The following is a 72,089-nucleotide window of genomic DNA, read 5'->3' on the forward strand; positions in this document are numbered from 1 at the left end:
AACACCTGGCTCTGCCAGATGGCTTGAGGCCTCAACAGGGGAGTATCACGTTAGAGGTGGTTTATAGAGTAAGGGAAAATCCCACTTCCCTCACACATCTGCCCCTCCTGCCCATCTTTTAACTGTAATTTTACTCTTAATTCTATGTTATTGTCTTTAGAAATATTTATGTTTTATGGTTTCATAGCTTTTAATGTTGTAAGCTGCTCAGAGTTGTCTCAAGGCAAGATGGGAATAAAATAGAATAAAATAAAATTAAAATAAAATAATAAAATAAAATAATAAAATAATAAAATAATTAATAAAATAATAAAATAATAAAATAATAAAATAATAAAATAAAATAATAAAATAATAAAATAATTAATAAAATAATAAAATAATAAAATAATAAAATAATAAAATAATAAAATAATAAAATAAAATAATAAAATAATAAAATAATTAATAAAATAATAAATAATAAAATAATAAAATAATTAATAAAATAATAAAATAATAAAATAATAAAATAATAAAATAATAAAATAATAAAATAATAAAATAATAAATAATAAAATAATAAAATAATAAAATAATAAAATAATAAAATAATAAATAATAATAATAATATAATAAATAATAAAATAATAAAATAATAAAATAATAAAATAATAAAATAAAATAATAAAATAATAAAATAATAAAATAATAAAATAATAAAATAATAAAATAAAATAATAAAATAATAAAATAAAATAATAAAATAATAAAATAATAAAATAAAATAATAAAATAATAAAATAATAAAATAATAAAATAATAAATAAAATAAATAAAAAAATAATAAAATAAAATAAATAATAAAAAAAATAAAAAAAATAAAAAAAATAATTAAAATAGTAAAATAAAAAATAAAATAAAATAATAATAAAATAAAATAAAATAAAATAGGAAACTAATTGTGTTCAATTAGATTAATTTAATTATAATTACTGGTAATGATATTTCCCCAGTATTTACTGATTTTGCTTTTTTTCATATTGAAATCTGTAATCCGACAGTGTGTTTTGAAAAATCACCATGGCCTTTGGAGGAGGAAGTATGACTCTCCCGTCACAGGTTCTAAAGCCTGCATTACATAGAAATTGTCTAAATGGATTGATTTTACATATTCATTTGAACAGGGGTGAAATGCTCTGAAGTCTGCTGCCAGTTTGCTTCGCTAACGGTTCGCTTTGCACGCATGCGTAGCACAGCAGCTGATCATCGGAACTACCGGTTCACCCAAACCGGTAGTAAAAAATGTGTGGCACAGCTGATTGTTGCACAGCTGATCATCAGAACCAAACCAGTAGTAAAAAAAAATGCTACAGGTTCGGGTGAACCGGTAGTTCCGACGATCAGCTGTGTGACAATCAGCTGTGCTGCACAATCGCGCAACACAGCTGATTGTCGCACAGCTGATCATTGGAACTACCAGTTTGCCCGAACCCATAGCATGTTTTTACTATTGGTTCAGGTGAACCGGTAACAATTTTTACGATTGGTTCAGGCGAACCAGTCTGAACCAGTAGCATTTCACCCCTGCATTTAACTCATTTTTTTTCCTCTGGGAAAAAAAAGCTGCAGAGTACAGGTAAGTCCTCAACTTACAACCATTTAATGACCATTCAAAGTTACAATAACCCTGAAAAAAATAATTTATGACCAGTTCTCACATTTGTGACAATTGTAGCTTCCCCACCGTCATGTCATCAAATTTAGAATGCTTGGCAACCGGCATGTATTTACAATGCAGCGTCCCGGGGTCCTGAAATTGTCATCTGCGACCTTCCTTAGGGAGCTACTGACAAGCAAAGTCAATAAGGGAAGCCAGATTTGCTTAATGACTGCATGATTCACTTAATTACCGTAATAATACTGTAATAACCATGGCAAAAATGTCGTAAAATAGGGCATGAGTCACTTAACAGCTGCCTTCTTTAGCGACAGAAATGTTGAGTTCAATTGTGGTTGTAAGTTGAGAATTACCTGTAAACACTATTGACTTGAAGGAATTTAGTATCAAGTATTTAGCATATAAAGGTTGTTGAGATTTGTGGAAAAACACCATGTAGGAAACCAGGATATTGTGAGTTCTAGTCCCACCTTAGCATGAAAGCTGGCTTGGTGACTTTGGGACAGCCAGTCTAACCCACCTCCCAGGACTGTTGTTGTGTGGTGAAAATAGGAGGAGGAAGGAATATTATGTTAGTGCTACCTCATTTATAATAAAAAATGACAGAATAAAAATAATAACATAAAAATAAATCTTCATATGTATATTTGGCCATTTAACTGACAGTATAAAGGAGTTCTTTATATTTTGGTGCTTTTAAACATGCTAGGTCACTATCAGATCTCTGTGTTGTGCAACTAAAGTTGCTGTATTTCTGTCTCTCATAGTTGTTCAGGGAACAGGTAGGTCTTATTAATCTATTTGATAATAATAGAAAGCTGTTATATTCTATGCAGCTATTAATGGTGCAATACAATTGTCCAGAAAATAATAGTCACCCTACTTTGATTTTGCACTGTGAGTTCATTCAGAGTTCTTTAACTAATAGATTAAATAATAATTCATTCATTTATTTTCTATAATTGATTTTGAAATATCTTTTAAATCAAAAAAGATGTTGAGATGTAGAAAGAGTGCAGAGAAGAGCAACAAAAATGATGAAGGGGCTGGAGGCTAAAACATATGAAGGAAAGTTACATGAATTGAGTATGTCTAATAAAAAGAAGGATTGGGGTGACATGATAGCACTGTTCCAACATTTAAGGGGCTCCTACAAAGACGAGGGGATCAAACTATTTTCCAAAGCACCAAAAGGCAAGACAAGAAACAATGGTTGGAAACTAACCAAGGAGAGAAGCAACTTAGAACTAAGGAGAGGTTTCCAAATGGTGAGAGCAACCAACCAATGGAAAAGCTTGCCTTCAAAAATTGTGGGTGCTCCATCACTGGAGGCTTTCAAAAAGAGACTGGATAACCATTTGTCTGAAATGATATGTTCGAGTAGGGAGTTGGATTAGAAAACCTCCGTGGTCCCTTCCAACTCTGTTATTCTATGCTCTAAATTAACTCACTTCGTCACAGCATCGTCACATGATGTATTGTGATTTCCCCCCCTCCGCTAAATCAGACATGGGTGTGGCCAACGCATGACGCATCCGGCCCATGGGCCACGAGTTTAATAGCCATGTTATAAACAATAAATACAGAACACAATGTCTTAATGTGAAAATTATAATGAGTTGTTCTTTTTAAAATGAATTTGTATTTCATCTGAATGTGGGACTTTGCTCCAGAAAGATCTCATATTTAACAATACAAAGAAGAATTATGAGCTAAGAGACTATGATTTTTATAACTACTCTATTCTCGAGTGCAAAGAGGAGGAACCCTTTAAAATAAATATGACTGTAATTGGGTCCAGAATTAGTTGTAAGCTATATCTGTCAAATGGGACACCTTATGACATGCCCGATTTAACAATCTTTTTTATGGCAGTTGTTAAGCTATTGTTAACCTATTTTAATTAATGGGTGTTTTTTGCTGGGAATCAGAAAACTCAAGTCACGTGATCATAGTCACATGATCATGGGACACTGCAAATGGTGGATGTGATCACCTGACGGGGGGGGGAGCTGTCAGAACTTCAAACCCAGGTTGTAAGTAGTTCTGAGGTAGTGCATTGTAACTTAAAATGATCACTAAGCGAGTGATCATCAATCACAGATCACCTGTATTCAAATCCTTGCTAGAAAGTCTAGTAAATCTGAGAAAATCATTCATATATTCCTGCAACTAAAGAAAAAATTATGTCTTAAATTCTCAAGGGGACGCCTTTCAGAATTGACTGGATCAATGTCAGTTGACTTCTAACTTCAGTGTTTTAAGTGTTCTAGAGAAAATAACATGCAGTGATATGTACACGGGATCTTTTCCAGCTTTGATTGAGAAAGCCAAAATAATCCCATTGTAAACATAATTACAGAAGTACCTGTTGTACTCTGGAAGGCCATACCAACTCTCTTCTTTGAACATAATCATCTTGTATATCAGGAAGATCAATTTTGCCTTTGGGTGTAAAATAACTAAATCTTGCCTGATTTCTAGTAATCCTGTGCAGAGACTGCTTCTTTGATCATTCCAATTTGATTTCCAATCCAGGCACGAGAGAAACATTGTTTTAGTATGCTTCATAGAAGTTTGTCATCTGGAAGCTAATCCAATTGACCTCCCTACTTATCTCCCTTTTTGGTCTGTTTTTATATTCTCCAGGACCACCAGATAATTACCAGAAAGCAGCCTGGAACAACTGCTATCACAATTTAGTTGCAAAGATAAATGCAACTTTTAAACCATAGCAACATTTGTTTTCAGGCTACATAGAAGCTTGAAGAGTCAAACTGCTTTAAGATATAGGTGAGAACTATAGATTATATATGGAAACTGAACCCTTGTTATTGTTTTTCCAAATTATTTTCAGACCACACAGCCCTAGTAAAAATTCTAATGTCTCAACCAGTCGTTGTTAAACCTGCCTTCAGATAAGACATGAATTCTGCTGAATACAAAGTAATACCCACAATCTGCAGCCCATGATTGGTTGTCAATCCTATTTCTCTCTTTGCTGTACTATTTTTTAAAAATGATTACAGTAAACGGTTTTCCCACACATTGGCAAGGCCCTCAAGATAGTAATACAATAAAGACATTGCCTAGTTTCAGAAGAGAAAGGAGAACACAACAAAAGGGGGAAAGGGACGGGGAGAGAAAAGGAAAACCAATTGGTCAGAAAGTTGCAATCAAGCAGCTGGGAGTCTGGGAGAGCACTGCTGCTGAAATTGTCAGTTCTTACTGGTCAAAAAGATTGCCTCTCCTCAAAGACATCCCACCTCATAAACTCTACTGGCTACTGCTACACTCGTCAACAAACACTAATTGAAAATATTGGATGCATTTGTGCTTTAGAATAGAATAGAATAGAATAACAGAGTTGGAAGGGACCTTGGAGGTCTTCTAGTCCAACCCCCTGCTTAGGCAGGAAACCCTATTTCAGACAAATGGCTATCCAACATCTTCTTAAAGACTTCCAGTGTTGGGGCATTCACAACTTCTGGAGACAAGTTGTTCCGCTGAGTAATTGTTCTAACTGTCAGGAAATTTCTCCTCAGTTCTAAGTTGCTTCTCTCTTTGATTAGTTTCCACCCATTGCTTCTTGTTCTGCCCTCAGGTACTTTGGAGAATAGCTTGACTTCCTCTTTTTTATGGCAGCCCCTGAGATATTGGAACACTGTTATCATGTCTCCCCCTAGTCCTTATTTTCATTAAACTAGACCTAGCCATTTCCTGCAACCGTTCTTCATATGTGTTAGACTCCAGTCCCCTAATCATCTCTGTTGTTCTTCTCTGCACTCTTTCTAGAGTCTCCACATCTTTTGGGTTTAGTAATATATATTTTATATATGTAAATAACAACACACCTATCAGTCACCTGTATTCTTCAATGCAGAATCTAATCTAAAATTATCCAGTATTTATTCCTACTTTCCAGGGTCTTTAAGTAACAGTTTCAAAGCATCCATAGCCACGATTTATCCCCATTTCCAAGCGCTGGCTATAGGCCTATCAAAAAGCTCCTTGACACAATCTTTTCTTCCTTCGGGTCTCTCCCTTGGGGACGGGTTTTACTGGCAAGCCTTTAGCAGCTTCAGGCAAAACTGGGATCATCGTTCATTAACGGACCGAGTTGCAGTTCTGAATTTCTGCCTGACACGCAGCTGTCAGGAGCCTACTTGAGAGAAGGGCTAACAATTTGCAAGGAGTCTCAGGTGGCTATTCAACATCCTTGCCGTAACTTCCAGCCGCGGCAAGGCGCTCAAGGTAAAACAAGAAGCAGAGAGAAGAGGAATTATTGATCGCTGCTATCGACTTTCATTCTCCCGTTGGCGCCTTAGCATCGCTGTCGGAAGAGGAGGTGGAAGGGGAAGAAAGGCAGCCCAAGTTCCGAGACGGCCCGGTCGGGCTCAAGCGCCTGCGCGCCCCTCCAGAGCCGCGCCGGGGGGCGCCGGGGGCCGGTCTGGGGCGGGTTCTGCGGGCGGGGACGGGCGAGGTGCGTAGGGCGCCACGTCGGCAAGCGCTGAAGAGGCAGCCGCCAAAGGGGTCGGAGTCGGGTTCGGGCTTGCCTGGTCGAGTCCTCCGCCGCGCTGAACCGAACGGCGCGGACATCCCCGCGAGGTGAGTTTGGAAGGTGGCCTCCTCGCCTCCAGCCTTCTCTGCGCTTTGCGCAGAAAATGCGGGGTGGAGTTGCCTGGGGCATCTTCTCCACCCCTTTCCTTCCGGGGTGGAAGAAGAAGAAGAATGGGATTGAGGGGAGGATGAGGGGTGTCCGCCTGCTCCCCTCCGTGCTTGCCGAGGCCAGGGTCTCTCGCCTCTCTGGGGCTGCAAAGGTGGGAACGATAGGGGAAGGGGGCGCAGGTAGGGAGGTAGGCAAGGGAGCCCAAACGCCGCCCGTGCAAAATTGCCCCGAGAACTGTTCTGAGCGTGGAAGGAAGGGCTTCCCGCTAGGTGCCATCCCGTAGCAAGGGAGGGGAACCGGAGAAGCATAGCGAGGACAAGGGGACCGAACTTAGTGTTGTGGGAAAAGGAAAGCCTCCAACAAGGAGTTGTGTTTCTTCCCTGAGCTTCTCCGAGCAGCCTTGCGCTTCCCGAGGTTAGCGTCGCAGCGTTCGGTGAGAACAGTCTCCCGGGCGCAAATTTCCTCGGATTGCCGCTTTCCAGCTCCCCTTTAATGGCGTTGTCGGTAGGTCTTCACCGTTTTAGACGTCCACCAGCCTTCCCTGCAGAGCCAGTTTGGCTGTTGCTTTGATTGGAAAGCGAGGAGAGAGAATTGGGGGGGGGGGGGAGGAAAAATAACGCAGCGTCTCTAGAGGGTTTTCTCCCCCCGGGAAAGAGAGCAAGGCACACTCAGCGGTGCGGGTGCAAAAGGAGGTAAAAATAGATTACGCAGGAGAAAAGGCAAAAGTGTGGCCAGTATGTTCTGGCAGCGGATATTTAGATTGGAGGAAAAGGGAGGGGGGGTTCAACGTGGAAGGGCCCGCGGGGAGGTGGGGAAAAGAAGCCCGGCTGCACGTCAACAGCAGTATGGCTCCGGGTACTGCGCCTGCCTCCTCTGCCACGTCACTGCTGCGTGCCATCCATCAGCCCTTTGTGTTTGCTGGGCTCCCATTTAGAGCCCTTCTGCGATGGGGAGGCTGCTGTTTACGCTTCTGTTCCCGAGTGTTTTTTCAGGCTTGATCCCGGTGGGGAACATTGTTATTACTCTCGGTGGAAAACAGGGTTGGGTATAATGCATGTCCGCAGATTGTCAAACAGCTCATTGGATGCTCTGAAAATTAATACTGCGCCTTCATTAGATAGTTTACTATATGCGTGTAAGTATATTTCTGCTTTTACAGGGCCGAAATTGTAAGGTTATTTAGGATGCAAGTCAACTTTTGCGTCCATAGTATGCCCTTTCAAAACTCTTCCAGGAAAATAAAATGCCTCAATTTTAAATTGAAATGGATGTGTTTTACAGAAAAGATTGGAAATTTTCTTCTTTAAAAGTACTCTGGAACCCCACGTTGCTGGGTAACATCCACCCTGTATCATAAAGTTAAATTATCAGCTAGGTAAAGCCTACAAAAAGATGCAATAAGGAAATAAGGAATTCTCCAACCTCTTTGGGAACATTGCTTTCCCTTGTGGGAATGTTGAGGAATTTTAAAATGGTTCTTTGAATTAAGTCTGACAAATTTCTAAAGAAAAACAAAATGGCTTTCATTTTATATTTTAATAATATCTTTTCTAATTTCACTCATAAGCTGACTTGATAAAATAGTGAAATGAAAAAAAATTGCATTGGACTCTTGGTATTGAATTTAAAACTGCTTTTCCAATCAAAGGGTCTTCATTGTATAATGCAGCTTTCTCCAACTTATGCCTAAAAATATCTTGGATTATAATTTCTGGAATTGCCATTCAACAATCACTGGTAATTATAAAGGTTGTAATTCAAAACATCTGGCTGCCACCAAATTGGAAAAGGTGGTATAATGATAGCAGTAATGCTTTAATTGTCCCCAAATATCAGCTGCTATGACTGCAAACTTTTTTTCCCCGCTGGAAGAAATGAAATGGCAATAGCACTTAGACTTATATACCACTTCACAGTACTTTACAGACCTCTCTATGCGCTGTTTATAGAGTCAGCATATTTCCCCCAACAATCTGGATCCACATTTTATTGATCTTGGAAATGAGAATCTATCTTTTTTGAATATTCTATTTTAGTAAGAATGAACACAATAATAAGGATTCTAAAAATAATGATAGATCTGCAGATTTCTGCACAATAAAGAGTTAAACAGGTCAGAATCTGTTTTTTAGATTTTGTGGAAACTGAACATTAATTGAATTTGTTTATTACACAATCTAAACAGGAGTACTGTGGCGAATCTGGACAGCCATATAATTCTGAGCAAATATTTAAAATGTTTGCTGCTTTAAAAAAATGAAGCACTATAGAATGACTATTCACTTAAAGCAATTAAAAATCATTATCTAGTATTTTGCTTGGAATATCATATTTTCATAAATCCAGAATCTTGATTCCCAAGCTAGTTCAATGGTGAGGCGTCCTTATTAGCAAGCTCAGAGAGAGCCAAGGACCCCTCATTTCTACTCTGAGCTACAAATATTCTCCTTTATCAGTAGTTCAATAGTTGCTGCAAATATTTTTCTGGAAGATATGCTCACCTTTCACATAATTTGAGTTGCAGATATTAGTCTGTGTTATATTTCTTGTATTTCTTGTACAGTAACATTTTGATAAATCATTTTTTAAAAACTATTACAAAATTTTAAGTATATACGTTTCTTTGATTTTATATAGAAAATCACATTGGGACATTTGAATACAGTAATATTTGGTAAGTATGGATACTGATAAAGTGTGTTTATTGTTTGTGTCTATTGAGAAAGCCTAAATCTTAGGAGTAAAGGACAAGGCAGAAAAAAAATATGTTTCCAGAAATACCTTGGGGAAAATAACAACTTCCTCTCTACCTCATCCAGTTTAAAACTCAAGCTACTACGAGCATTCACATGTATGTTACATTCATACTGGATACTTTAAGGACATACAGGTAGTCCTCGACTTACAACAGTTCACTTAGTGATCATTCAAAGTTACAACGCCACTGAAAAAATGACGACCATTTCTCATACTTATGACTGTTGCAGCATCCCTACAGTCATGTGATTTACATTCAGATGCTTGACAACTGACTCACATTTATGATGGTTGCAGTGTCCCAGGGTCATGTGATCCCCTTTTGCAACCTTGGCAAAGTCAGTGGAGAAACCGGATTCACTTGACAACAATGTTATGAATTTAACAGGCAAGAAAAGTTGTAAAATGGGACAACATTCATTTAACAAATTTCTCGCTTAGCAACATAAATTTTGGGTTCAATTGTGGTCATAAACTGAGGACTACCTGTATTTTAGTTGGCATAGTTAGGAGTAATCTGTATAAAGGAGAACTGTATTTCAACTGTGGTATCAGATTACTTCAAACGTTTTGCTGCACAAAAAGAATATTCAAAGAATACAGTTAAAAGCGATTAAAAGATACAATACAGATATTTACAAAAAAAAAAGATAAAACTCGAGTCAAATATTTTATTTTTGCATAGTGTAATACTCATCCAATCTACGAATATGAAGACTTCTTTTGCAAAAGTTTGGATAGGAAACATCCCCTAGAAATGAAAAATGAAACAAAATCATATTTTGGGTTTTATAGGTTACATTAATTTATTAGCAATCTAAGTCCAAAGGGTTTGGGCAATCTGAAGAGTTCATATTGTTGTTTCTTATTTATGCTACAAGATTTTTGTGTTATTGCAAACTATTAAACAACATTAATTCTTCCAAGACACTGTTATTTGCTATAATAAATAGGATTATTTAGCAATTTTTAATAATTTGTTATTTGTAATTTCCATTGCATTATTGGGTTGCATAGCAATAATGAGATATATATTAAAGCATTGCACAGCTGCCTGTTTTTACAGTTACAGCAAAATGTCCCAAGGGGGAAGAAGCTTGTTCATTAAGCGTGTAGGCTAAAAATAGCAGCTGAACAACTGTCGCTAAAGGAACACATTATCAGATATCACATTGTCTAAGCTGTAGTTGTTGAATTGGCTCAGCAGTTTTTTCTAGAAAATATACTATATTGCCAAAAGTATTCGCTCACCCATCCATATAATCAGAATCAGTTGTGAGCGAATACTTTTGGCAATATAGTGTATATCTTGTTAGATAGTGTGTTTTTGTTGAGTTAGGTTAATCTTTCAGGGGTGGTTGGGCAATTTAAAATTATTTTACAGTGGTAATGTTATTTAATTAGAAGAAAACAAGATAGGAACTTGTCATTCTGAAACTATATGGCAAGTTATTATATAGGTATGTAAATCACATGAAATATAATTTTGGTTTATACATCTATAGAAATGATTTTGAAACTATTCTAAGGACAGTTGGCTACTTTCTAGATTTTAGAGTTCAGTGTTTAATTGACTCTTGGTTTTAAAAAGCCAAAAGAAGCTTAAAAAACACTTTCTTGTTCAGTTCTTGCTATCTTTTTACAGAAGGAAGAAATGTGTATAACTCTGTAAAAGACCTTTATAATGCTGTCTATTTAATTCTTCAGAGTATGTTAAAGAAAAACTCATGTTGAGACAGCAATGGGAAGCACATAAAACAATTCACCTGTTAGCATCAGCTAAATCATGTGATCTTTTAAAATAGCTCAAAAAGCAAGGTATTGTGTTCTAATTTAAGGACAGGAAGTGGAAACTATTCTTATGTCCGGTTAACCTGTAGGCAGTATACAGTTATTCCTATTGAATTCTATTTTCCATGTTGAGAGTTATGTTAATACCACGTTACTTGGCAAAATTCCATATGATCTTGGTAATCCTGAATAAGGTTGATGAAAGATTACTCCAGGGTAGTACTTCCCTCCTCAGCCTTAATGAATTGCCTCTGTAATCAGATGTTACTTAACAGCATTGCTTGTGCAATGCTTTCATGTGGCAATCTGATTTGTATAAGGATAGGCCATTTCAGATTGCTGGCATCTTTACTTTTCTTTGAAATTGAAATTTTCTAGGTTGAATAATTGAGTCATATTTAGATGTAAATCCTTTTGTTATTTTAAAGTATCACATGGTTATTATAATAACTTTAATGATACATTATTCACTGAACCTATTTTCACCTTGATACTGAATTTATCATGCTGCTTTTAAATTTGACACAAATATGTCAAAGTCCTAATTCCAATGCCAACATTACTTCAGTATTCTTAATGTGCACATTTCAGTTTATTGTAGTGACAGATTAATAAATGACATGATCACAGTCTTAACTTTTTCATATTCTACTCACTTAATACTCAAGTTAATTGAGGCTCAACTTTTCTCTAATTATTAAAATAACACGGGTTGAGAATGAGGCTTAGCCTATTTATTTTTCTTGTTTAAAAGAAAAAATAAGTCCTAAATTTGGAACTTGTTAAATTATTACATTAGGACTTACTGTAAAAGATATTGATTCAAGCAGTTATATTTGTGGCCCAATTTACAGCTTTTCCCTATTGCAGCACAGCTGAAAATACAGAATTATTATTTCCTTACTTCTACTAAGGCAGGCTTTAAGAAATTTTTCAACTGACAACCTGCTTGAAACAAGAATGCAAATTATCCTGACTCTGAATTAGATAATATTTTTCCTTTTTCAAATTAAAAGCTTATATCCTAGGACAGTGACAGCTAACCTTTTCGGCATCGAGTGCCAAAACGAGTGTGCGCACGCGCGTGCCAGAACACCGGAACCAGGATGAGAGCAGCTGGCCGGTGCGCATGCACACAGTGGCTAGCTGCTCTTCCAGGTTCCGTCATGCATATGCACGCGGGACTGCTGGTATTCTGGCCAGGGTGCGTGTGGATGCCAGAACCCAGAAGAGAGCAGCTGGCGGTGGTGCTCGTGCCCACAGAGAGGGCTCTGTGTGCCATCTTTGGCTCACGTGCCATAGGTTCACCATTAAGGTCCTAGGACCTGAAGGAAACATTGGAAGTTGCATAATGTTACATAGCATAAGTGTCTCTAGTACAGTCATGGTGAATCTTTTGGGCTTGGTGTTCCAAAAATTCATAAAATGCATAACATGACTCTGCTGACATATCATATCCATACACACTAAACAACAGAGAAACAATTCCTTCCTCATTGGTGCCCTTGCACTGTTCCCCAGGATAAGCCATGTGCTGCTTACCTTCAGGCAGTGTCCTCTTTCTGCTAACAGGTCCCTGCAGCCTACCCAGGACTTCTTCGAGTCTTCATTTTTGAAGCGGCTTCAGAGAATGCTCTTCTGCAGCCTCCGGAAACTCTGAAAGCATATCATTTTCTCACAGGATTTTTGGAGACTCCAGAGGCCACCCAAGAGCATATCCCATTTTTGCCCAGTCTCAGAAAATCAAATGATAGCAAGATGTGCTTTTGAGAACAGTTGTTGGATGTTGGTGAATGTTGGTGTAAACACTGGTGTGTCATCCAAAACATTATGGCATGTGAGATATGGGGTGTTATACAGTCACCATCAATGTTCTACAACCGTGATGGCGAATCTATGGCACCTGTGCCACAGGTGGCACACAGCCATTTGTTAGGATACAAGAGGCGTTGCCCTGTCAGATCCAGCATGCATGCGCGCACTGGTCTGCTGACTTCGGCCTTCATTTTTGGCCATCTTCGCCCTCCCCAGGCTCCTAGAAAGCTTCTGGAGCATTGCACGCCAAAAGCGGGGGGGGGAGGGAGAGGGTTCATAGAATTATGGGTGTGGGCACACCCGCGCACAATCTCCCTGCACTCCTCCTTTTGACATGTGATGAGAAAAAGATTAGCCATCACTGCTCTAGAATATTAATTCTTAACACCCATAATTTATGCGATGGTTGCAAATATCTATAGCTTGGATGTAAGATGAGGGTAGAAGTTCGTTCGCCGAACTTGTGGGTTGGTTTCCGCACATTTCATTACTAAATGTTACCTAGCCTGTTAACGTTCAGGAACCAACCCACAAGCTCAGACAATGACCCTCCATCCTCATCCATAAAGTATTGTATTGTTGATTTGACTGCCATGGAAAACAGTCCCAGCATACGCTTTCATTGACTTGCTAGTGAGTAACTTTTCAAAAGAACATTGAAAAGAGCTAGACTAACCTAGAAACTATACATTTCTATATTTTCAGGCAATAATGAACCAGACAGAGAAGGATGAGCAAGATGTTCCTCCATATCTTAACAGTGAACCCCCAGAAGGTATATTTTACAATAACAGTGCTGTTTGCTCAAATATGATGCAGTAAATTGTTCTTTTCAAATTGTTATTCTATTCTCCATAAGCAGATTTTAATTTCATGATCAAAACTGACTTAAATTACAAACAAAATTACTTTTAAAGATATGTTTGTGGTATTTTGCTTGCTGCAGGATAATTTGGTCATCCAAGACCTTCAATCACTACTTCATGGCAACACACTAAAATTACTAGTCTGCTTTTCTCGTGATTAAATATCCAGCCAATAATAGTTAAAATAACCTAAGGTTATGCAGAATCTGTTATATTAATATGTTGCTCTGCTAATATAGTGTCTTTTTAAAATAGCTTACGATGTGTGATATTGCTGCTAAGAAGGGAGCACTACTTTGAAAAGCTATGCAGCTTGGTTTGAAACCAAATGACTTGTTAATTTATAATTGCAAGTAGATGATTTACTTGCACAAATGAAACCTGTCCTTTTCAGTCTTCCAAGGCAGTCTTGTTTTTTCCAGAATCTGCCACCATTGGCTTTCCATTCACATGGAGGGTAATTGTATACCTGCTTTCCATGCTCATAGAATGGTTTTGTTATTGATTAAGAGAGGTTAACACATAAGGTGGATACGTTTGTCAAATTATGTTTTCTTTCTTTCCTTTTGGATACATAGACTGTATGTGTATATATGTGTGTATTGTGTGCACATACATACAGTAGTGGCCAAAATTGTGGACACCTTTTGGAGAAAATGTACAGTATTTTTGAGGTTTGATGTCTAATAATGCCACTTTGTTTTTGGAGTAGTACCATAAAAGTATATATCAATGGAAAGATAATTTAATCAAGAATGTAATGCAATAGGTTTTATGAAGGATTTGCTATTAGAATAGCAGTTATAAAGAAAAAAAGTGAAACACATAGAAAAAATGTACACAAAAATTATCACCATTGAAAAAATGAGATATACAAAAATTATCACCATGTCAGTTAATACTTAGTTGGGTAACCTTTAGCATGAATTATTATGGCCTTACAATGTCTTCCCATGTAGTGAACCAAGTCTTTTCGTTCTTCAGCTGTTATAATGTGAAACCAAGATTGAATGATTGCTTCTATTATGGGTTTTGCTGGCTATATTGGGCTATAGCTTTTCATAGAATACAGATAATTGAACAAACCTTGTTGTATTACATTCTTGATTAAATTATCTTTCTATTGATATGTAATTTTATGGTACTATTCCCAAACAAAGTGGTGTTATTAGCCATCAAACCGCAAAAATACACTTTTTCCAAAAGGTTTCCACAATTTTGGCCACTACTGTACACATATGCATGTTTCTAGCTATGCTGATTGTGATGGTCAATGTAGTTTAAATAATGTCTGAATAGCTATCTTCACTTTTTTTAAAAAAAAAGGATTTTTCATTAGAAAATATTCAATAGATGTGATTTTGTGAAAAATCAGCCTCTTTTGTTTAAATTGCATGATAATATATTTTGTAAAGAGTCAGAAATTCAGATTTCTTAAATTTACCTCTAACTTTTGAAATAAATTGAACTACAAGTTCAATTATGAAACAGGAGTGATGAAGGAAGTGAATGAAGTGGGTTTTATCTACTATCCTGGGAAGGTGCTTGGGTCTATTAGTGCTATAAAGCATAATATGCTGACTTTTTGAACCCAGTAAGATGTAGAAAATGGTTATAATACTGTGTTCACCTTCTAGGAATAAATTTTAATATGATGTCAGGTATCTAAATGGTCCCTGACTGGAATTAACAAATGATAATGTAATTTCCTGATGTATAAATATATTCATTGTGGAGTTCTGTCTTGGAACACTGACAAGCTAGATAATGATTTATAATTGCCATTTTATTGGTCAACATACCATAATTAAAACAATCCATTTCAAACTTATTTCAACCCAGCAAATGGTTCCTCTATTGATATCTCAAAAAAGCCCTGATTCTGCCCTGAGACGATTTTCTATCCTGTAATTAGTACACAAAAATGCTGAATCCCTTTATTAATAATGATGATAATTAAAGAACCAAAACCCATTCAGAACTTTCTTTTGCATTCTTAGAAAATATTGAGAGTCTTTGCTATTCCCCCTCAAGGCTCTTCTGCTGGTGATATGTCATAGGAAAGAGTTGTTGTAGAGCAGGGTGTTAAATTCAAGGCCCGGGGACTGGATTCGGCCCATAGGGTGCTTAGATCTGGCCTGCGAGGCCACCCTGGAAACAGTGAAAGGCTGGCCCATGGTGCCTCTGCTAACAAAAACTGAGCTTGGGAGGGCTGCACACAGCTTTCCTGAGCTTGGTTTTTGTTGGCAGAGGGTTGCCAGAGGGTTTTTGTTGCAGGAGGCTGTTACAGCCGAAAACGGAGCTTGGGAGCCCATTTTTACTGGCACAGCGCTCAGGCTACCACAGACACTCCCAACACAAGTGATTTTGAGTTGCCCCAGCCCCCGAGGTCAAACACAACCCTGATGCTGCCCTCAATGAAATCAAGTTTGACACCCCTGTTGTAGAGCAAAATTTTACTGGGATTTTTTTCCCCACCGCTAATTCTGAATACTGACACTGTTTCTCTTCTTTTAGATTCAGTAAAAGATCATCCGCAACAACAGCCTGGCATGCTCTCCCGGGTGACTGGCGGCCTCTTCAGCATAACCAAAGGAGCTGTCGGTGCCACAATTGGTGGCGTAGCATGGATAGGAGGGAAAAGCTTTGAAGTGACCAAAACAGCAGTAACAGCTGTGCCTTCCATGGGAGTAGGATTAGTTAAAGGAAGTGTTTCAGTTGTGACAGGAAGTGTTACAGCTGTAGGATCTGCTATCTCAAGCAAAGTGCCTTTAACTGGGAAGAAAAAGGATAAATCTGATTAAAGAAATTCAGTACTGTTTCGTTGAGGAACTTACGTGGCTATGGGACTTACACGATTTGGAATACTGTAAGGTCACCATTCTGGAGGAATATCTAATGAACTGAAAGAATTAACTTTCTTCTGCAAGGAACATTAACAGCCTGGTATCACAGAAACTTTAGATTTCTTCAGGAATTTGTCTGGTGAAATGTTACACTTGATTAAAAAAAAAAGGAATCAAGTACATGGATCTGAAGGAATGGCTTACATTTGAACATTAATTCACTTTTCGAAATCTTGAATTAAAAATGTGAAAATAGAAGTGGAAGGAATGACTTGGCAAAAAGTTAAGCACTTCATGGTTCTGATGATAATAGCTCCCTTTAAAATAATTTCAGCATTAAAGTGCTTAAATATTAGCCTGATTATGCCCTTAATTGGTTGCCTCTGCCATACACAGATACATTGATGTTCTAGCTTCAAGCCTATGGTGTCTATATTTTTTGGAAAACAGTCCTTGAACTCCCTATAGAGTCCTTGTCTATCTTTGCTTTTTCAAACTATTTTTATAAACACTAAATTCTTTAGACGTCAACTGTCGCAAGGATGTGTTTGTTTGCGCACACGCATGTATATGTGTGTATAGTATATTGAGTCAAATCATGCCTTATGGTGAAAAACAATATTTTTTACTTAGAGAATCTTTTAAAGTTTTTGTAATGTCTGACATTTCAAAGCAGTCTGTAGGAGTACTACACTTTTTTTTATCTGTTGATACTGTCAAAGAAAGACTGCTAAATCTCAGGTGTAGCGTACTGATGTTCTCACCTGCAAAATGAAAAGCCCTTTATGTTGTTAGGTTGCTTAACTGAAAATTAATTCCAAGTTTACATTAAGACAATATTGAGGTAACTTTTAGCTGTAAAATAAAATCATTTCTGTGGTTTCTAGCCTCAAGGTACAAATTTGTACTATCTTATTTCTAGAGTAATACAAATACAGCAATTGCTGTTGCTGTGTATAATCTGTTTACCTGAGTATCACCCATTATCGCTAGAAATTTTGTAGAGTTTGATGAATTATGCTTGATATTTTCAATGATTATTAACATAAAATATTTTCTACAAATAATACCTCAGCAGGTAGGTTTGCTGAATGGCACCCATGACCAATAATGATAGAAACAAGTGATTTGTAGAGAAATGTATTTCGTGCATACATTTTCAAAGTTTTCTGAGCAAGACACAGATATGTCTCTTCCTGTCTTGTTCCTAATCCCTAATAAATTAAATCAGGATTGGTAGTCCTTTGTGCTCAGTGGGCTATATCGTGGATTTATTGGATCGATACCTTTAGAATCTCTTTAGCATGTTTCTGTTGAATTTGTAGCTTTTTGGTAGTCCTTAAAAAAAGACTGAAGTTCACATGACTATTCTGTATGCAATTTTTATTTAAAATATGTGTTAAAACACACAAACCTGGTTGGAATAGTTGTGATTATAAACAATGGATTAAAACACATAGTGTCTTGTAAAAGTAATGACCAAAAGCTGTCCCTTGTCTAAAATTACATATTCATAAATTAAATTAATCTGATATAATTTATTGTATTGCTGCAATTTGTATTTCAGCTGCCAAAGATCCATAGCTCAGTGATAAAAGCATATACTGTGCATGGAAAGGATTTATATTTAATTCTTGGCATTACTAGTTGAAAAGAATGATCAAAAATGTGCTGTTGGTATCAGACCAGAATTTGCTAGCTTGATGATAGCAACTTCATATGCTCACCAGAACATAAAGAATATTTTTGTCCCAAAGGCATAATTAAAACTTCAATTAAAAAAAACTTTATTGCAAGAGGTTTTCTCAATGATACTATATAAATTAGGAGTTTGTTTGTTAATAGTATTTAATTAGGTGACTGGATTAACAATGTGCCTAGATTAGAGAGTTTATCAGACAATCTTCATATTGGAAACCTTAGCTAGCATTTAGACATTTGTCATTTTACTACTCAACCAATTCCCTAATAAATGTGTATCTTAAAACATATATAAAAAGAATAAAATGTGTATGTGTTATTTTTAGAAATACATACTAAACACAGAATGGTTTGCATATGGAATGTATATTTATAGAAGGATTAACCACAGCATAAAAATTGCAAACATATTGATGTACTAAGAACTGACATTTGATATTTCTTTGATGTTGACATTTAATGGGAAATGAGATCTTAAGGTAGTGTCTAGATTCATATGCTTAGAATACAGGGACGTGCAGTCAGGGGAGGCAGGGCCTCACAACTATCATGATGAAAAGAAAAACAAAATTAAAAGGAAAAAGGCAGAGGTAGTTGCTGCCAGAGTCACAGTGGATGACTCTGGTTAGTGCTTAACTGCAGGGGGAGGCGAGAGAACCACGTACCTCCTTTACTCTAACTTTATGATCACTTGAGCAGAGTTAAGCAAGGGTTAAAAGGCGAAAAATTCCTTATACAAAGAAGGCACGTGGTTCTCTCGCCTCCTACTGCTCTGGCAGCAGCAGCTCTTGCCTTCCTTTTTCTTTTTACATTTTTATCATGGCGGACAAGAGGAGAGTTAAAATCCTCTGTGACACATCTGGAAAAGGTATGTGGGTCGGACGGAGGGAGGGGGGAATTCAAAATTATTGTAATTTAATTTGTAAGTAATTTTTTTATTGTGAGTAATTTGTGTTTGTGTGTGCGTGTGTTTCTTTCTTCACTCCACTCAAACAAACACTCTCTCAATTTGAGAGAGAGTTTGTTTGAGAAGAGAGGGAAGGGGCAGAGGCAGGGAGGGCAGCCTTGTTTGAGAATAGAGGGGCAGCCCGCCAGCAGAAGCGGATCTTTTACCCACCTCTGCTGGCGGGCTGGCACTTTCTTTTGCCTGCTGTGCCCCCCTTCCCTTTCTCCTCTCCCCCCCACCGGGAACCCCATCCTGCTCCCCTCTCCCTTTCCTCCTCCTGTTCCCTTTCTTCACCGGCTGCTGCCTTGCTCCCTGCCTCCTCCATCCCTGCCGCTGTGTCCGACAGGCGTCTCGCGTTTATATCTGCCATAAACGCGAGACACCTGTCGGACACAGCAGTGGGGACGTTGCTTCTTGCCGCTGCTGCGCTCTGCTGCTTCGCCCCCCCGCCTCTGCCACTGTGGCTGACAGGCATCTCATGTTTATGGTGGACATAAACGCGAGATGCCTGTCGGATACAGCGGCGGGGACGTTGCTTCTCACCACTGCCGTGCTCTTGCCTCACCAACCGTAATCCTCACCACACGTCACTGTTAGAATAAGGAATAGAGAAATCTAGTATCAGTAAGCTGGCAATGACAATATGCCCCAGCAGGCATCTCTCTTAGTATCGATCAGATACCTTATCCCTCCTGTTCGTTTCAAACTTATTTGGAAAACTGTATTTTTCATTGAAGCAAATCTCATTGTGCCTTCTGATAAATGGGTGCCCTGCAGGGGTGAAATCCATTTACCTCTGCTACTGATTCAGTAGCAATGTGAGTGCATGCATTGCACCTTCCACGAATGCGTAGAGTATCAAAATGATGTCCAGGCAGGTGGGCAGAGCCTGCTACCAAGCAAGCGAGTAAGTGAACAGCAAGGTAAGTGAACAGCCGGGGAGGGGGGGGGGGAATCAGCTGTGCTGCACGATTTATATTAGCTAGAAAGCTGGATTTCCTGCTTTCTAGCTAATTGTCAGAAAAACATTCTCCCAAACCGGTAGCATTTTTTTTACTACCAGTTTGGGTGAACAGCTGGCATCTTTGCTACCAGTTCAGGTGAACCGGTCTGAATTGGTAGCATTTCATCCCTGGTGCCTTGTAACATTCCCATGCCAACTACTTTGTGAGATGCTTTCCAGACACACCCATTGATCCCATAGTGTCTTTTTACTAATGGACAGAATGACATAATAAATATCATCCTCTTTTTTTGTATTGATTCTTGATTTAATATCATTCAGCAATGACCTGAAGAAACTATTTGGGGACAATCGAGTAGAACGTATGTAATAAAGAATATTAAACTCCAGGACCTCATCCCATTTCTATACATGGGTTTATTTTTGAATGCATGAATTTTCATGCAGTTCTAAATACTAACTTGTCATGCTTGATATATAAGAAGAAAAATAACAGTTAAATAAACGTGCTACATGCAAATTTAAAGCCAGGCTTCTATGTAATTGTGAGATGTGCCATTCTGTTCCTTGTGTCTTCAATCCTGAAATCACTGAATGCATATGTACCATCTTAATGACTGTAAATAATTTAAAATGCCAGAGTATATTGCTAAAATTGATCGTGCATATACTCGAGATCAGTGAAAGAAAAATTTATGTGGTTACTAAGATTTGACACTGGCTTGATGGCATGTAATAGTCAAGTAGGTTTTTCTAATTAGCAGGGATTACCTATCACTCAATTATGCAGGATTAACCTAATTTGTTAAATAAACTGAATAGCAATAGCAATAGTTAGGCTTATATACCGCTTCATAGGGCTTTCAGCCCTCTCTAAGCGGTTTACAGAGTCAGCATATTGCCCCCAACAACAATCTGGGTCCTCATTTTACCCACCTCGGAAGGATGGAAGGCTGAGTCAACCTTGAGCCTGGTGGGATTTGAACAGCCAAACTGCTGAACTGCAGTGCTGCATTTTAACCACTGCACCACCTCGGCTCTGATATATTGAATATATTCTCAATATGTTTAAATTTTATTTTAAATATTGCACAAAGCATGGATATTATAACTTAAACCAATGCTGGGCGCATTTTGTCTGTCAGGACCTAAGTTTAAAACATCATTCCCTTTCCTAAATAATGTATATATTCTGCTGAGAATCCTATAATACTCTTGTACAAACTATATTAGAGTATGATTTCCTATTCTGGTGCTCACCTCTTAAAGAGATGGAGCAAAAAAAAAAGGACAATTGCAATTATTGAAGGACTGGAGCCACCCAGAGCCACCTTGGAAGGGAAATGAATGGCATAGAAATTTAATAAATAGGTTTTATGAAAAGCTAAAATGTTGAGATTTATAAAATCACCTCTATATGATTTTTAAAAAGCCTACATTTACACAAGGTATGCAGAAAACATTTCTTTCCTAACTCTTAAGTGAAAGACCTTTAGATGCAAATACCTGGTAAATGTATTTCATGCACCATGAAACTACAGGATCCTATCTCACATGTCTTAAATTTGTTTTGAAGGGAAATTGAATCCGTGGAATATAGGACTATCAGTAATTTCTAGGCATAATTGCTATGCATTACTTCCATGTCAGAAAAATGCCTTTTAATATTCATTCCTAGAAGACATGAGCAGTGGATGCTTATTGGACTAGTGTCTAGCTGTAGCTTTCACACACAAATGTGGTTGGCTACTGAAGGAACTATATATTGGATCAAACAGCCTTTCAGTCTGATCCTACGAATTCCATGAGAGAATTGCATGTTTAAAAACACTGATTCAGGGGGGAAAAGGCCTGTGTAAAAAATTCAATTTCTAAGTACAGTTATGTGCAATTTATTTGAATTATGAAAGACAAATCAGTCCTGTCTTTTTATTAAGCAGGTTCTGGAAACTAATCTTCAATATTCAAAGGAGCCACTGGATTATATATGGGTCTCTCACTTTTTGCTTGTATCTTTCCATAGGTAGTTTCAAAATCTTTTTTCGTTCCACTGAGATATTTTATAGTTCCATTCTTCAGACTGTATCCTAGGGCATCTAATTTTTTAATCCGATACTGAATTATCTCTGTTGATAATTCTAACACAGTGGGTGATTCTTTAATTTGTTCTATAGAGATTCCCTCCTTCAATAGTTCATCTAGTCTTTCCTTCAAAATTGGAGCTGAATAATAGAGAAGGGCAGGACACTGTAATATTAGCTCTTTTAATTCTTGATCACTGCAATTGAAGATGGTCTTTGAAAACAACAGGCTACTCTGCATATTGCTAGGATTAAGTTGAAAAATAAATCCTTTGAGCTTGCACAACAGGCTTAAAACTTCGGAATCGGTGAATTGATTGTTCTGAAGAAACTCCAGGTTTTCTTGGACAGTAGTAGAAGTATTTAATAAAACAAATGGATTTTGACTCAATAATTTCAATAGCCAGTTTTTCCAATTTTCCTGTGAACCACCTAGCCTTAAATAGTTTCTTTGCAGAGTTTCTATCACATGCTTATTCTTTTCAACAGGGTTGTAAAAAATATTTGATGCACTTGTTAAAAACCGACGGATGATAGCATTCTTCAGCCCCAGTGCTTTGAAGAAACTAATGTTGGCCTTCTGATTTTCATAATGTTCAACATTAAAAAAAGCATCTGGAAACCGTTTTATTAACTCCATTAACTGCTTTTCATTTTGACAGACAGATAGCCACAGATCTCTTTGGCAAGTGATGTTGGTAGGACTACAAAGAATGGCTTCAGGACAACATTCAAACATATGTGCTACTGAAGGTCCATCAGCGCCAATTGTTTGCAAAATATTAGCTATTTCCTTGACATATGACACCTCTTTTGATAGAACTCTTGGCTTCAACCTACGGATTTTCTTTATATCCACTGATAATTCGGACAGATTTTCCACGGTGGCTTTATTCTCCTCTCCTAAAGAAGTATCAGTGGCATATCTCAAATGCTGTAAATGGTGTCCATTATTTCTTTGATACCAGAAGACTGATGGAGCTGCCAATATTAGGCAGGGCTGAGATCTAGCCAAAAAATGCATATAGAAATTTGGGACAATATAAGCCATTTCATTCTATGGTCAAGCACCACATCAGGAAAGGCCTGTAAGAACCAAAGCATAAGATATTAATGCCATGTCAAATTCAAACTTGGGGGGGGGGGGAGCAAGAAAAACAGCTCACAGTAATCTTAATAATCCCAGATACATGACTATAGTATGCAACGTTATGCAACTATTCTTTTTTTCTAAATTTACCTTTATGGAAGCAAAAATGGTAATATAATAATGTAGCAGGCAGAACTTAACTGGAAAACTATATATACTATTAAATCTCATCATGACCTTTAATTGAGTGGAAGGGTGCATCATAGAGCAACAATTTTTGAACCAAGACATCTCAAATGGGCTATGTGTCTAAAATTCAGGACCAATTATTCCTAAGGGAATAAAATCTGTGTAAGGTATGGTTGCTTCATTGCTACTGACTGCTGCTGCACTACTACTAATAGGGTCACAAGATCTTCATTTAGAACATCCCATGACAGTTTCCCAGCCAGTCTGGCAATCCCTCACTCCATCCTCTCCCCTGCAGCAGCCACTTAACTGCCTGCTGGGGAGATTTCCAATGTTCTCTATCAAATCCCCACAAGGAAACTCAATGGGGAAGCTCGCAGGAAGTTGGAAGTCACTTCTGCTACAACTGCTTTTTTGCCCATCTTTGGTCATTCTGTTTCTCTGCTTAAGAAAATATCTCTAAAATGATGACACAATGAGGCATGGGTTATCTAGTGTCATCTACACCCTTTTTCTTCAAATAAAATTTTGTGAGTGTGACACAGTTGATTGATGAGTTCCTCCCTCATTGTCTATTAAAATAGTTTTGCCTATTTAATAAAAATCCTGAACTCCCCATTCCATTCAAATTAAATTATGTGAAAACTCGCTTTGGATTGCAAAGATATACAGATAGTAACTACCGTAAATGTTAAATAGAGCAAAGGTTGAAATAGACATATTTCTTTTGTTGTAATACATGTGGGTCAGTGGTAGAATTCAAAGAAAATTACTACCAGTTCTGTGGACGTGGCATGGTTTGGTGGGCGTGGTAGGGGAAGGATACTGTAAAATCTCCATTCCCACCCCACTCCAGGGGAAGGTTACTACAAAATCCCCATTTCCTCCTCACTCCAGGGAAGGTTACTGCAAAATCCCCATTTCCTCCCAATCAACTAGGATTCGGGAGGCAGAGAATAGATGGGGGCAGGCCAGTCAGAGGTATTTACTGGTTCCCCGAACTACGCAAAAATTTAAATACCGGTTCTCCAGAACTGGTCAGAACCTGCTGAATACCACCTCCACTGTGGGTATTAAACAGATTTAAACCAAATAACAACCCTGTACTTTTATTTCCTGCCTTATTTCCTCTCTGATCACACAGCTTTTCTGGCTCCTGCATGCCAGGGAAACTGAGAAAAGAATATGAAAACAAATAAAAGAGTAGAAGCAGCCATTACCATAGGAATAATAGAAAAGATATCTTTTCTGATTATATGTAAAGCAGGTTTCTTCTTTTTGCCAATTTTTAAAGGCATTTTCAGAGTTTTTAAACCTTTATTTCACATAGTGGCATTATGCAATCTATAAGTGGGAAGACTTACATTTTTAAAAAGTAAAACTTTCCTCAAATCAGACTGTTACTGGTGCCTATGTGCGCAGGCTAATATGAATTTGTTAACGCTGTAATAATAAAAGTAGATTTTTTAAAAAAAAACATATTTTTAATATCTACATTTCTGGAGGTTCCTGGGGATTTCCTGTTCAGATACCAACTAATGAACCCACCCATTCCACTGAGTCATTGGGAGCATTTAATAGCAATCGCTAATAAAATACATCAATAGGTCTGGGATTTCCTCCTTCCCGTTTTTATTCATTTAAAGCATTTCAATTTTGCCCGTCAAAACATTGATTTCAGTTTAAAATGGCAGCCGCAGATAATAAACAAATGACAACGATTACATGTGCATCGCAACCCCGAGCACGTTTAACTCAACCCTGCGTTAATTCAACGTGACTAGCGACCCGAAGTGTTTAAATCACGCAGCCAGGGATCCCGAAATGGGGACTGAAGGGAGGCAGGATTGTTTGTGGTTGCAATGCGTCAAAAGTCCCAGCCAGGAACTCGACGACAGCAGGACCGAGTCTTGCCTTCCTTGGCAAAGTCTGCGCGAGCTTTTGGGGCAAGCGCGCACAAACATTCGGGGAAATCCACGCAATAGAGCGCATCTACCCTTGATGAAAATGCAATAGGATCGGCTCCCGCTGCCTAGGAGCAGCCGGCCCTGATCCTGCCCCAGGCAAATAGCACGCCCTGTCCCGCTTGCTCTTTGGACCCAGCACCGTCGTCCTCCCCTGGACAACTGCAGACGTTCCCCAGCCACCATTACGTCTTACCCGGGGTGCCAGCTGCAGAAACTAAGCTGCTGGCATCACAGGCCGTGTTCCTGGGCCATACCAATGGTCGAGGTGGGGGAGTTATGATGGTGGAACAAACCATCTCCGATTCAGCTTAGTGGCTGTCTTCCAGTGCTTTTAAATCGTATATTGTACGAAACCTAGTCAGACTAATTTTTTTGAACTTTTTAAACGATTTATTCTAATACTAGTTTTATAAAAACACTAGTTTTTGTATCTAAAAAAGTAGGGTTTTGGTTTTTTTACAAAAATGAATAGACGCATTGAAATCTTTCCCCTCTTCTAGAGCCGCAGACCAAATAAGACTTTAAAAAAAACTTTTATTTTTGTGTTGTATGAATGTGCATTGTCTCCACCCAGCTCTCCTTCTCCTTCTCCTCCCCGGAAGGAAGGAATCAGGACTTTCTCATTAGCAAAATTCCTTGCTCCCAATACAAGTTTTTACCTCATTCATTCTGTATTGTTGTTGAAGCGGAACTAGCAAAGCGTGGTGTCACTCCCACAAAGGCTTGTCTATACTTTTCAAAAATGATCTCAACAAGCCTTAGGATGTTTGTAAAGCAGCTGGACTGTATTGTGGGTTACTTTGTTTATGCGGAAGAATAACTTCACAGACGTACATTCGGATTGCAACATAAATTTTGCTAATAATTTAATCAGATGCACTTCCTATTGTTAAGTTACTTACTGCTTACGTTGTGATATCTATCTACACAGTAATGATTGGAATATCTGAGGAGCAAAAGTGAAGAGAACTTTGCTACCAAAATGTATACAATCAGAAAAATAATGTAGAAAAGGAGCATGAGGTTATTAGAAGTTGTTTTGCTTTGGATTTTTTTTTTTGTAGTGAGGATGCCATTTGAAATCGAGGGTGGCTTTCCATGACTGAAGAAATAGCAGCATGCCAGGATTTCTCAATAAGAATCAGTTCTAATTAGAATTTCTATACAGGAATTTATTCCATGCTGGTTTATTTGATACAGTTTGGACACTTGGCAAAATTTCATAAACCAATGCTGCAGTTTATTATAATTTAGGAATGCAGATTTTAATGTTTTGGTCATAACAGACAGAAAAATAGAATGGGATTCACTAAGGCAATATCCATAATGAACCTGTCCACCTCAGAAGCGCTTCAACTTTAAAGTTTCATTTACCCATTTATTTTCATCTAGTGCCTTGATGGCGAACCTGTGGCATGCAGACAATTTCTGAGGGCACACCGAGGCATTGCCCTGTCAGCTCCAGCACACTGGCCAGCTGATTTTCAGCCTTGATTTTCAGCTGGTTTTTTGCCCCTCCGGAGGGAGAAAAAATAGCCCAACGCCCTCCCCAAGCTCTTAGAAAGCCTCTGGAGTCTGCTGGGGATGGACCTACCATGCCTCCCGGAAATCGTTTTGGCCTCCAGGAGGGGAGGCCATTTTCGCCCTCCCCAGGCTTCAAGAAAGCTGTGTGCGCATGCATGGGGCAGCGTGGCGGAGGCATGCATGCATGTACAGGGGGAACGACGCGGGGGATTAAATTATGGGGGTGGCCGCACACACACGCGATAGTGCGCATGCATGTGCTTTTGGCACCCCAGGTGGAAAAGGTTTGCCATCACTGATCTAGTATATTTGCACATGTACATTTTAATTTCAAATAAATTTACTATAGGAGTATACAGATATTTTTTACACATGGCTGGAAGTTTTACTCAGCTCCATAGCTTTCCGAATGTGCTAAATTTTATTTGAATCTTTAGGGAACTGGCCTGAAAGTAGCATAAGGCATTGTCTGGCAAAGGAAATAAGAAATGTTTGTGTCATAGTGATCCAATGGAGCCACCAATATTCCATTGCAAACACATCAAAAATGCCCAATTTTGGCCCTGACACCAATGGAACACCACTGGCGGGATAGGTGGCTCGTAAGAACTTGGTGCAAGGTTTCCACAATATCCTCCATCTCACGGCAATCAATAGTTGCTCTGTAGATAGCAACTTAAAACTGGCTTCAGTTGGCTCATTTCATTGATACTGTAAAAGCATTCATTGGAGCCTCATTTTTATTTTGCATTAAAACAAAAGGAAAGTTTCCTTTCTGAATCCATCAAACATACAGCTTTGTATATAGCTTCCCAATTTAAAAGTAACTAATATACTTTTAAGCCAATGTAATAGTCCCAATACTAGATGTAGAGATCCTAATTATCATAAAACTTAATTGTATAGGAGATGCAAAAAGTATTGACTATTGAGAAACTTAAAAAGCACACGTATAAAGGTATAAAGCACATAATTAAAAAACCCACAGAATGCTAGCACCACCTTGCACTAACGTCATAACACAATCAAGATAAGAAAATTATAGGTTTTATTATACTTCCAACTTTAAGATAATTTCATGTTTAGATATTTCTCCCTTCATGTTCTTTAAATAATGTTAGCTGTTTGGTATCATTGTACTTAGTCAGTTCTTGATATCTGTGACTGGCCAATAGATGTAGAATTTAATTAACATTCTTGCTATTTGTTACTTGCGCAGCTAAATATTGAGATCTCTTATTCCTAGAACTTGACTGGAAATCCATAAATAGAAAGAAGCTTCAGAATTATTTTTTTCACCAGTGGGATCAGTCTACCAGGGCAACTTGGTCTACCTAATTATGGAACAGAATACACTGCTTCCGTTTTTGCCTTTTAGCCCCAATCCAGGGGCCTTCACAGGCAGTCGCTTGACAAAGAAATAAAGGGAGACTAGTATAGATCTATTTCAAGCTATTTAGCTCTCATCAGCTAGTCATATCCTTCTGAGATTCGAACCCAGGCTACTTGCATATTAGGTAGATGTATTAACCTCTGAGCCACAAGTTCTCCTTCTTTTGTTAACTATACCAGGGGAAATATTAAGTGGTTTTTCTCCAGTGGGACTGGTCTACCAGGGCAACCTGGTCTACACAATTATGGGACGGAGCATATTCTTATTAGTATTTTATCTATCCTATGTAAAATTGGAAATTATTACTATATCTTGAGCAGAGTCATCTAAGACATTTTGATTGCTTAGTTATAGAGCACAATAGAGTCCACCTTTTTCATGTACTAAAGACAACAGGACTAGTAGTTGAATCTGTGTCTACTTCATGCAGTTTGCACAGAAATTATCTGAATTTAATTCTACAAAATCCACTTCTCTGAGCTGGAAGTGAAGACCCTACCATTACAATTACAACTTAAAAGCTACTGAATGAAATTGGCAGATTTTAAATAAATACTTTAAAAACTATTTTTACAATATTGTTCTTTACCCAAGTTTTTTCCCCGTAAATGCAGTGCAAAAAGAGGCCATAGCGCTATCTCATTTTATTTCAAGAAGGGAAGACTTCCTGAAAATTGGATGTTGTATGTCTTCAAATAAAGAATTCCACCAAAAATTAAAATGTTGAATGCTCATGTCTTATGGCTGCCCAGAGAAGTTTGAGATTGTTGATCTGATTTGGGAGTAGGGTGGGATTATATATATATATATATATATATATATATATATATATATATATATATATATATATATATATATATAATATAATATAATATAATATAATATATAACATATATATGTATGTATGTATGTATGTATGTATGTATGTATGTATATATATATATATATATATATATATATATATATATATATATATATATATATATATATATGTTCTATTAAATTGGAAATAATAAAAATGGAACAAACCCACATATGTAAGCTATGTACAAGTAGACATACAATATGGTTTTCTGGCTGCGCATTCCTATGTATTTATGTTGCCCCTCATGATTCTGCAGGTTGAATATATAATTGAAACTACTCAGTTGAAAGCATTCAGTGGAAAATATGGGAAGCTATTTCATGGTGTCCTTTCCTTAAATTAATCTTGGATCAATTTCCCTTTGAAAGTGGAAAGTACTAGGATTTTAAGGTGGCTTTATAATTATTAATTACATTTCAAATGAAGTGGCTAAGCAGAATTACATAAAGTGCAAAGTAAAGTATTGGGGTAATATCAGATTTGCTGTCATATTCTTTGCATAACACAACTCTTAGCACTGTTTTTTTCAGTGCTATTGCGACAGTTTTCCAAATGGGGCTGATTTCCAAAAAGTAGGAAATTGATCCCATATATGCATATCTAAAATATATTGTCATACTATACAAATCAATTCAGCAAAGGTGACCAACAAGAAGTACTAGAGTGCATAACACCAGACATGTCACTAGAAGGAAAAATCACGAAACTGTGTCCAATTATTTTGGCTATGTCATTCAGGGGAATTCAGTGAATAATGCTATTATATTGGGAAGAGTTAGGGGTAAAAGGAAAGCAGGCCACCAAAGAACATAATGGCTGGATACCATAAAAGCTGACACCAGCCAGAAAAATCCAAAGAAACAGTGCAAGATCAGAAGATGTAGAGAGACCTGGCCCATAGAATTACCAAGAGTTGGACATGACTTAATGGATAATATCATCATCGTACAAATCCATGGAGAGCTAGCTTCATATAAGAAGTCTGTTACACCTGAATGATCTCTAGTCTTCACAATTGTCATAAAATCAATAGATTTAGTCATTAAATCATGTTACAAAGGTGATACTAAATGTATGCTAAAATGACGTGTTGAAATATTTGTTTTCATTTCTTTTCTCAAGCATGACACAGATTTTTTTTTTAAAGAAACCACTACAAATTGATTGCAGTAGTCAGGAATTATTGGGTGTAGGCTTATTTTTGTGGAAAATAAATGAAGGCAGACTGGCCTTGCCTAATCTAATGATGTTTGCCACATCAAGTACTTCCTGTTATTGTCTACCTTTACTTAAGAGCAGGATCAAGGCCATCACTTATTCCATCCAGCAAAGATATAGTTTAATGATTTAAACTTTAGTGAGAATATGTAACTCTTTTTAACTCTATGGTTTTGTTCTTATGATTTGTATGGGATCAGTCTTGCAAATCAAAAAGATATGTATGCAACAATTTTTTTTGATTATAATTATTTTTGTTGCAAATATTTATTTTAAACCAACCTAGGTTTTTTTCCCAGAATGATTTGGTTGTTTAGAATACATAAATAAAATTGATTTTAGTAGCATTCTACAGTACAAGTAGCTCTCGACTTATGAACACAATTGAGCCCAACATTTCTGCTTTTAAATGAGACATTTGTAAAGTGAGTTTTGCCTCACTTTACGACCTTTCTTGCCACAGTTAAGTGAATCCTTGTAATTGATAAGTTACTAACCCAATTGTTCAGTGAATCTGGCTACCCCATTGACTTTTCTTGTCAGGTCACAAAAGATGATCACATGTCCCCGAGACACTGCAATGGTCATAAATATGAACCAGTTGCCAAGGATCTGAATTTTGATCCCATGATCATGGGGATGCGGCAAAGGTCAAAACTCTGGAAAATGGTCACAAGTCACTTTTTTCAATGCCATTGTAACTTTGAATAATCACTAAATGAACTGTAAGATGTGGACTACCTCCATTTGCAATGGTGTGCATTGGACTATACATAACTGTACGATTAAATTGATACATAATTACAAATGAAAAATACTTTTGTAAAATACTTTTTACTATTTATAATTTGTGTAATTTATGTAAAACATTTACACCAGGTTTATGCATAGCAATACCAAAAATATGAAAATATTATCTCATAGGGACTTGTGGTTGTATAGCAATGCTACACATGTGATGAGGAGAAAAAATGAGGAAATTTACCACAAAGGTCTATCAGTGTCTGCTAACATAACTCCATACAAGAATCTCAGCAGGCAGATAATTACTAAGTGTGCTGCAGAGGCTTGAAATACATCTACTTTGTCAGTCAGTGATGTGCTCTTCTTTTCATCTTAGTCTCTCATTTTTGTTTGTTTAGGAAGAATCTGGCTTTCTAAGCCTGAAGCAGTTTTACCATAAAAACACAGATCAAACAATGCTTGGAATATTACACTCAGCCTATACTAAGCACCACTTTTGCTAAATGTAAAGGTGATTCTTTATGGGCAACGCAGCTCATGGACCAAGGGTTCAAATACTTGTGAAGCATAGATTTTGAAGGTTTCTTTGTTTCCTCAAAAAAGTCTTTTCCTAGCACGGTGTCATTTTTCCTCTGCCTGTGCTAACTGAAAGCCCTATCAATTGTGGAGCTGACGGGCAACAGAGAGCCACAGCAGAGGGATGAAAGAGCCACATGTGGCTCAGGTGTAGGTTCCGGCTTCTTCTACTGCCAGTTCGCTCAGGGCCACGTTTCGGGCATAGTGAGCACTTGATGCACACTATGCGCAAATGCACAGTAGGTAAAAAATGCTTCTGTGCATGCGCAGAAGCAAAAAACAAGATAGGCACTTGATAGGCACTGCCGATAGAACCGGTTCAGGGTTGTGGCTGGCCGAGTTACTACCTACTCATCCAAAACTGTAGGAACCCACCTCTAACGTGGCTCTAGAGCCATGGGTTGCCGATCCCTGGTATATATTATATTATAATATGCCTGCTATAATAGTTAAGAAACCAGAAGACTATGAATTCCAGTCCCGCCTTACGCTGGATGGATGACTTTGAGCCAGTGACATGCTCTCAGCCCAACTCAACTCATAGGATAGCTGTTGTGGGGGAAAAAGAAGGAAGAAAGAGTATTATGAGGATTCACTGCCTTGAGTTATTTATAAAGTATTAAAGGTTTGATAAAAAAATGATAATTTTTGCAGATAAAAAATAAGGACTATTTTATATTTATTCTGATTGTTTTCCAATTTCCAGCTATCTCATAAGGTTATCATGAGGCTAACATGTAAAGTAAGATCACAAAAGAAAAATATAGTTAAGGTTGCCAGCTTATGAGAAAAATATTTGGTTATTGTTTAAAGAAAGACTTTAAAAATAGTAGGCTATGCATCAACTGTGAGAAAGATGAACTCTGTTCAGCTAAGCATTTTGACCTACAGAAGGTTGAAATACATTCTTCCCTCCCCACACCTACCATCATTGCTGTAGATTCTTCAAATCTTAGCCTTCTTTCAGATGGCAACCTCTATGGGAAAAGCAGGGTAGAGCAAGAGCCAACACTGCCTTGTAGAGATGGTGTCCACTTTGCTGAGCAGTTTAGATTGAGCAAAATAATAAATAAAGGGCTTGAAACTTAGACTAGTTCTCTGCAGAAAAATGGAAGAGTATCAATCAATCATATTTACTTACGGGACATATTTACTAATGGGAGAATGATGATGGGAGGAGACATATGTAAGTTTCAAACTTCAGGTTTTATCTATCTATCTTGAATAGTAACCATTTGCAGTTTCTGATGTTCTTTGCACTGAGGGCCTTTATACTACCTGAAATAAAAATCTGATTAAGAATTATATTCCTGAATCCATGTCAACTAGCCTTCTAGTTTAAGTACGAGTCCGGGAGAAGCCCAATGCTTTCCTGTTCCCTTTTCCTTATGAGGGGAAAATGCTCAATGTAAACAAAGCAAAAAATCAGCTGGAAGCCCTCATGCTTTCTCCAATTCCAGAATTGGGGTGGCTCACAATTATTGCTGGTTTACCTGCCATTCATCTTGTGTAACAGAAGGAAAGCACTTGAAGCTTTCCCCAAGTTGTCTATGTCCTCACACATGGAAAACTGGAGAGTGGAGAGAGACAGCAATATACTCTGGAATAATTTACTCTCCAGGTTGAATACACAGCCTATTGGACAAATCCAGTTAGCAATATATGCTGTAGCCAGAAAAATGCTGCCATATCTATATAAAAATGGAGTTCACAAACACTATTATTTATTGCAGCTGAACCAAATACTCTATTCTTTTTAAGGGGCTTCAGAAAAAAGAAACAGATGAATGCAGAAAAGAAGCAATGTTAATCTGTTGTAGGAGTGTCCAGGGCATATAACCTAATTTTAATAATCCATAAAATTTTAACTGAAAAACAGAAGTATTTATGTGAAATGCTCACTAGTTAAAATGTATCATTCCAACCCAAGGATAAATATGCATTGTAGAAAACCACATAACTGTCTTTATTTTGTATTTAAATTTTAAAATATAATTTCTTTATACAGAATATCATTATACATTGAAAATTATACACCATAAAGCCAAATCCATTTTAAAAATTCAACCCTGTGCAAAAAAAAAACTTTGCTGAAACACTAATCTGAGTTTATGATAGTCAAAGAATATGCAGAATCCATCTGAAATCTATTGTTCTAAGACTTGTTCATCTTTTAAAAGCTTATTCAAAGTATCTTCCTTAATAGCTTCCTAGTACTAATGGTATTATCTGCCCCCCCAAAAAACCCATTAAACCCCTTATGCAATTTAAACGTTCAAAAGTTAACAAGGGAATTATTTATCCTCCATTTTAAATGACATCATTGTGGTTAATTCTAAAATGTCTTTCTTGATTTTATTCTAAAAATAAAGAATCCCTGATATACATTTGCTATTCTTATCAATAAATTCAGAGCTATGTCATACAAATGTTAAGGTGCCTTCATTTTACTCTTCCCTTTTTCTTAGTCTGAATACCTCTAGTTAAATTAATCCCTACCATTAGGGAGCGAGGCAACTGTCACAGGCAGCTGATGCTGCAGTTCACAAACATTTTATAGTACCTCCTTCCTAGTCATTTCCCCTGAACTTCTTACGCATTCTTGATTGAAAAACAAAGCTGATTATGCTACATTACCTGTCTTACATCCTTTAAACTAAGGATGGCTTGTAGGCTGCATCTGATTTAAAATAATATCCTATACGGCTCAAAAAACTCTCCAACATAGGGCAGGAAAATGCTTTTGTGTTTTGTAACCCCTTAGAGTTACTACAGATTTAGATCTAATATTAATATCTTCATTATTTAGATTGAGATTATGGACTCCTGGTGCACATTAAGCAATATTCGTTAGTTTCTCCATAAGAACTAAGTCCATTGCTATATTAAATCACGCTTCAGTTATGAGACATTTATTGTATTGTCCCTATGTATGTTCACACAAACCCCTCCCTGTCCAATGGAGTTTCCAAGTGTGATTCTTTACAAGTAACAGACGCACTTTTGTTGTTGCATTATTCTTTTTTAATTGGTGAAAGTCGCCTTTAAGGTATCACGTGCCATCAACTGCGGGGCAGTTAACGTGGTACAGTCTGCAAACACACATACACACACAGTATCATTTACAATGGGCCATTTCATAATGATATTATGTAATGATCAACCACAGCCAAGAAGATGCACGTTAACACGCGCACAGATCTTTGAAGACTCCGATTCTTGGCTTCAGTTGCCTATTGCAACCTTGCAAGCGGGCACACGCAGAATCCGCACACCCCAATCCAGAAAGAAGCGCGGGGGAAGGGGAGCACTTAAGGAGATACACGGGTTCCCGGTGCGTGCTCTACACGGATCCTCGCCGGATTCGTCATAGAAACCTCCACGCTTCATCTCACTTTTTTGGGGAGGGTGGGGGAAGTGACAGAAGGTGTGGGTGAGAAGAGCCACTCAGCCCCCTCCCCCCGTTCTTTATCCTCGCTTGTTTTGGGCTGCCTCCGAAAGGACGGCCACCCCTCGCTGCCGCCTCTTCCTTTTCGGACCGCGTCTTGCCTGACGCCGCGGCGACGAGGCCCACCGTCCCTTCCCCCACCAGGCAAAACACGTTTGAGAAACGTGAGGCGGCGGCGATCACGTGGATCCGCCGGGCCAATGAGGAGAAGAGGGTGGGGCTCACCTACCCCGTCATTCAGCCGGGCTGCATAGAGTCACAGGGCGAACGGCGAGGAGAGGAGAGGAAGGGCGTTCAACTGGTGGGGCGAGGCAGTGCTTTGATTGGGAGGAAAAAGGCGAGAAGGAAGAAGGAGACTCGCGACCGAGCCGCTCCCTAGTTCTCTCCCTCGCTCTCTCTTTGCCGCCGCGTTTAGGGAACGCTGTGGGGCTCCTTCCCCAGCTGTGAGTGGGTGTGCGAGGCAGAGGAAAAAGAGGGGTGATGCGTTTCCCGCTGGCGGCCATCTCCACCGAAGCCGCTGCTTCCACCGCCGCAGCCGCTGCGTCCACCGGGGCTTAAGAGAGACGCAGCTCGAGCGGAATCTTCCGCCCTCGACCGGAGAGCGGGCCTTCGAGTAAGCGGGATCTCTATCCCGACATGAGCCGCGAAGTCTGAACGCCCAGCGACGCTCTTCCACCCGACAAGCCGACCCCGCCGCCCGCCGCCCCAACCACTCACCCACCCCGGCGAAATCCGTCCGACTGCTGGAGATGGGGGTGAACTCGGTGCACTGGTTCCGCAAGGGGCTTCGACTCCACGACAACCCAGCGCTGAGGGAGGTCATCGAGGGGGCCGACACGGTGCGCTGCGTCTACATCCTGGACCCCTGGTTCGCGGGGTCCTCCAACGTGGGGATCAACCGGTGGAGGTGAGTGGGCATGAGGCGACGGCTCCGGCTCCTTGGAGGGAGCTGATCGCTTTTCAAACACCCCCCCCCCCCAATAATTCGGAATCGCTGCGCACGCGCACTGGCGCTTCGTTATACAACCTCGGGTCTCCGCGGCCTCTTCGGAATCGTTTCTGACGTCTCAGCGTTCAGGAGGGAAGGGAGGGGGTGACGACTCTCCCGCCTGTTTGGGGTGAAACGGGGCTCGATAAGTGGCGCTTATTTCCTTCTGAATTCAGCCCTTGCTTCCTAGGAAAGGCCTAAAAGGTTGCATAAACCCCCAAAGGGTGCGCTGCCTTTTTCTTATGGCATGGAGTGGGGAAAAAGCTTGGAAAGTTAATACCAAATCATTGGTGTTAGGTAGCTGGTGTTGGCGATGTCAAAACGTCAGATGGCTCTGTAAAATCCTAGTGTTTTTATAGCTGATCCAAAATGGATGTTTGTAATCACATTTCTTGAAAGAGTAGAGCAGGGTAACCTCTGTTAAGGCTTCATCAGATGAAAATTGTATAAGATACACGTGTGTGTGTTTTTTTGATTTCCACATTATTTTCCTTGCACTGTAAAAGACACTTAGTTTTATTGCTTGGTTTTATGTATAATGGTCAGGCTGCTATCCCTACTTTTGCTTGCCCTGACCTGTAATTTTCCTAATTGGATCTTTTCCAGTCTCTTCCCCTGTGCTGTCAGCAAAGAAACAATGACATATGCAATCCCTCCTGTTGCTATGCACACACACTTGCATTCCAATCATAACCAGTACCGTGTTCATAAAATTTGTGAAATATATGCCCAAAATTCTCCAGTTAGAGTAGAATGTTGGATGTGCCTGTTTGAATACAGTGCTTAACGGAAGTGTATTGAATAGACATATAAGCTTTTGTGAGCCTCATCAAAATTAGATCAAGTGGAAGCTTCAGAAGCCTATTCCTTATCACAAAGGCTCATGCCTTTCAACATCATTTGTTAGTTGGAACCGATTCTGCTAAATTCCTTATTTTTAGCTATTTGGTTTTCTTACTTTTAAAAAAGCAGTACAATTAGAATATGCTGTGCTATGGATTTAATTTAGCATGGTGAATGTAAACTTTGTACTCCTTTTGGGGTATGGAAAGCAGATACTCAGCCATAGCAGAAGTGTAGAATGTGTCTATTGTTCAACAGTAGAGCAATAGAGCATCTACTTTGCATGCAGAAGTTTAATCCTTACCAATCTCATGAAAGTGTTATGGGAGAAAGCCATTCTCAGTCAGCAATAGACAGTTTTTCCAAACATGCAAGGCATCTTTTGAGGTGTAACTGATATGGGTATAATTGGTACAGTTTCAATAGAGCATTTTAACAATCTCTTTCTCTTGGTCTCCCTAATAGTGAGAGGTCTAACAAACCCAGGCAATTTCATCCACAACTTACTGTAACTTACAAACCAAGAACATTATCTGCATGAAATGCTAAATCAACAGTGAATCAAATTGTAGTATTAGCATGCTTACTTGTTTCTAGAAAAATCAGAATCCTTGGAGGACTACATTTCAAATAAATGACATTTAAGTGCTTAACACTGGATTTACAAAGGCCTGAAAAAATTTCTGGATACCACAACCAGGCAATTACTGTTAGTCACACAAGAAGCTGCACTATCCATATTATGGAAAATAGCCTTATTTTTCATTCAATTTTTCTTGCCTAGTAGCTACTACTGCTCTTGCCATTATAAAACAGTGCTATAACTCTGATTATTGTTAGGTCAAAACAAAGACAAACATAACATTGTATTCAGACTTTAAAAAATACTGTATCCTAAAAACACTGAGCCTTAATAAATATTTGAAAATGATTTTATGCCTTGATCCTTGCTTTAGAATGAGCATGTATCAATGGGTTACTTTCATAGGTCTATTCAATAGTTCTGTTCACAGGTTAGCAAGAATTGTATTTCACTTTTCTTCTGCATGTTACCATAGGCTGTTGAAGGTATCCTAGAGAAAAAAGTAAATGAAGAGGAAATGCTTAGAATGTACAGAAAATTCTGGGCCTGATGAAGTGAGGTATACTGGAAACATTAGTTTGTGATGTAGTAAGTTGTGTGCAAAATTCATATTAAACTTATGAATGAATTTCATTACAACTGACCTACTGACATGCTGTGCATAATTGTTAGCCTGCTGTGACATATAGCAATCATTAACCTCTTTTCTCTTCATTATTTTCCTGTAGCATAGGCAGTGGTATTCATATTGTGAAAAACTAGTACAGTATTCAGAAGTCTTACTGTGTAATTCCTTTTTTTTCTGAATGTGCTTTATTTCTTTATTAACAAATTAAGAAAAATACATTTGTAGCAAGTTGCCTCCTTGAAATCTTTGTTAAATGTTCTGTTAAGGTTTCTGTGACTCTTGTGTAAAATATCTTTTATTTACTAAATGCTGTATAAAGCATTGTTCTATTTTTTGATCTAAAAATACAGAGTTCCCCAGGTACAATAAAATATCCATTAAGTATTTTATCTTATTGTTATAAAACAGGAGTCATCCAGTCCCATGTATTTCAGAATTTGAAGAAATGGCTGCCATGTGGATCTGGCTAGTCACAAAAACAAGCAAGTTGGCCATACAAAGGCAGAAATTTGATATAAGTAAAATTAGTTATTTTCTGTACCAAAATAATAGTTTTTCAAAAGTAAGGCTAATTATATTTTAGGAGTTTTTGTCCCAATTTAAAATGGTGAGAAGAATTGTGATTTTTAAGTGATCTTGGGATAGTTGAGCTCTGGAACTGCAAGTTGTATGATTCACCCTGAAAATGTAAGTGGGAAATTGCAACCAGTTTTCACAATTGTGATAGAATCCTTCAGGGGGCACAAAATTATGTTCAACACTGCAGGTGGGTTGTAACCTCAGTTTGCCTAGAAGTGATAAATACATTTTAATCTGTTTTAATCTATGTGAAATTGTGCTCTTTTGTCTTAAGGTTTATTTCATATTCATATACAACTGGTATGGAATTAGGGATATCCTCACAACTAACAATTTATCGAGGGTTATTCCTGTAAAATATTACATGTCCAATAAAAAAGCTTTTTCCTCAACACTCGATAGTTTTAGAAGGGTAAAATGAAATACCCTTTAGAAGGGTAAAATGAAATACCCTTATAGTATTTATATATATGAAATACCCATATATAAAAAATGAAATAATCTCATAACTTATTTATACTTGATTTCAAAGGACTCTAACTCTAAAAGAACTGGGGCAACTTACTTTTTTAAAACAACATATAATATAAAAGAAAACAATTTGATACAAATAAAAATCAAAAGATCACAATGAGCTCTAAAACTCTAATGCCAGGGACAGAGCCAGATCTTCAGGAATTTAGGGAACTTTTGCTTTTTCCTAGCATGTCATGTTATTGGCATGGAACCAACCAATAGTTAAATAATTGCAGGTGTGCTATGTGTTGAGGGTTAGAAGAAGTTAATTAATTGAAATAGTAATGCATCCTGCTTAGGCACAGAAATGATAAATACAGTATTAAGGTACACAGTTCTCCTGGTTCTTAATTCAGTTACGTATATCTATGTCCTAAAAGCATGGTCTCCAACCCCCAGCCAGGGCCCACTACTGGGCCCTCAGCTTTTTGGAACCAGGCTGCAGAAGGGATGGGCGACCACATGCGATCTCCTGCCCACCTGCCAATACACAAAGCTGAAAAGTTTGGGAAACTCTGTCTTAAAATATGTCATCAATTATATATCTGTCATATAGCATTTGTGCATAGTAAGTACCATATTTTTCGGAGTATAAGATGGACCTTTTTTTCCTCAAAGAGTCTGAAAATCTGGGTGTGTCTTATACATCGAATACAGCATTTTTTGCCTCCCAAAGCCCCGCCCCCTTCACCAAAACGGCCGTGCATAGCTTTATGAAGGCTTTCAGAGAGCTCCTGGGGGCTGGGGAGGGCGGAAATGAGCAAAAATAGGCTGTTTTTTGCCCTCTGAGCCCCCAGCAGCACTCTATAAGCCTCTATAAACCTATGCATGCAATTTTTTGACAAAAAAGAGGCCCGTTTTTGCAAAAAATGGGTCATTTTTGGGAGGTTTGCAGAATGCAAAAACTCCCCCCCCCTTTTGGAAAGCTCAAACTGATGAGAATTACATTGATCAAATGCTGTGCCAGCAGAAACTAAGTTTTAAGGTTTGTCAGTGATTTCCTTCTCCAGCACATGGATAAATCACCTGGAAACATCTACCTACCTACCTACTCACTCTCTCCCTACCTACCTACTGTATTTCTCTCTCTCTCTATGCCTCTACCTACCTACCTACTCTCTCTCTATCCCTACCTATTTATTATATTTCTCTCTCTCTATCCCTCTATCTACCGACCTTCTGGTTAGCTTTGTAAGAAAGTGCATTAGGGTATTTGTTTTCAGAATGTCAAAAATGAAAATTTTATCTTGAGGAAAATGAACAGGAATGAGCTTATAGACAAAGTCACTTCCTGAGGGACTTTGATACCAAGAGTTGTTTTTGAAGCGACATGCAACATTTAGGAAGAATTGAGATAGCCATCTGTCATCAGTATCTTTGTCTGTCAGTTATCTACTTTCTAAAGTCGAGATACAAATGCATAAATCTTAACGTTAATAATGAAAATCAAAATATGTAGAATGGTTTATTTAATTTTTGCTGATTCTCTTACCAGATTAAACGTTTCTCTCAATATAGGTCTCTATTAAATTAGAAAAACTATGCTGCAAATAAATTTATTTGTGAAATATTATTGGTACATTTTAGGAATTTTTTGTTTATATTATTTTAATTAGAACTTTGTTTAAACATTTTTTTTAAATGCCCTTTATTCAGCAATGGAGAATTTTGTTTTGCCTGGCACAGCTTGCAAAATAAATTACGCTGCTCACAAATGTTTATACTTGCCCAACTACTATATATCCCATGTTATAATTAAAAAGTGCTTTCTGGGAAGGAGGTGAGTTTCCTAGGTTTAAAGTATTTTGACAAAGAAAAAAATGTATTATTGCTTTGATTGTGCTGCTGACTTAAAAATCATTATGCAGGTGAAACATGCCTTTCAACAGCAGGATTAGAACTATACAAGTCTGGGTAGAATAGGATTTTAATTTAGGTTATTTATACAGAGTAGGTTTACTCTTGCTAAGATTGATGCAAACTGGGAGGAAATTAACCTTTTATTCAATTATTTGAAAGTCAGTTATATATATGATATATATTTTTGTGCCATATTTTCATAATTAAAAGTTATGTTGCGACTTGGCTGATTTTAAGAATCAGTCTTTAATAATTCATAACCAGCCCTAAGAATTTTGCTTTGGGACAAAACTTTCTAAATCCTGAGCTTTCCTCCAATAAAAATAAAAGATTTTTGTTTTATTGCATCTTGACTTTTTGTAGTAAATGTAAGTCTGTAACATTTAATCCATAGCTTTTGTGATCTTTGAAACTCCTTGTTATTTAGCCACCAAAGGGCTGTAAAAGAAGTAAAAATAGCTGCATTTGCATTGATAATTGTGGTGAAAATTTAGGGATTCCCATTTTTGCTCTGTGAAAGGAGCCAGATTTTTCTTTCCACAATGTATTTTAGTGAGTCGAATATGTATATTTCTGATGGTCTATACTAGCACATGGTAAATCTCTTAGGCCTAGAATATTATCCAGCCCTATGTTAGGTTGACAGAGCAGAATTGTGTCAGAGAAGAGTTATTTAGGGATCCATGACCTTTTCTAGCTTTGAGAAGTTTTTGTTTTTAAAGGGATGTCTGGGTAGATGTTCCGATGTTAACCAGGTTTGGCTACAATCAGTATGTATCTTCATAGACGTCTATCTTTGTCAGTAAATATTTTGATTACATGTTAGCAAGAATGGAGGAACAATGAATGGAAAAGCTTCATAGTACATTTCTATCAGTAGTACAATAATTCATGTCACCTGATATTATTTGGCATTTAAATTGGTTAAGCTTTAAAGATGCAGTTGTATGAAATACTGTAGACTAGTTTAGTAAGTTTTTATTTACTTTCTAACAAACATCTTATTTTCTTTAGAAGTACAGCCTGATCTCTTCAAAACACTGTGATGAACTTGAAATTCAAGTTATGAAACTGTGTCGTAGCATGATCTCTAAAGTAGGTCATTGTGACGGGAGTAGTCCAAGCAGCCTTGCCTGGTTGCTAGAGCAATGGCCTATTTAAAAAACCGTTCTTGTTGATTCATATTGAAGTAAGCCTTTAGAAATCATGTAAAAAAACTGTATAAGAGAGACACACCAAAGGTAATACTAGCAAAGATTTATTAAACTGGCTGTCTTTCTTTAGAATGTTTAAGGGACTTGAAGGATGAAATGATATATCTTTATCTTATTACAGTAGATGTTATCTTTCTTTGTGGACCAGTAAAAAGCATAGTTATGTGATACATGAAGAAAAGGTATCACTATAACATAAGTACTCGCTTTAGATTCTAAGTAACTATTCCTAGCTTTGACTATAATCTAATTCCTTCCTTTACATAATACAGGCAATCCTCGACTTACAACAGTTCATTTAGTGACTGTTCAAAGTTACTACAGCACAGAAAGAAATGACTTGGGAATGTTTTTCACAGTTACGACCTTTCCAGCATTCCCATGATCATGTGATCAAAATACAAATGCTTGGCAACTGATTCACACTTATGACCATTGCTGTGTCCTGGGGCCATGTGATCACCTTTTGAGATTCTGACAAGCAAATTCAATGGGGAATGATCCTCTACAACTGGTTATGCTTCCCATAGGATCCATTTTTTAAAAAAATTAAATTAATCATAGGGGCTTGTTTTCTTTTTTCTAATTTAAAAATACTTTTCTATAGCAAAACAATGCTAATTCTGACATAACAAACGAAGGGCTAATTTTTAAAACAATACAGATTAGTATTTAAAATTAAGGTTTCTCTGTGGTTCTCTCAGAGCCAGCACACTATATCCCCAAAACATAGGCATTTATTAAAATGTAAGTGCTTTCTAATATGGATTCTATATCTGAAAGACCAGGTTAGGTATACATCATCATGTTCCTGAGTATGTTACAAAAGTCAGTTTTGAATATTTACACCAAATTATTGTAAACGGCAGGAAAAAAAAGCATGATTCATTTGTTGCATTTGAATCAGCATATATACATTTGAAAATGTTATCAAACCTGTATAACTATAATGTTTGAACTGTTATGTCCTTTGATAGTTAATAATAGAAAAGCTTTACAAATCTTCATATAGATTCTGGTTACTTGTGTGCAAATGATTTACAGTACCACCAGTTTTTTTCTTACACTTGGTTTAAAGCAAGGGTGTCAACTGGCGGCCTGTGGGCTGGATGTGTCACGCGCAGGCAGAGGTGGGTTTCTACTAGTTCGACCAAGTAGGTAATAACTCAGCCTGCCACGCGCCTGAACCGGTTCTCTCGGCAGCACCATAGGTGCCACCATTTTGTTTTTTGCTTCTGTGCATGAACAGAAGCAATTTTTTAGTACTGTGCATGCATGTGTGCAGCGCGTCCCTGAGCGAACCACAGTAGCAGCAACTAGAACCTACACTTGCACACAGGTGATGCCTACCCTAGCTTCGCAAATGGGGAAAACGTCACAAAATGTCACATGACAGCAATGTAACACGACAGATTTGACACCCATGGTTTAAAGCATTGGTTCATGGTGTTTGGCCAGAACTATTGCTACAATAGTTGTAAAGATAGACTAGAATATTTTGCTCATAGCTGCCACTTTTCTTTCAAAAATTTTCTGTGCTCAGATTTAAGAAATGGGGGAAAATAATTGTTTTAGACACTTAAAAAATCTTTTAAGTGAAACTCTTTAATACAGTCATTAAACTATAATCTGCAAGCTAAAGTTCATCAATAGCTATGTGTAGTTTTGAAAAATAAAAACCTGCCAGTTCTGTTCAATAGTCTAAAAATGTTATAAGACATAAACAAGACAATACTGTACTCGTTCATGTATTTTTGTATTTAAATAGTATTGCATTATATTGAATTCTGATAATCATTCAAAATTTGTAAGTTTGTGAATCAACAGATTTAAAGTACAGCTGAAATTCCAATCATACATACTGTATTCAGCTACAAGATGTTCCTGGCTTTTCCAATCTTTACAAGTGACTGTTTTTCTTTATTTTGGCCATCATTATATTTTCAAATGAATGATGTTATTAACATCTTGAAAAAATGAAGTTTGAGGAATTAAACTTTTAAAACTTTTTATAGTGCTTAAAATAACCATTATGTCAAGAGGAAAGTGAGTTATTGAAGCAGAATCTTATACATAGAGATTTATTTCATTTTGGTTAATATCGTATTAGCATTCTTCAATTTTTTTCCAGATCTGTTGTGCTGTTAAGGTAGATTTTGTGTCCAATAGCTTATGTTGGACACATAATAGTTTTCTGGACTTTTTTTTTACTATCCTCTGAACTTTAGAATTGCACGTTAGTTCAGACAGAGGGATAATTAGTGCCAGTTATATATTTCGTTATATAGAGTTGTTTGATTCCTGTCATAATAGTGAATTTATTGCCATACAGATTGTATTTTTAGAATAATTTTATTAAAGTTTACAAATGCAAAGATAAAAAAAACTAATGCAAACTAAAGAAAATATAAAAAGTAAAAGTAAAATTAATTTATAAAAGAAAAAAAAAGATGTAGGTAATCCTCAACTTGCAACCATTAATTTAGGGACCATTTGAAATTACTGAAAAAAGTGTCATGGCCATTTTTCAGAGTTATGGCCTTTGCAGCTTCCCCCAGGATCATGTGATCAAAATTCGGATGCTTCAGCAACTAGTTCATATTTAGGATTATTGCAGTGTCCCAGGGTCATTTGATCACCTTTTGAAACCTGACAAGTAAAGTCAATGGGAAAAGATTAACTGAACCTGTGTAACTGGCCTAACTGCAGTGATTCACTTAACAACTGTGGTAAGAAAGGTCAAATGGAGCAAAACTCACTTAACGTCTTGCTTAGCAACAGAAATTTGGGACTCAATTGTGGTAGCAAGTTAAGGACATGTATAGAAAAAAATGATTGTTATGCATAATGTAAGTTGACACCTCTACTGCTTCAATTAAAAATCCTTTTCCCATGTCTCACCCCTTATCAATAATCAAATTGCAAAAAAATTAACAGAACTTGATTTTTTGTTTTTTGCTGTCTGACAAGAGTTTGACCATGGATGCCTTCATGATCAAATTAGAAATCCTTGCAGGGATTTCAGGTTTCTGCAGCTTTGGTAAACAACCTGTTACTGAGGTGGGGCAGGAGGGGTGGTTCAAGAAGATCAGCAGCACAGGACATAAGGAGTATTTAGCATTTTAAGAGACTGCTGTTGCCTTTTTCTTTAAATATTTTTTTTACATGATAACCAATGTTTACTGTGTGTAACCCTTTAGAACCAGTATTTTTGTACAGTATCAGTTTAAAGTCACTTTAAAATAGCATAACTGTTATTAGTGCAATTGAAGAATGTTTGAAAAGCAATAGTTGAATTAGTGTGAACAGCAACATACTATGAATAGGGAGCACCTTTTTTTAGGGATGGGATGAAGGGAGATAGAAGAAAAGAGAAACAAAGGACTCTTTCTCCTAGGCGCTGCTTGGGTTAACATCAGCTTGCTGCCCAAGGACTGAGTTTAATATTTTTGTAGCTCTGCCTCCTGCTCTCCTGAGAGGCTCAGTTTCAAAAAATGAAAGAGAGTCCAAAAAGGTCGTAGATGGAGATGCAGAATGTCCCCCACTGGAGTACAGAACCCCGCAGGCACTTGTTCGGGCAGGGTTGGACATGGTACAGTATCAGTATACAGTAAGAAATTTCCAATTAACTTTTTATTTTTATTTGTTAGAGGAGCCAAGGTGGTGCAGTGGTTAGGGTGCAGTACTGTAGGCCACTTCAGCTGACTGTTATCTGCAGTTCAGCGGTTCTAATCTCACCGGCTCAAGGTTGACTCAGCCTTCCATCCTTCCGAGGTGGGTGAAATGAGGACCCAGACTGTGGGGGCAATACGCTTAGAGAGGGCTGAAAGCCCTATGAAGCGGTATATAAGTCTAACTGCTATTGCTATTGCTATAGCAGAATTGTAAGAGTTTCTATATTGGGTTTTAATGAACATTGACCTGAAATACTTGAAATAGCTGTACATCATTATCAAAGTTTGCACATTTTCAGCTGTAGTCCTCTATTTGTATAATGACAGCATTATTACATCATCTCTGACAGTGTCTGTAAGGATTTCTGAATATATTATAGAAGCTACATACACAAACTTACACTACAATATATTTTTATATGGTGGCTGTAATCTCTAGAACCAAGATAATATATTATGATTGGTTATAACTCTTTCTGCACAAATCTTGCCTTTGCAGCAAACTTTTTTTTAAAAAAAATACTTCCTTTATGTCATCCTCCTTTCAGATTTCTCCTTCAATGTCTTGAGGACTTGGATGCCAACTTAAGAAAACTAAACTCTCGTTTATTTGTGATTAGAGGACAGCCTGCAGATGTATTTCCTAGGCTTTTCAAGGTAAATTTTGATTATTTGAAGATGATTTGAAGCAAGTACAAAAGTATTTCAACTTACTTGAATACTATGATTATACTTAAAAGTAATCTGTGCAATATTTATTGACCATATTTAATGGGCATAACTTGGCTAAGATTTGCATCACAACATTGGGATTTAAAAATAAAAACCTAGTCAGATTGCTTACTTTTTAATTTTTTTTCTTACTGTTTCATATTATAATGTGGTTCGATATATTAGATATAAATATGAGGCGACCATCTATAAAGATGAAGCAAACATCTAAACTTTTGTACCTTGTTGCAAGAATGTGTATTCATGAGGATTTTTGTTCTATCTTCATTCTTTCAGCTTGTTATCTCTTGGTAAAATCTATTCAAATAAGACAAAAATAGCATACTGTAAGAGCACACACCTATAAAAGAGGGAAGGAAAGCCTTAATTGCATATAATCCAGTTTTATGAATATAGACATTTTAAGAGGGGAGTAATAAAAATATATTTTGGAATCTTAGGAAGATCCTATATTGATACTGAATTATGAATGGTAAAGTCTGTTCAGTTCTAGGAAAGTGGGGCTAAACCTCTCTAAGGGTTTTCAAATTACTATATAATTTAATGTAATATTCATTTTATAGGTTTAGTTCTGTTATATTTGAAAAAGGAGGGTTACGGTCTTTTCTCTAGCTTGCTAAAAATCTTCTGAAGCAGAATCCTTGGCTTATATATGGAGAATATTTTTTTTCTGCATTTGCTATTGAATCTAGCCATTTGTTTTCATGCATTCAGGGTATTTATTATTCTTTCTTGTTTGTTGACGTGGGACAATTGCTGTTTTAAAAATCACATTATTATTTGAAATTATAGGAATGGAATATTTCAAAACTTTCTATTGAATATGACTCTGAACCATTTGGAAAGGAGAGAGATGCAGCAATTAAGAAATTGGCCATTGAAGCAGGATTGGAAGTCATTGTACGGATATCACATACCTTATATGACTTAGACAAGTAAGATACCAATTTCTTAAGTGTAAAAGGGAAAAATAATGTTTCATGTAGTATGAATAGATACTGATACCGATAGAGGATAGAAAATAATTCTGAGTCAAGGTTTTTTATTACAGTAGTTTCCTGTAATATATATATATTTTAAAAATTATTTAGTAGCATAATGGATGGTTTCGATGCCAATCAAATTTAGCAGTTTAATTTAACTACTATGAAACATTTATATTTACATACGAAACTTGTATACTGCTGAATTCAACAAATTGACTCATGGTACAGTAAAAACATAAAACATCCATGATAAAGATCAATAAAATATCCTTAGTAACAGGATTCAGACAAATGTAACATTAAAATGGTCATGAGAGGTTTAAAAATAAAAATATTTTAAACATTGGAGATGTGAAACCATAGTAGAAAATTGGATGATATTTGTATGATAGGGAAAATCCCTATGGAAAAGCTGTCTTTAATTAATTCCTTGACTGTTATCAGAGAGGAGGCAAGCCTGAAACCAGCTGTTTCAGAGAACTGACGCTGTAACAGGAAAGAACCCCTCCTGCTAACAGCCAGACAAATTAGGTTATCAGCAGGAGCTTCTTTCAGTGCAGTCTTGCTGTTCAGGACAATTCTGACTAGATAATGTAGCCCTGGATATATCTAGATGCAAGCCATGAGGTACTTCGTAAGTTAAAACCAGTACTTTAAAAGTAATAATTGTCAAAAATAACCGGATTCAAAGAGCGTCTCCAGAAAATGTTGCATATAGCTTCTTTTGAGGCTGTTGGAAAAAACCCTCTCAAGAGAAATTTTGATCAGCTTTCAGATCCAGTCAGTTAATCCCCCCCCCCTCCCCGGCCCGGTCATGTCTAAAACGGTGATGGAGATCATACTAGAAAGCACCCTCTATTTCCTTGGAATTCACAGGCTGGATGAAATCCTAGATAATACAGTCAGATGCCCCTGTGGTCAGTTGAACTCTGTTAATGAGGCATCAAGACTGAGACAGTTGACTGTCAACAAAATCCTAGGTAAATGGATGACAACAGCTAAAAGGAGGACCTTGTCATTTCCTGAAAGGGAGTTTGCCACCCTATGCAGAAACATTTGGGGATAATCTCATTCTAATCTAGATAAATTTTCAACTGCTCTGAAAGGAATGTGAGGTTAAAAGTGTCTGTGCCAGACCCAAGATTTATGAAGGCCATGAATTCATGGATTCTTGTGTTCCCCAGGATATAAATATCTAGGTTTACCATACTAGTCCTGAAATCACTTTCAAGAGTGTAGAAAGGGATTCCATTTGGCATCTAGGTACACTGGTAGAACTTCCAGTTTGTCTCTGTGGCCCAGTTTCAGATACAGACATTTACATCCCAAAATTTCCAGAGCAGATCCTTGGCCCCATACAAGTATGATATATTTAAGTATGAATACACCCCTCTCTACTAGGTATTAAGTTGGCTTAAGTTGACAATTAGAAGTGCAAATTACTACTAATTTGGTGATTATCCATGTCTTGGAATAGCTTATTCAACCTTACCTGCCATACCTCCCTTCTTCCAACAAAAGTGGGGTATGTTTGCTAATCACTTCCTCCCCAATACTCATCTATCCCCTCCCTGACCACCTATCTTTCAATTCACTTGTACCCATCATCAAAGCAATACTTTGTGGGAAAGATGGGCAACCAATAAATTGGATGGGTAAGTAGGTAGGTAGGTAGATCGATCGATACAGACAATTCAACTAGGGAAATAGCAGTTCCCACTTGAGCAATTCAAAGGGAATTTTAAATCAGATACTGACACCATCACCTAAGATCTCCTTTTCCTTCCTTTCTCCTCTGTTTAAAAACAACATGAAACCCTATGGACAGTTCATCCCCATCTCTACCCATCACTTTTGCCTGTTCTGTTACTTTGGTTGATGAGATGTCGAATGTGGAAAGTTAATGGTTTCTATACTTTGTATGCTAGTTTCCAGAGACTTGTTTTTTTAAATATTGAATTGTCATATGTTAAAGTATATGAGGACCCAGATAGTTGGGGGCAATATGCTGACTCTGTAAACTGCATAGAGAGGGCTGTAAAAGCACTATGAAGCGGTATATAAGCCTAAGTGCTATTGCTATTTGTAAATTGTAATATTTGTAAGTGGTTTAGATTCATTTTTATAATTTCTTTGTAACCAATTGTTAAGTAACCTTTCTAGGGATCTATTCATTCATTTGCAGAATAACCAAATTGTCATTGACCATTTTATTAATCATTTGTATTAAGATGATTGGATTTACTATATTAGTTCTGCCCCAGAGCTTTTTCTATATTTCTAATGAGAAATTACTAGCTTTATTCATAATATGAAGCAAATGTCACAATGTACTGGTAAGGTAAAAAATATACTGTAGAGTTGCATAATAAACATAAAGTGTTTCTGAAAGTATAAACTAGCATTGAATTCTTTGTATGTAGAATTATAGAATTAAATGGAGGCCAGCCACCTCTTACTTATAAGAGATTCCAAACTCTAATAAGTAGAATGGAACCATTGGAGATGCCTGTGGAAACTATCACTGCAGAAGTCATGTCAAAATGTGCCACCCCAGTTTCCGACGATCATGATGAAAAATACGGAGTTCCATCACTTGAAGAACTAGGTAAGCCAAGATATATCATCCCCATTCCTTGAGCATTATTTAAAAAAAATGTGGTCATAAGTAGGAGACTTTGCTTAGTTTGCATATAGAAGATAATAAATCTAATAGAAGGATCTGGAAGACAATAAAGGTACTTCTCAACTTACGATCACAATTGAGCCCCAAATTTCTGTTGCTAAGCAAGACAGTTCTTAAGTGGGTTTTGCCCCATTTTATGACTTTTCTTGCCACAGTTAGGTGAATCACTGCCATTGTTAAGCTTGTAACATGGTTAAGTAAATCTGGCTTCCTAATTGACTTTGCTTGTTAGAAGGTTGCAAAAGGTGATCACATGACCAGGGACATTGCAACAATCATGAATTAAAATGTCAGTTGCCAAGTGTATTGATCATGTCACCACGGGGATGCTGGAACAGTTGTAAATCAGTAAGTCACGTTTGACAGTACCATTGTAACTTCGAATGATCACTAGATGAATGGTCGTAAATTGAGGACTACCTGATCTTGTCATTTAAAATTTTGCTTAAAACTCTCTATAAGAAACTGATACTGTCTATTAATGCTTGCTTCTGCATATGCATTATTCTAGAATATGTGTATAACATAATTAAGTAGAATTTCCAAATAACCATGTAGTTTATAGAAAATTTTTGCTTTATTGTGAGGAAAAAAAGAGCAAGTTCCTGGTTGTTAAATTTTGAAGACTTGCTCCTAGATTGGATGTTGATAACTCACCATGGATTTATAATAGTTGACAGAGATTTCAGTATATTTGTCATTGCACTGAGGAGCAATAAATTATTTGAATAATAATTCAGTATTCAATAATAAATTTCAATAAATCATTCAAAGTAATCAAAACCTGCAAATTTAACATTGGGTCAGTTCAGTGCTTTGAAAATATGTGTAACAATTGTTTAATGTACCAAAGTTTTATAACTCATACAGATGGTAGCTGACTAATAGCATTTGACTAAAATATTTTACTTTGGTGTCTGTACTATAGGTTTTGATACAGATGGATTGCCTTCTGCTGTTTGGCCTGGAGGAGAAACAGAAGCACTCACGAGATTGGAAAGACATTTGGAAAGAAAGGTATGTTGTTCACCTTTGTTGTTTGCCAAATATAAGGGTAATCCTTTTTTGATGAGCACAGTTGAGACCGGAATATCAGTCATAAGTTCTGGTTGTTAAGTGAGATGCCCACATCACTGCTTCCTCAACAACCACAATCCTGGCATTCATAGTTGCAGTCATTAAATGGAGCACAGGGGTTCTTCCGGTGGTAGAGGATGTGCAATACAATTCAAAGTCACAGCCGCTTTAGCCCGGTCTTGCAATGTGACACTCAATGAGTTAAAAATGATATGCATAAGATTTTGAGAAGCTGATACAGAGCCATTGCAAGCTTGGTTTTTAAAATGCTGTTAAGAAAATATCAATAAATAATAAATATAAGTCTTTTTTTTTTCTTTTTCTTTTTAAGGCTTGGGTTGCTAACTTTGAACGACCTCGAATGAATGCAAATTCCCTTCTTGCAAGTCCAACGGGACTTAGTCCTTATCTGCGTTTTGGCTGTTTATCTTGCCGTCTATTTTACTTCAAATTAACAGATTTGTACAAAAAGGTACGAATTGATCACTGGGATTTATCTGCATGTATTTAAGACATGTATTTAAAAAGTGAGTTTTTAAACCCTGTCTTACGATTTACAGGTGAAAAAGAACAGTTCTCCTCCTCTTTCCCTCTATGGCCAATTGTTGTGGCGTGAATTCTTTTACACGGCAGCCACTAGTAATCCACGATTTGATAAAATGGAAGGCAATCCCATATGTGTGCAGATTCCTTGGGACAAAAATCCGGAGGCTTTGGCCAAGTGGGCAGAGGGTCGGACAGGGTTCCCTTGGATTGATGCTATTATGACCCAGCTGCGTCAGGAAGGCTGGATTCATCATCTTGCCAGACATGCTGTGGCTTGCTTCCTAACCCGAGGTGATCTGTGGATTAGCTGGGAAGAAGGAATGAAGGTACAGTTTTCTTCTAATCAACACATGTTGATATTGTTCTTAGGATTTGTTATTCCAGTTTGTTTCTAAATAATGTTAAGAAAAGTTGTATTGCATACCCAGTTTGTGATTGATTCTTCTGCAGAACATGATGTATGTAATTTTTTTTATTATTATTAAAGTCTTGACATATTTGCCTCTTTATTAAAAAAAAAACCTACCATCCTTTACTTGCAATTCTGAAGCCACATTGAAGACTCTTGTCGTGAGAAAATATAGTTTTGTAGTATGCTGCGTGTAGTTAATGCAGAACCAATGGGGTAAATGCATATAACTGATGTCACCATTATAAATGTTGTATAATATAAAGTAATTTAGCTCAATAGCAACTCCTAGTGGTAAGTCAAACTTTATGCATTATAATGAGCATTCAGAATATGTCCTTGTTTTCTCTCATCTGTCCCATACTCACTCTTCTTTAACACATTAAAACATGTGTTAGATAGTGTTAGATAGAATACAAACAGGCTGATCTGGGGGATTAGAGTGTCCTGTAGTACTATGACTAATTGCTTATGCTAGTGGTTTTAAATATTCTGTTTCCAGCAGTGTATTTGCATTATCAAGAGCCGAGGTGGCGCAGTGGTTAGGGTGCAGTACTGCAGGCCACTTCAGCTGACTGTTATCTGCAGTTCAGCGGTTCAAATCTCACTGGCTCAGGGTTGACTCAGCCTTCCATCCTTCCGAGGTGGGTGAAATGAGGACCCAGATTGTGTGGGCAATATGCTGACTCTGTAAACCGCTTAGAGAGGGATGAAAGCCCTATGAAGTGGTATATAAGTCTAACTGCTATTGCTATTGCTATCTGTTTTTATAAATTTGTAAGCTACCTTGAGCCCTTTCTGCAGATAAATGAGTTGTCTGCTGACTTTGCACATTTCAAAAGTTTACTGTATAGAGTATGTATTTCTCCTCCGATTTCTCCTTATGTGCTTAGGTATGGACATTTTAAAAGCCAACATGCCAACAAATTGCCACTTAAAACTGTATTCCAGAGGGGGGGGGGAAGAGTAAATACAGGGTACATTAATTCAGTGGTTTTTTTGTTTTTTGTTTTTTTTTGGGTAGGTATTTGAAGAATTGCTTCTTGATGCAGACTGGAGTGTGAATGCAGGCAGTTGGATGTGGCTATCTTGTAGTTCATTTTTCCAGCAATTTTTCCACTGTTACTGTCCTGTGGGTTTTGGCAGGAGAACTGATCCTAACGGAGACTACATCAGGTAAAAAACCATTATCAGTTTAAAATGAAACATTATACTGGATTATTATTATGAACCATAAAAATGATAGAAAATTTCTTTTCTTTTTCTTTAATTAAGACGGTATCTACCTATACTCAGAGGTTTTCCTGCAAAGTATATATATGATCCTTGGAATGCCCCTGAGGGAGTCCAGAAAGCTGCAAAATGTATAATAGGAGTAAATTACCCCAAGCCAATGGTAAATCATGCTGAGGCGAGTCGATTGAATATAGAAAGGATGAAACAAATCTACCAACAATTATCCCGATACAGAGGATTGGGTATGATGGAAAGCTTTGATTTCACTTTTTACTTTCATGACTTTCACAGACATTAGTCTGTGTTTGCATGGGATTGATTCTTTAAAAATAATGCTCTAATTCTTATTGAGAAAATTAACTCTGTTTTTGACGCCACTGCATTTTATTTTGATTAGGTCTCCTTGCTTCAGTGCCTTCTAATGGAAATGGAAATGGAAACGGAAATGGTGGCCTAATGGGATATTCTTCAAACGAAAATCTCTCTGGTTGTGTTGGTACAAATGGTAAGTTGCTCCTATGTTAGAAAAAATAAGAAGCATAAATAACAATCTATTTGTCTACCAACATTATAATAATAAGCCAAAGACAAGTGATGGTTTTTTAAGGAGAGGAAAAACCAAGGCCTCCTTAAAAGGTCCTAAGTATGGCTTCTCTTGCAATGAGGAATTTATCACTGCATGAGCTCATCTGATGGTCACCACCTTGGAAGCTTTCACCAGCCAGGAGGGACAAGGGTCTAATTGTTTGAGAGTGCATGTTTTCTGGTGCTGTGTTCAAATAACGCTGCCTCTTCTGTCCTGTGCACATTGTTCCAGTAGTCCTAGTGCTGTGATGATGAACGTATGGCATGCATGCCAAAGGTGGCATACAGAGCCCTCTCTGTGGGCATGTGCACCGTTGCCAGCTGCTCTTCTGGTTTCCAGCATGCGCCTGATGGCCAGCTGGTCTTCATATTTCCGGTGCTCTGGCATGCGCACATTCACACACATGCACACATGTTACGGTTTGGGCACTGGATGCCCAAAAGGTTTGCCATCACTGTCCTAGTGTTTATCTGGATGTTAATGAGCAAACTTAGGTTCTTGCCCTGATGTTCTTTCTGAACATCAAAGGTTTCCTCCTGGCACAATTCCTTTCCAATGTTAGATCCATATACTCTGACATCACTCATGAGAGCTATGCTTAGGTCATGTGATGACATTCTGGCGTTCTTAGGGATTTTTTTCAGCGGTTTCCTTTCTGTTCTGAGGCTAAACTTGCTGGCATGGACTGGACAGGTTGGCAGTCTTCACTTGTAGATAATCTGGACAGTGGATTGATGTCCAAATGATTGGCAATCTTTTTAAATCATCTTTATGCAGGCCTCAGGGAGCTCTTTCAATCCAGGTATAGTGATGCTGCCAGCCAACTAAATAGGTAATAACACAGGTACCTCCCAGATCCTCTCTAACAATGTAGTAAACATTTGCATCTGATCTGGTACACCTGTTTTTAATTATAGGTATTTGAGGTAGTGATAAACGTAGGGGTATACTTACTTTTTCCACATATGAAATTTCTCATTTAGATTTATTTATATTATACCATATAAATTGTGCATGATATTAAATATATCACTTTTGTGCAATTCTAAATCCCAAAAACAATTCAGATTTGCTTTCTTTCAGGCACTCAAATGGGAACCAGTGAAGGACATACAGGGAATGTTCAATCATGTACCAATGGAGAGACTCATAAAGGAAAAAGTGGAATTCATCAGCAAGGTGGGATAACTCAAAACTCCATTCACTATTCCTTCATTCTTAAATAATAAAGTGTGATACTCAAATCAAGATATATTGATTTCAGCAATGTAGTTTCTGCATACGTGTGTTTAAGGATAGTGAGTTAAAAATAGAAATTGCTCTGGAGAAACCATTATATTAATAGTATAGACTAAATAACTAATATACCTAAAACACTAAAGTCCAACTGATCTCCATGGAAGTGAAGTAGGCATGACAACAACTCTTTACTATGACCTCTAAATGGACCCCCAAATGAAGGAGTTAAGGAAGAACTAGTTAGGCAGTTTAATTAATTAATTAATTGCTCTTTATTGTTTTATGGCAGCCAAGAGGAATGTTTATTGGGTAACTGAATCATTCAAAGAGGTACTTGTTTTTAAAAAAAAAACAGTATCCAGATAGTAGCGCTTAATACACTATGATTTTTATACTAGGATTTACTTATTGTCTGTAGAGGATATGTGATAAATCAAGTAAAAACTAAGCTTAAGTATACAAAGTGGGGAGCCTTTGCTTTCTAACAATATTAAATAAAGATACAGAATGGGGCATTATTAAGCAAGGAAACAAAAAAAGAAATTATAGTGAATATCTTACGGGTGCCCTTTCAGATAATTGTTGTTTTATTTGTACTTATGATTAGGGATAAGGTTAGATTTCACATTCAAAGATGTCATAATTTGAGGATGGTGTTTGTGACAGAAAATGTGACCTCTAATAAATTCAGTACAATATTTCAAACTATGTCCAACAGAAAAATTAATAATGCTTACTGTAAATATTACTTATTAATACTTATTACATCTATGGGGGGAAAGTTTAATGTTGATTTCTAAATACTTTTGTTCAGAAATTAATACACTTTTTTTTACAGGTTACGCTCAAGGGAACAGTGGAATTTTACATTATGCTCATGGGGACAGTAAAAAAACACACTTAGGGCAACAAGGTATGATTTCTGCACATTTGTGATTTTGAGTTAAGTGAAACTCAAAGACAACATTAAATTACATGTTCGTTTTCAATTGTCTTCAATCTAGGAAGAACATCACTTAACAATGGAGTGTGCCCTGGGAAGCGGCCAAATCCAGAAGAAAGAATTCAAAGCATTGGTCCAAAAGTCCAGCGACAGAGCAGTAATTAATGGGGTAAAACTGAGTTGTGAAGAAAATGATTGATAAACTACATTCTAGTCTCACAAAGAGGAAACTAAGCGTGCCTGCTGCATATTTTTGGAGCATAACTTTCTTGGAAGAAGTGGACCAAACACCATTGCATCTAAAACCCTACTTGGCGGTGGTCAAGAACGCCCTGACATTAATTTCATACTTTGAGCGGTCATAATCTTATCCTAAGTGTGACTTGTATTGTCATTTAACTACACCTAGTTTCTATTTTTCCATTAAATTGTGAATTAATATGGTTTTGTTTCTTTGAATTTGTTGCGAGGTAAAAATATTAACTTGAAACCCACCAGTCATTTGCGTATCATCTTGGGTAATGGGCAGTATTTATTTTTTCTTGAAATTATTTGTTAATTTTTATGCATCCCAATTTATTTTTATAGTGGGAAGTTTAAAAAATAAATTTCATCTGTTGTCATTTTCTACAGATACTTTTCCCTAAGCAGCTTAATATTTTTCCATTTTATATTCAACCCCCCCCCCCCTTTAAAATAGACTGTCCAGATGCATTCAGGCTAATGTATACGTAGCACATGGATTTGCCCATGTAACTTGGAATATTTTTCTCTTAGGACTTTTAAATTCTTGTATTCCTTCTTCTATGCATCAGCAGCAGACTTACCAATCCGTTTATAATAATTAGCCATGCATATTCCCAAACATATTTTGCTCAGAAAAAACTTAGGCTACCCTTTCCTTCTTAAAGCTTGGGAAGGCATGTGATTTCTAAAGCATTTTGAACTAACAGCATCTTAGAAAAGATGAAGAACTTAGATCAGGACTGTCAAACTCTGGGGTCGGATCCAGCCTGCAGGGCCAATCTGGAAACATGAAGGACTGGCCTAAGGTGCCTCTGCCTGCTTACTGGCAGAGGTTTACAAGAGGCCATCACAGCTGAAAATGGAGCTTGCGAAGCCCGCTCTGGCTCTGGCTACCACAGGCACCCCTGACACGAGTGATTTCGAGCTGGCCATACCCCTCCTTTGAGGTCAAACAAAATCCTAATGCGGCCCTCAATGAAATAGAGTTTGACACCCCTGACTTAGATTATTGAAGAGCTTCCTCTTTTGGATAAATATCAAGAAAAATTAATGAAATATTTATTGTTGAGGGTTTTTTTTTTACCATGTGGCACGCAATGATGGAGTAACCTATTTTCTAGGTCCTCAGCAGGGTGCAAGATGCCTACAAAGCATACCATCTAATTAAAACATAAATAAAGGGGGGGGGGCGGGAGACGCATGTTGCAGAACAACACCTTCAAGCATAATTTCTGTGTCTGCTTGATATACAAAGGCATTCTTCACCAATAAAATAATCGATGGCTACAATGCATTGCTTCGTTACTTTTTGGTATATGGATACCTTCTGATTACCATACTATAATTGTAACTAATTGGTCGGAATGTCTGCAAATGCCGATTAGGCAGGCATTCCCCCTATCCTACAAATGTCGCTGCCTTTGCCATAAGAAGGCTGGTCTAAGAGAAGAGAGGACCTGAAAATAGATTCTGTCAATTCTGGACTTTTGCTCCATCCCTGAAGCCCACAAGCCCCTTTTCCAGCTTCACCTGTACCATGAACTGTAAACTGCATGCTATAGTTCTTAGAAGCCTGCCTCCCTACCCTTGTTCCAGTTCTGCAGCCGCCGCAAACAGCAATTCCCCTATAGCCTCCACCTTCCCCTGGGGAACTGCCGCTGACTCTCATGACTTGTTTGGGTATAGAGAGTGCTGTGCCTTGCTGTCCAGCTTCCTCCTCCCCAGCTGGTCCTGCTTGGGCCTGACCAGCAAATGAAGCTCCACCCTCCTGCCACCCTCACTGCACACATCCAGGGCTATACCCTTGCCTTGTGCCTGGGTCTTGGCCACCAGGGAGAGGAAGGAGACAGCAATGGTCAGCTCTGATCGGGGGTGGGGGGGACAGCAGGGATATGTGATAGAATGTAGAGCACCCAAAAGCGCACAGATGGGAGAAGGTGGGTGGGACAGTTGAAGTGCCCTTGCATTTGTGTGCAAGTGAATCTAAATTTTGATTGTGTGACTTGGGGAGGGGGACACTGCAAAAGCCATATGTTCAGGTACAGATCATCTCCCTTTGTTCAGTGCCGTCATAACTTTGAACGGTCACTAAATGAATTGATGTAAGTTGAGTATTACCTGTAATGTACCATGAACCAAATATTAGTGGTTTAATATGTCATCAGACGTCACTGATCATTACTTCTACAAATTCAGGTTCTCATGTTTACTCCCCGTTATCCAGTCAATAGCATCCACTTGTCCATTGCTATTTCTCTTTCCCCCCTTACCTGTGGATATACTTAATCTTTGGTTTCTGTATTTGAAATACATTAGTATTTGCATTTTTTTAAGCCAAAAAGATTAATCTTTTGGTTGCTGCAAACATACAGATTTTAAAAGTTTAGTTAGGGAAATTATTTTGATTCAGCATTGCATGAAACCAGTAAATTTTAAGTTGAAAGTTCAAGTACTTGACGTTAATGCCTTTTTAGAAACAGTTTCTTTTCCTACTTATAACTGATAAGTTTATCCCCAAATTTTTCCTGTGCTCAGCTTTCATAGCAAATATTCAGCTGCAATCTTACTCATACTTAATATACGTAAATGTAGTTAAACTTATTGTGAGTTTATGTATAGATGTACATAGAATTATGATATTTTTAACGCGGGATTGTGTTTGGGCTCCTTTTCATTCTTGCCTTTTGTTTCTATTTAACATTCTGTTAACTGCTTACTGAAATCCCTGAATCTATTTCCTATGCCTGTTTTCTGCTTTTTTTTGTCTTCCGCTTCCCCCTTTCTCCCTGCCATCTTTGGATTTTTCATTGTTAAAGATATTATGTTTTAGAGTCTTGTAGTACCTTACAAGCCACTTTTACCATCTGCCAGTCAGGTATTATTCCAAAGAGTGTTCATATTTTTAGTTAAAAGTATATAATTAAAAATAAAAATACACTTTGCTAACTACTGGATAACCTTTCCGACTCAACAAGAATAGCAATGCGTTTCAGTACTAATTAGCAAAATATATTAAAAGGTTTCTTAAATTATTTTCTAATGGATTTATTTATTTTGTCTTACAACATTGCTGAAAAGAAGGATCCGCACCCTAAAAAGTTTCAGTTTTTGTGAGTGCTTGTATAAAAATATGCATTTTCATACATTTATTTTCACACAATCTGAATGGTTCTAAACTAGTATTTTTGGACTGTATGGTTTCTAACTGACCTTTCTATGGTTTTTAAAATTTTAAATGAGGTTCACCAAGGAGAAAAAAATAGAGATTTGTAAATAAAACAGTTAATAATTAGTTTAGTTGCGGTGTAAATGCAAGCATTCATGATTAGTGATATTCATCTATTTTTGATATTTCATGTACGGATTTCAAAATTACATGGCTGGATAGAAAATAGAATATGTCTGAACTACAATGTTGGTCCTCTTTACATTAGCTTTTAAAACCTGGAACAGAATTTTTGACTACTTCATGCTCCAGGCTCTCGTTTTTCAAATGTTTTATTTCCCAGTGTATAAAATATAGTAAAGATTTTACTTTTTGAAAACCATCTGTATATAAAACCTTTTATGCCAATATTTTTGTTAAAAGAACAAAATGGTCATGAAATGTATTCCATCCCTGTGTTTCCCACTGCTCTGATTAATAAAAAATGTATATATACAGATTATTTCACCTATACCCTCATGTTAGAGAGTAGAGTTATTGTCTGAATCAATTGTTTTTATAAAAGGAGCTTGTACAGTGGATTTCTTTACAGCCTTTGTTACTTTAAAAAAGGCTGAACTCTAAGCAGTGTGTCAATTCGCAAAGCATTCCTGGCCTGCTCGAGTTGACCTGACACAATGCTTATGATTTGAATTTTCCATCATGGAAAATTCAGAAGTACAGAGCACAACACTTGGGACTAGGACCCATGTTGTTTGCAACAATTTCAATAACAGGGTGCCTACTTTACAAGAAAGACCGATGCTGAACAATGCTAAGGCAAAGATTTATACAGAAGTTGAAGGCTGAGAGGACTGTATGGGGATCCCCTGAGGATCTGATTTACTGGCCAGTTTCCTTGTCTTTGACCTGGGTTATTCCTATTGTTCGGTAGAGTGGCCCTTTAGCAGACGACAGCAGAGCTGGGGAAATTGAACTCCTCTGTTGAGATACAATGTTGAGATAATTAGGCTGATGGATTCTTATCTTGTTACTATGCTGCTATTCTCTTACTAGAGCTGCTCTCTGGCTGTACTGTGAGCTAGTGAGGAAGTTTCTGTGGTTTAGATGGGATGGCAAGGAGCTTTGGGGGAAGTGGGCAGGGAAGATCCAGTTGGTAAAGAGAAGAGCCAAGAGCCATATCGTTTCCAAAAGAAGAAAAAGGATGCTACCTCCATTTTGTTAAATTTATCTTTTCTTACATTCTTGAAATAGTTTTTTTTAAAAATATTTATATGCTGCCCAATCCCAGAGGACTCCGGGCGGCTTACAAAAAATATAAAAAAAACACATAACAATAAAAGAAAACAGTTTAAAAACAGCAAACACCCTGATACATTCATTCTAATCGGGGCTGGACCTCAACAGTGAGGTCAACAGCCCCAGGCCTGCCGGAACAGCCAAGTTTTTACAGCTTTCCTGAAGGCCATGAGAGTGGGTATGGTCCGGATCTCCGGAGGTAGCTGGTTCCAGAGAGTTGGAGCAGCCACAGAGAAGGCTCTCCTCTGAGGGCCCGCCAGCCAACACTGGCTGACGGCATCTGAAGGAGGCCCAATCTGTGGGATCTTACTGGCCACTGGGAGGTATGTGGCAGCAGGCGGTCTTGAAGGTAACCTGGCCCTAAGGCATGTAGGTTTTTAAACGTGATAACCAACACCTTGAATTGAGTCCGGAGACCAATTGGTAGCCAGTGCAGCTCACAGAGGACAGGTGTAACGTGGGTGTACCTCGGCACACCCAATATCGCTCGCGCGGCCGCATTCTGAACTAACTGCAGTCTCCGCTTTTCAAGGGTAGCCCCATGTAGAGCGCATAGAGTGCATTCGCATAAAACAGATTTCCAGACATTTGCAGCAGAATCGTTCTGGCTTAATCAACAGAACTAACACCACTTATTTTCTTGTGTGAATAACTATTATTTCTTATACCATGCTATAAGGAGAATCAGCTTCTATTAGGTTGGTTAGGTAGGTCCATACTATTCTCTGAAATAAAATCTCACATGGTAATTATTTTTACTGCTTATGTCACACATATTTTTTGCCATATTCCTATATATTACACACACGCAATGTGACTTCTAGAGATAAAGTCCCAGTAAACGCTTTGAAGTTTATTTCTTCCGCCTGTTGCTGAAGTTTTTTACAACATTACTTTTAGATTCCTATCTTCATGCATAATAGCCCCCTAATAATGCCCCAAAATTATGCTAATCAAAAAACCATACTATGGTATTATATACTGTAGTTGCAACACAATCCTATAATGTTTATTTCCACAGGAATAGTTGAAATGGACAGTGTCCCTTCTATAGGGTTAATCGGGATAATCTGGCAGACCATCGCTGGGTTGAGTTTCAGGATGTTGCCCCTGGGGACGTGGACAAGGCCATGAGAGCTGTGAGTGCCTCCACATGTGTACTGGACCCGTGCCCCTCCTGGCTGGTTGTCAACAGCAGGGAGGTGACACAGGGCTGGATCCAGGCGGTTGTTACCGCCTCTCTTCGGGAGGGGGTCTTTCCCCCCGCACTTAAAGCGGCGGTGGTGAGACCCCTCCTGAAGAAACCATCTTTGGATCCAGCCGTTCTTAACAATTACCTTCCAGTCTCCAACCTCCCCTTTGTGGGGAAGGTTGTTGAGAAGGTGGTGGCCTTTCAGCTCCAGCGGGCCTTGGAGGAAGCTAGCTATCTTGACCCATTCCAGTCCGGCTTCAGACCTGGCTACAGCACAGAAACCGCTTTGGTCGCATTGACCGATGACCTCTGGAGAGCCAGGGATCGAGGCCATGCCTCCATTCTGGTTCTCCTTGACCTCTCAGCGGCTTTCGATACCATCGACCATGGTATCCTTCTGCGATGACTGCGAGAGGTGGGGGTGGGAGGCACTGTTTTGCAGTGGTTCTCCTCTTACCTCTCGGACAGGTCGCAGTCGGTGTTAGTTGGGGGGCAGAGATCGAACCCTAGGCCCCTAACATATGGGGTGCCGCAGGGTTCGGTCTTGTCTCCCCTACTTTTCAACATCTACATGAAACCGCTGGGCGAGATCATTCGGCGGCACGGGATAAAATACCATCAGTATGCGGACGATACCCAGCTGTATCTGTCCGCCCCGTGCCAACTCAATGAAGCGGTGGACGTGATGAACCAGGGACTCGAAGCCGTTAGGGACTGGATGAGGGCTAACAAACTCGTGCTCAACCCGGATAAGACCGAGTGGCTGTTGTGTTTCCTTCCCACTAATTTGGCAAATATTCCATCTCTCAGGCTGGGGGTCAAATATTATACCCCTCAGACAGGGTCTGCAACTTGGGAGTCCTCCTGGATCCACAGCTGACTTTCGAACACCATTTATCAGCTGTGACCAGGGGGGCATTTGCCCAGGTTCGCCTGGTGCACCAGTTGCGCCCCTACCTGAACTGGGAGGCTCTCACAACAGTCACTCGTGCCCTTGTGACCTCTAGGCTGGAGTACTGCAATGTGCTCTACATGGGGCTGCCCTTGAGGAGTATTCGGCGACTTCAGCTAGTCCAGAATGCAGCCGCGCGAGCGATTGTGGGTGCACCTCGTTTCACCCACGTAACACCTATCCTCCGCGAGCTGCACTGGCTACCTGTCGATCTCCGGATACGCTTCAAGGTGCTACTCGCCACCTATAAAGCCCTCCATGGTAGTGGGTCTGGGTACTTGAGAGACCGCCTACTGCCGATCACCTCCACACGACCCATCAGATCTCATCGTTTAGGCCTCCTCCGAGTTCCATCCGCTGGCCAATGCCGACTGGCCACCACACGGAGGAGAGCCTTCTCGGTGGTAGCCCCGACCCAATGGAACGATCTCCCCGTGGAGATTCGTACCCTCACCACCCTCCAGACCTTCCGCACAGCCCTTAGAATCTGGCTATCCCGTCAGGCCTGGGGCTAAAGATTGTAACCCGCCCGAATGGTATGAATGTTGCGTTTTAATCATGTATTGTCCTATATGTAAAAGTTTGTCTTTCCCCCCCTTGGATTGTGAGCCGCCCTGAGTCCCCCCAGGGAAAAGGGCGGCATACAAATAAACAAATACCAAATACCAAATATAGCAGTCATGTGAAAAATGTAACATATATGTTTAATATAAGAATTGACAGATTCTCTTTGAATTTCAAGGGGAAAAGTCAGAATTTGAATTTATTGAGGATTATGGACACATCAATCTAGGACAGGTTTATGCTATGTAATGGAGGAGCCTATATTGTGCTTAAATAGTTGATGTATGAAATTAAACAGCTGCAATGTGGTGGGATGCATAAGATGATACTGCTACCAGGAAATGTGTGGCAAGCAGTTTTGGGGGATGGATAGACAGCTCTACAGAAAGTGGTGCTTCACCACACCATGTGTGGAAGTCTGGAGCTACAGCTACAAAGCTTGCTGTAAGGCTTTTAAGATTAAGGGCAGAAAAGGAAGCACTGGGACTGAATTGTGTTGCAGTTTTGTTTGTATTTTCCAACATACACACATACACAAACCCACCAATGTTGGCTACAAAAAAATGCTTATGTGAAAGTACTCTAACATTAATTCCTAACCCTATAAATCTACAGAATAGAGTGATAAAAACACACCCACATAATACACAAACAATTAAGGATGAATGGTTTTGAACTTTAAATTTCTTGAACATGATACAGTTTTTGGGAATGCAAAACCTCTCAGCATTTGTAAATGTTTTTAAGTGTAAAGAGTCTTGGACTCTGAACAGAGCTGTTTCAAGCTTGAAGTTGCTCAAAATGCTCAAAACCACCCATTTACTGCAGATGTATTATTTTGGAAAGGACATGCAGTATTTCAAACGTAAAGCGCTTCAACTTCTTATTTCAAGTATTATGAAAGAAGAAACTTGCTGACAACTATTTGGCCTGTAGGTGGTGATCTTTTTTTTCTGTCACACTTTCCTTAAATATAGCCTAAATATTTGAAAATAGCATATCTGGAGAAAATCCTGATTAATGTATTAATTTATTCTTTCGCAATTCTACATTCTTCTGACAGAAGAATTACAAATCTACAGTTATGACATGTAATCAACTAGTTATTTTTGTTATGACAGTAAATGATCATGCGGATTTTACCTGCTTATATCTCAACGTTATTCTTCCATCGTTGTAATTCTGGATTATTCTGGATTATTATCCGGATCCTTAATACCCTTCCGGCCTTCCGCAAAGCGACCAAGACCTGGCTGTTCTGGCAGGCCTGGGGCTGTTGATTTATCCAGCCCCATCCTAAGTTATGAATGTTGTGGAATTTTTAATGTTGTTTTTTATTTTGTGTATATCCCCCCTCCTTTTTTTACCTGTAAGCCTCCCTGAGTCTCTTTGAGAATGGGCGGCATACAAACTAATTAAATAAATAAATAAATAAATAAATAATTTAGATTTAGTGATAGTGAGCAATCATATATAAAAAGGGGTACTAAAATGCTTTTAAGATCCTAAAAATGATGAGTTTAGCAGCCGCACACAAATGTTACCTGGCATTTGTGTAAATTCATAATTCAATTTTCGGAGAGTCAGTGTTGCTCTTCTTTATTAGGACTGTACAAGTATTTTGAAGAGGTGTTTAACAGTACAATGAACCTGTCTTTAAAGAATTAGAGTAGTTGAATTGCCTTTGAAGTCACATGCAAGCTTTCCAGAGGATGAGGCTTCTTTAAAACTTCAAGAGGCTGTTGTACTCTGTTTATCTAGTACACTGCAGATAGAAGTATATATAAATTCAATATATAATCCAAAGTTTGTATATATACCTCAGTCACTGCAACAGGATGGACTCATATTTAATAATCTGTTTTAATTGGGAATTAGAGTACTATCCTACTACCTTAATCTGGAATACTTCTAAAGCTGAAGCATAGTACAGGTCTCTGTTGTACGATACTGTTTCAAGACTAGTATAGTTAATATAATTAGTGTATGCTAATTTCCAGTTGCCACAGTATTTAATGAGGCTTGGACACCAGCTTAGTGCAAAGGATATGGGACAATCCATGCTGAAAATGAACATACTCACATTTGTGCTTCTTGAACAAATACAAGGTTAAAAAAATTAACATTTCTGATTATCCACTTTTCTGAATGAGCTACTGTATTCAGTTTAGGAAATGTATTCCAAATTATAGACAGAATATTTTTATAAGTAAAAAACCAATTTTGATACTTTACTTAAGTTGATTGAAAGCAGTATGGAACATACTTGTGGTTGAACATTAGAGACCAGCGTACAATAGAAACTGATCCATCTAGGAAACATTAGTGAATGACCTCTTTCTCTAAGCACTTTTGTATCTATTGTTTTCTCTGTACCGTGTTTCCCCAAAATAAGACAGGGTCTTATTTTCTTTCCCCTCCCCCCCAAATAAGCACCTGGCCTTATTTTTTGGGCAGTCTTATTATATTTGAGGTGCAGGAGGCAGCAAGCGTGGTCACCTCATGGCTGCTGCTGTGTTGCAATATTTTCGGGGAGGGTTTATTTTAGCACATGCCCTCAAAAATCCAATTGGGCTTATTATCTAGGGAGGTCTTATTTTCAGGGAAACATGGTAATTATGGTTCTTTTTTTCAATTCAGTCTGAGTATGCTATATTTCTAGTCAACAATGTTTGGAAAACTATTTCTTAAATCTGAACTTTTATTAGAGGGCAAATGACCATTTAATATGATCAGTTGTAGAAGTCAACTTATGCAGATTTAGTAAGAACATCAAGATAAGACTGAAGTTCAAAGCATTGCTTATTTGTAAGTTGAGTTTTGTGAAACATTTTATTTCTTTATATGGATTTATATGCTGGAATAACAGTATGAGTAAGGAAACCAGAATCCCAACATTTCTTCAGCAGGTCAGCTTGTAGTGTCTAAATGATGCAAATAATGATAATCTGTCATCCCTATGTGTTGGGCTGGGCCAGGAAATTAACTCTCCCGGAAGACTGTAACTATATTTTATTGAGATAAGCTCTAGTAGCAGAATCTTGAAAATTTCTTTTTCTTTGGCAGGGAGGAGTCAGCCTAGTTTCTCTCTCCCCAGAATTTATGGAATACTATCCCCTTTTTTGTTCACATAACCAATAATGAATATTTGCTTCATGGCCATATTCCTGACTCAGACAGACAAACAGATATCTTAGAGGGTGGTTTTGTGTTGTTAATTTTATTAAATGTGCTTTATTGGTCAGTAATTGTAATAAAGTTCCTATCTGTGTCCCTGACTTTCTACACAATGCCAAAGTAAGTAAATTTGTGAACTAGATTAGTCCTTCCTTGCTTCCCTTCCTCCCTCCCTCCTTCCCTTCCTGAGGATCAGACTGGATGATCTAAAAGATTCCCAATTCAATTATTTTATGTTCATAAAAAAGAGGCCTGAGTAACAGTTGGTTATGGTGGTTTAAAGCACTGGGTTAGAATGTGAGAGACAGAGATGTAGTCTTGTTCTGGACACAAAACCTAACTGAGCAGTCGCACTCAACTCTAGAAAGAAGGCAATTATAAATCACTTGGGGAAAATGACCGTATTTTTTGTTCCATAAGACACTCTGTACCATAAGACGCACCTAGTTTTTAGGGAGGAAAACAAGATAGGTGATAGGCGGTGGAAATCCCTGCCGCCTGAAACAGCTGATCAGCGGTGTTTCAGGAGGCCAATCCAAGGTGATAGGGGGCGGCAAATGGGTGGTGGCGAGCGGTGGTGGCGGCAAGCAGCAATAGGCGGTGACAGCGATAGACAATATTCACTCCATAAGATGCACAGACATTTCCACCCACTTTTTTGTATGGGAGGGAATGCATCTTATAGTACAAAAAATATGGTACTTAGAATGTCAAGTCTGCTAGATTGATCTCCTTTTTGCCGTGATTACTCAGCAGACAGGGTTTTTCCTCATGGAACATGCTAGGTGGCAGCAGCCAGCCAACTTTGATTTCAAACTGCTAAACAATCGGACTTCCTGGGAGGAGCCTACTGGTGGAGGCAGCAAAAAATCAGCTGCCTCCGAATTCCTGGCTACGTACCTGTTTAGAGGATCTTCCATCTGACGTCTTATCAGGTTTTCTTATCCTTCAGGCAAGAAGGAAAGAAGAAACTGTTTTGCTGGCAAATGCTCTTCGATTTTTGCAGCTTTTGTGCTTGCAAGGAAAGGGGGGCTAGCCCAAGGCAGAACGGCTGTCCGTGCTGGGAACTTCAAACTGCCTTGTGCAGGACAAAGTAGGTCTCTCCCACTCTGCTCAAAGTTTTGTTTGATTTATTCTTATCACGAGCTGAATCCGTTTACTGTGGACAATAATTGCTTATCAACATTTTAGCTTCTTTTCTTTTTCTCCTCCGAAAAATTATTTACTCAGAGGCTTCTAAAATGGCGCCGAGCAGGCTGGTTTCTCCGGTAATAACGAACACTTTTTGCTAAATCCTCACAAGAATTCAAAACAAAAGAGATTGCTTATCATTTGTTTTGGTTTCACAATAGAAGAATTTTACTCCTTCATTAACCTTGCTTATTTGGAAGTTAAATGGTGATGAATCTGCTGAATGGTCTTGTTACAATGTTTACTCACTGAAAGTTTTGCCAAGCCTTAAACTTCAAAATAAAAGCCTCTTTACTTAAAGCTGCATATTCAGGCAATAGAGTTTCATTAACTGCAGGCAGATAAATTTTGAAATGGCCTCAAAACCAAATATTAACTTGAAGTCATCACCCTCTACTTCCAGGGGCACATCTTCAGTGCCTGGCACAAAGCTGCAGCCTCCGCTTCCTACACCCCCTGCTGGGGATGTGTTAACGAAAGAATTTTTCCTGAGTAATCTAAGCGAGGCTCTTAATGCACAGACAATTAAAATGGAAGATAAGTTTAGAGATAATAGAGAGGTGGTAAAGCAGGAGAGAAAAGAGGAAATAAAAGAAATGAAAGAAGAAATTAAAAGTGAAATAAAAGGACTTAAACAGAGCTGTATGAGAAATTTGATGCTAAGGTTGATAAAATTAGAGACGACATGCTGAGTCTTGTAACTGTATTAACAGAACATATTTCTGGAGTGGAAGATACTCTAGAGGTTCTTAATGATGCCAATGCTAACTTGACAGTGAAAACAGAGGTGGTGGAACAAAAAGTGGAAAATGCTGAAAAAGAAATTATTATGATACAGTACCGACAAATGGAGTTCGCATTAAGAGTAAGGGGGCTGCATGAGGAGAAACAGGAGAACCTGAAACAGATCCTATCGGAAGCTTTTGACCGCCTGATGGGAAGACCAGGGACCAATCAAGACTGGCAAATTGACAAAGCTTACCGCGTTAATTCCTGGCTGGCAAAGCAGAAGCAGCTTCCTCGAGACATCGTTATATACTTTACTACAAGAGAGTTTAGAAATATGGTACTGCAAGCATCTTATAACACTAAGCTTCAAATTGGCGGTCAAGACCTGGTTGTTTTGAAAGAGATACCACCTCAAATGTTAAGAGCCAGGAGAGACTACGCTTTTTTGGTCGAAGAACTCAGAAATCGTCAGATACAGTATAGATGGGATGCACCATTTGGCATCATATTTACATTTGATAAGCAAAGGTACCGCCTCAACTCTGTATGGAAAGCCCGAGATTTTTATTATAATATATTGAAGGCCGGACACCCTGCACCATCTGGACCTAGAGAAAGACCACAAGAAGGACAGGATAGACAGCAAACTACACAACCACCAGATAAGATGGAGCATCTCTCTTCTCTAGAAGTGCAAGGTGCTATGGAACCAAGACCTAGCCGCATGACTACTAGACGTATGGAGAAACAAGCTAAAAAGCAACAGCATCAACAATCATCGGCCATCGATCAAGGATCTACAACAACAAATCTGGAAGCAATGGGAAGAGCTAGACCTAAGGTTAAACAGGCCGTGCAGGAAGCTCTAAAAACGCTTCAACCAACCAAAGATGACAACTAAGATTTTAACATGGAATGTCAACGGACTGAACTCTCCACAGAAGAGGAAGAAAATATTTCATTATCTCAAACAGTTTAAGAACGATGTAATTTGTTTGCAAGAAACTCATATCAAGTCAACTGATCAAAAATATTTGATCAACTCAAAACTTGGTCAACATTTTGCAGCTTCTGCTATGGAAAAGAAGAATGGTATAGTTGTATACTTAAGAAAAGATATGAAAGCTGAATTAATAGAAGCAGATCCCTTCGGAAGATATATTGCTTTAGACTTAATCTTAGAAGGGAAAAAGACATTACTTTTGGGAATTTATGCTCCCAATCAACAGCAAGATAGATTCTATAGAAATCTTCATGCTAAATTAGTACAGTGGGACTATAGTTCCTGTATACTGTTGGGTGACTGGAATGGAGTGATAGACACTAAGAGAGATAAGAAGATTTCCCGCCTAAATACCAAGATGCGAGCAAAGTTACCCAAATCTTTCTTTGACATTATGGATGATTTTGAATTGAGAGATATTTGGCGAGAAAGAAATGCAGAGGAATGTGATTTCACTTTCTTCTCAGACAGGCATCAATCCCTCTCAAGGATTGATTTTATTCTAACCACTAATGATTTGCTTTCTAGGGTCAAGAAAACAAAGATTGCAGCTAGGATCCTTTCGGACCATAACCCAGTTTGGATGGAGTTGGGAAGGGTAGTGCAGGCAAGAAGGTCTTGGAGATTGAATGAAAACTTATTTAGATATGAAAAGTATATTAATGATTATAAAAAATTACTATCTGAATATTTTGTTTTGAATATGAATAAGGGTACATCTATGGAATTTGTATGGGACGCAAGCAAAGCGTATATGAGAGGAGTTTTGATGAATATAAATAAAACACATAGAAATAAGCAAGGGTCAAAACGAACAGAACTGGAAGAGGAAATTAAGAGAAAAGAGCTCGAGTTAACAATGAACCCAGAGGATACAAAGGTTAAGGAAGCTATTAACATATTAAAATCTCAATTTGACATGTTGATCTCTGACCAGGTGGCTACTAATCTATTATATGCAAAACACAATACTTTTTGTAATGCAAACAAACCTGGCAGATGGTTAGCTTATCAGATTAGGAAAAAAAGGAAAACTCGAAATATATCTAAACTGATTTACAGAGGGAAGGAGGTGTTTCAACAGGAAGAGATTCAAAAGGCTTTCGGGGAATTTTTTACAGAACTGTATAAAGGGGATAAAATTAATGGTTTAGACATAGACAAATATTTAGACAAAGAGAAAATACCTTCAGTTAGAGAAGAACACAGGCAAAAACTGAATCAACCAATAACCTCGGGGGAAATCCTGCAGGTAATTAAGCAATTAAAGTCAGGGAAAGCACCAGGTACAGATGGCTTGACAGCGGTTTACTATAAAAACTTACAGTTAGAAATGGTAGAACCTCTTAGAGAATTATTTAATATGATTCAAACGGAAGGTAAAGTCCCTCCATCTTGGAAGACAGCGTTTATATCTTTGATACCCAAAGAAGATCAAGATACTACTCAACCCAAAAATTATAGACCTATTTCATTACTGAATGTAGATTATAAAATTTTTACTAAAATATTAGCAAATAGGTTAATGTTGGTCACTCAACAATTGATACATACGGACCAAACAGGTTTTATACAAGGGAGACAGATGAAAAGTAATGTTAGATTAATTATTAATGCATTAGAATATTTGGGAAAGAACAACCAGATCCCTGCTGCGTTTATATTTTTGGATGCTGAGAAGGCCTTTGATCGAGTTAACTGGCAATTTCTGTTGAAGATATTGCAAAAAATGCAGATAGGAGATAATTTTTTACAGTCAATTAAAGCAATATACCAACAGCAAACAGCACAAATCATAGTCAATGGAAGTTTAACAGACTCTTTTCAAATTGGAAAAGGTACAAGACAGGGCTGTCCTTTGTCCCCATTATTGTTTATTATAACTTTGGAAGTATTGTTGAATAAAATACGGGGCTTGGATGGTTTAAAAGGGATCAAGATTAGGCAGCAAGAATATAGAGTCCGCGCTTTTGCGGATGATTTGGTCATAATATTGGAACAACCGCAGGAATCCAGTATGGTTTTAATGAATATGATTAATCAATATGGTCAAGTGTCGGGCTTTAAAATAAACTTAGGAAAAACCAAAATATTAGCTATAAATATGAATATTAAACAAAAGGAAGAATTAGGAT

At 37.9% G+C, this 72,089-nt stretch overlaps 3 protein-coding genes across 7 annotated transcripts; 2 read left to right on the forward strand and 1 right to left on the reverse strand.

The window, feature by feature from the left end:
- The first annotated feature begins 6,109 nt into the window (after nt 1-6,109).
- On the forward strand, nt 6,110-18,159 carry TMEM263 (transmembrane protein 263). Of its 4 annotated transcripts, none has more exons than XM_032221648.1 (4): nt 6,111-6,268; nt 8,967-9,003; nt 13,398-13,467; nt 16,076-18,159. In XM_032221648.1, the coding sequence occupies exons 3-4, from the start codon at nt 13,404-13,406 to the stop codon at nt 16,360-16,362; spliced, it is 351 nt and encodes a 116-aa protein (XP_032077539.1). In that variant the 5' UTR covers nt 6,111-6,268; nt 8,967-9,003; nt 13,398-13,403; the 3' UTR covers nt 16,363-18,159. The 4 variants fall into 4 exon arrangements, with proteins under 4 accessions (XP_032077542.1, XP_032077539.1, XP_032077540.1 ...); XM_032221649.1 differs by lacking the exon at nt 6,111-6,268 and adding an exon at nt 6,362-6,480; XM_032221650.1 differs by lacking the exon at nt 6,111-6,268 and adding an exon at nt 6,498-7,464.
- Nucleotides 18,160-21,930: 3,771 nt separating this feature from the next.
- MTERF2 (mitochondrial transcription termination factor 2) lies at nt 21,931-25,825 on the reverse strand. 2 transcript variants are annotated; one of them, XM_032220667.1, is made up of 2 exons: nt 25,536-25,825; nt 21,931-23,182 (listed from the first exon to the last, which is right to left on the reverse strand). In XM_032220667.1, the coding sequence occupies exon 2, from the start codon at nt 23,145-23,147 to the stop codon at nt 21,966-21,968; it is 1,182 nt and encodes a 393-aa protein (XP_032076558.1). In that variant the 5' UTR covers nt 23,148-23,182; nt 25,536-25,825; the 3' UTR covers nt 21,931-21,965. The 2 variants fall into 2 exon arrangements, with proteins under 2 accessions (XP_032076558.1, XP_032076559.1); XM_032220668.1 differs by lacking the exon at nt 25,536-25,825 and adding an exon at nt 24,740-25,243.
- A 9,525-nt stretch (nt 25,826-35,350) lies between these two features.
- Nucleotides 35,351-60,064, forward strand: CRY1 (cryptochrome circadian regulator 1). Its single transcript, XM_032220913.1, has 13 exons — nt 35,351-36,017; nt 46,544-46,652; nt 47,520-47,662; nt 50,137-50,321; nt 51,328-51,416; nt 51,808-51,948; nt 52,037-52,348; nt 53,456-53,607; nt 53,707-53,909; nt 54,065-54,172; nt 55,337-55,432; nt 56,331-56,405; nt 56,497-60,064. The coding sequence occupies exons 1-13, from the start codon at nt 35,860-35,862 to the stop codon at nt 56,598-56,600; spliced, it is 1,875 nt and encodes a 624-aa protein (XP_032076804.1). The 5' UTR covers nt 35,351-35,859; the 3' UTR covers nt 56,601-60,064.
- The last annotated feature ends 12,025 nt before the right edge of the window (nt 60,065-72,089 follow it).

Source organism: Thamnophis elegans, chromosome 7, assembly GCF_009769535.1.
Source record: "Thamnophis elegans isolate rThaEle1 chromosome 7, rThaEle1.pri, whole genome shotgun sequence".
Classification (NCBI taxonomy): domain Eukaryota; kingdom Metazoa; phylum Chordata; class Lepidosauria; order Squamata; family Colubridae; genus Thamnophis; species Thamnophis elegans.

Excerpts from the sequence above, each read along its gene's own strand:
- TMEM263 (XM_032221651.1), top strand. The coding sequence starts at position 13,404 with ATGAACCAGACAGAGAAGGATGAGCAAGATGTTCCTCCATATCTTAAC. Across the intron at positions 13,468-16,075 it reads TAACAGTGAACCCCCAGAAG|ATTCAGTAAAAGATCATCCG; the intron begins GTATATTTTACA and ends CTCTTCTTTTAG.
- MTERF2 (XM_032220667.1), bottom strand. The coding sequence starts at position 23,147 with ATGGCTTATATTGTCCCAAATTTCTATATGCATTTTTTGGCTAGATCT.
- CRY1 (XM_032220913.1), top strand. The coding sequence starts at position 35,860 with ATGGGGGTGAACTCGGTGCACTGGTTCCGCAAGGGGCTTCGACTCCAC. Across the intron at positions 46,653-47,519 it reads TATTTCCTAGGCTTTTCAAG|GAATGGAATATTTCAAAACT; the intron begins GTAAATTTTGAT and ends TTGAAATTATAG. Across the intron at positions 50,322-51,327 it reads TCCATCACTTGAAGAACTAG|GTTTTGATACAGATGGATTG; the intron begins GTAAGCCAAGAT and ends TCTGTACTATAG.